The sequence below is a fragment of the Silene latifolia genome, chromosome 8 (assembly GCF_048544455.1).
Source record: "Silene latifolia isolate original U9 population chromosome 8, ASM4854445v1, whole genome shotgun sequence".
NCBI lineage: Eukaryota > Viridiplantae > Streptophyta > Magnoliopsida > Caryophyllales > Caryophyllaceae > Silene > Silene latifolia.
In genome coordinates, this window is record NC_133533.1 from 113,655,777 (window position 1) to 113,727,202 (window position 71,426).

General features: G+C 37.8%; 7 protein-coding genes across 8 annotated transcripts; 2 read left to right on the forward strand and 5 right to left on the reverse strand.

Moving 5' to 3' along the window:
* Positions 1-3,609: 3,609 nt before the first annotated feature.
* LOC141597456 (translocase of chloroplast 90, chloroplastic) lies at positions 3,610-7,104 on the reverse strand. Of its 2 annotated transcripts, none has more exons than XM_074417923.1 (3): positions 6,618-7,104; positions 6,205-6,356; positions 3,610-6,091 (listed from the first exon to the last, which is right to left on the reverse strand). In XM_074417923.1, exons 2-3 carry the CDS (start codon positions 6,329-6,331, stop codon positions 3,843-3,845), a joined length of 2,376 nt encoding a protein of 791 aa, XP_074274024.1. In that variant the 5' UTR covers positions 6,332-6,356; positions 6,618-7,104; the 3' UTR covers positions 3,610-3,842. The 2 variants fall into 2 exon arrangements, with proteins under 2 accessions (XP_074274024.1, XP_074274022.1); XM_074417921.1 differs by having other exon boundaries at positions 6,205-6,346; positions 6,618-6,834.
* Positions 7,105-8,008: 904 nt separating this feature from the next.
* LOC141597457 (uncharacterized) lies at positions 8,009-11,244 on the reverse strand. Its single transcript, XM_074417924.1, has 8 exons — positions 10,838-11,244; positions 10,160-10,603; positions 9,968-10,070; positions 9,615-9,796; positions 9,462-9,539; positions 8,924-9,026; positions 8,741-8,834; positions 8,009-8,574 (listed from the first exon to the last, which is right to left on the reverse strand). Exons 1-8 carry the CDS (start codon positions 11,134-11,136, stop codon positions 8,195-8,197), a joined length of 1,683 nt encoding a protein of 560 aa, XP_074274025.1. The 5' UTR covers positions 11,137-11,244; the 3' UTR covers positions 8,009-8,194.
* A 4,566-nt stretch (positions 11,245-15,810) lies between these two features.
* LOC141597459 (peptidyl-prolyl cis-trans isomerase CYP28, chloroplastic) lies at positions 15,811-17,249 on the forward strand. Its single transcript, XM_074417926.1, has 2 exons — positions 15,811-16,782; positions 16,868-17,249. The coding sequence occupies exons 1-2, from the start codon at positions 16,023-16,025 to the stop codon at positions 17,074-17,076; spliced, it is 969 nt and encodes a 322-aa protein (XP_074274027.1). The 5' UTR covers positions 15,811-16,022; the 3' UTR covers positions 17,077-17,249.
* Positions 17,250-17,284: 35 nt separating this feature from the next.
* LOC141595791 (uncharacterized) lies at positions 17,285-17,686 on the reverse strand. Its single transcript, XM_074415756.1, has one exon. It carries the CDS (start codon positions 17,684-17,686, stop codon positions 17,285-17,287), a length of 402 nt encoding a protein of 133 aa, XP_074271857.1.
* Positions 17,687-18,338: 652 nt separating this feature from the next.
* LOC141597458 (uncharacterized) lies at positions 18,339-23,512 on the reverse strand. Its single transcript, XM_074417925.1, has 6 exons — positions 23,144-23,512; positions 21,893-22,741; positions 21,210-21,371; positions 18,924-19,057; positions 18,686-18,796; positions 18,339-18,605 (listed from the first exon to the last, which is right to left on the reverse strand). The coding sequence occupies exons 1-6, from the start codon at positions 23,276-23,278 to the stop codon at positions 18,533-18,535; spliced, it is 1,464 nt and encodes a 487-aa protein (XP_074274026.1). The 5' UTR covers positions 23,279-23,512; the 3' UTR covers positions 18,339-18,532.
* A 3,509-nt stretch (positions 23,513-27,021) lies between these two features.
* Positions 27,022-32,699, forward strand: LOC141597461 (ATPase 8, plasma membrane-type-like). The gene is made up of 10 exons (XM_074417927.1): positions 27,022-27,329; positions 28,394-28,513; positions 28,617-28,853; positions 28,975-29,289; positions 29,372-29,818; positions 29,894-30,016; positions 30,106-30,210; positions 30,300-30,609; positions 30,697-31,211; positions 31,569-32,699. The coding sequence occupies exons 1-10, from the start codon at positions 27,273-27,275 to the stop codon at positions 31,935-31,937; spliced, it is 2,598 nt and encodes an 865-aa protein (XP_074274028.1). The 5' UTR covers positions 27,022-27,272; the 3' UTR covers positions 31,938-32,699.
* Positions 32,700-42,779: 10,080 nt separating this feature from the next.
* On the reverse strand, positions 42,780-48,925 carry LOC141595886 (uncharacterized). Its single transcript, XM_074415835.1, has 5 exons — positions 48,376-48,925; positions 48,074-48,110; positions 43,549-43,785; positions 43,409-43,456; positions 42,780-43,305 (listed from the first exon to the last, which is right to left on the reverse strand). The coding sequence occupies exons 1-5, from the start codon at positions 48,681-48,683 to the stop codon at positions 43,048-43,050; spliced, it is 888 nt and encodes a 295-aa protein (XP_074271936.1). The 5' UTR covers positions 48,684-48,925; the 3' UTR covers positions 42,780-43,047.
* Between the last annotated feature and the right edge of the window lie 22,501 nt (positions 48,926-71,426).

Here is a 71,426-nt window from a genome sequence, read left to right on the forward strand (position 1 = left end):
GGGAGTATTATAAACAAATAACATGGACTCCTTAAATAGGATTTTTTACGGGTAATAAAAAAACTCATAACTACGGTGATAAACTCAAAATTGGAAAGACAAAGACTAAAACGATATACAGAAACTAGTTTTAAATTCGTGCAAAATTGCACGAGTATGTATTTAGGTCGATATGAATGTTTTTTTGATGAATTTTTACATTTGCATTTCTACTATAATAATCTAATCCCCCTTATACTAAGAGAATAAGAAAACTGAAAATTTTCCCGCCTAAATGCTATTAGCTAGAAATTGGGCCTAATTTTATCTAGACATGTATTGGACCTAATATATGGCCTTTATGTGTCACAGACTCACAATATCTTATCAAACACCACAACTTTTATAGTTGGGCTAAATGTGTTTTATTGATTATTATCTCATTAGTCCAATATATTTATCTTAAATATCATAAATATTATATTTAAAACGTATGCAAATTTTACTCATTTTATTAAAATTAGTGTGTACTTTTCACTTTTTTATTCTTTAAATTTTTTACTCCGTTTAAATTGTTACTCCGTATGTAGTAACAAAAATTACAAAAATAGTTATGCTTCAAATACGTAAAAATAAGCATAAGTTTTGTAAATAATCTTATTTTTTTAAATATAAACTTATTCCGAGTAAAAATGAAAGATTCGCTCTATTTTAATTCTTAGTATTTTTGCACATTAACAATTGTAGATAATTAAAAATAAAATTTATAGTTCATTTATATACTATTATTAGTTCTCTACACATGACCATCTAAAATACCGTGCATTCGCACGGGCTCTACACTAGTTATTAATTATGTAATTATGTAATTCATTCCGATTACATGCAATTAATTTCATTTATTCCGATTTTATGTGATTATTTCATAAAAAAATTCTAAGACGGAAGTTGTCGCATGTTTGTATTGACAGACGATTTGAATAAATAAATTCTTTGCACACCAACGGGATCCACCATAACCTGTATTTCCAAAAAAAAAAATTAAAAAAATAAGGGTTGTACAAATGACGTGGCTTAATCTTGATTGAATATTGTCTTCTGAATTAATAAAGATAAGATAGGGGTTGAAGTGTTGAACCTAAACTAATTAAACCCCATTAGAAGCATATTTGGAAATGTAAAAAAAAAAAAAAAAAAAAAAAAAAAAAAAAAACTAAATTAGTCAAACCCCATTAGAAACATATTTGGAAATGTTAAAAAGAGAAGTTACGAGTGAAATTGGAAATTTATACTCTCTATAATATAAAAGGCAAGTCTTTTTTTGGCTTTTGATTGACGGCTTAGTTTCTACATATGGGTCTTTCATATTTCCTATTCTATTTAATATTTTAATTACCTTCACTCAACCAATTCTTATTTATATCTTCAATTCCTATTTTAATTATTTATGTTATAACATAAGTTAAAATGTCACTATTTACATAAAATGTTGCGATTTACGTACATTTAACGAGTCTAACATGTCAAATACTTTTAATATAATTCTAACAAAATACGATTGTATATTATCTGATATTCAAATCTACGAGTAATATTTATCAAATATTCGAATCTCCAAATATGGACTATTTATATTGTCATGATATTAAACAGTTAATCACGCTCAATTATATAAGCGTGTATTTAATAATAGCGCCTGCTATTACGACATGTGTATTGTTTTACACGGGTATAAAACTAGTGGGATATAAAACTCGACAACCAAGTGTGGGACAGAGTGAAACTGATAAGTTGCGAGTGAAATTGGATAAGTGAATATTTGGAAATGTAAGAAAAAAAGGAGAAATATAAAAAGAATAAGATGTATAATTGAGTGATGGAGCAAGTAATCCAAAACCAAAAGCTAATTCTCCTCTCCTCTTTAAAAACGTAAGAGAGTTGACGATTAGTTGAGGAGGGAGCTGAGCTGGTTGTACAAAACTAAATTAAAAAAAAAAAATGGAGGAAGTAGAGATTGAAGAAAAGCAACAAGTTATTAAAGTATTGGATCTGTTAAAACAAGCTTCTGAGGATATTCAATCAAACCCGGTTAAAAGCATATCTGAGGGGTCCGCCATTAATGCGTTGCTTGAGCTTCAGACCGAGTCACACACCCTTCTTTCTGACCCATGCCTTAGTCAACTCTCCAACCATCTGTCTTACCTCAAGACCCTCGTTGAGACCCTCCAGAATACGGGGGACGGCAGCGGCGGAGGAGGACTGAGATCGTTCCTACGTCGTCGATTGTGGATTCACCAGATCGCCCGAGTGGCGGAGTCGATAGAGTGGGAGCTGCAGGCCTGGATCGACAGGGAGCTGGTGGAGTCACTGGTGAAGGCTGACTACTCTGATGATGATCAACTCAGCAGCCTTCTGAGTCGATTTCAGGACAGAGTCTCCCAAGGCTTCAACCGTGAGCTGCAGGACCTGCTTCTTAAATCAAGGGTCTTCTCGGAGCTGGAGTCCATCCTCACCAACCCTGCTTACTCAGTCAGCCTCAGGGAACAAGCCGCTCTCGCTATTGACTCCCTCATTGGTTTTAACAAAAACGTGTTCGTAGGACAGGTGTTGATGGGTCCCACTACAAAGGCACTCATTAGTATGGGGTCTGCGTCTTCCTTGAAAGTGCTGTGTTCATTGATCAGGTCAATTAAATCCCCGTTGGTGGACGAGATTGAGGGTGAGGACCAAATTGGAGCCATCATCGGGTATATGTGCAGCTCCCACTCCCAGAGTACGGAAACGCAGGTAATAGCACTGGAATGCGTGATGGAGATAGGTTACTACGGCAGAAAGGAGGCGGTGGAGGCCATGATAAAGGCCCAAGTGGTGGAGAAGCTATTGGAGATGCAGAGATGGGACATGACGACGATGATGAAAGAGAGTAGTGAGGAGGAGTACTTGGAGATGCATCCGTTTGCAAGCTGCGTAGGGAGGTTTGCAGTGCAACTAGAAGTAGGAGAAGGGTTGAGGCAGAGAGAGAAGAGATATTTTAAGCAGGAGATACTGAGGAGGGTGAGAGATGCTTCCCTTACAGATGCTGAAGCTGCCACTATACAATCTCAAGTCTTATGGGGTGCTTCTTTTCTCTAACTACAGATAACACATTCTTCACAAACAAAAGAGCTTCATTTATTTATGTTGTACATAAAAAGTTTAATAGTCCAATGCTAGGTTTTGTTGTACATGTAGTATCATTCTATCATTCTACAACCATGTCCAATCTTATCACTTACTCCTTCGGGGGTTTAATCCACAGGGAATGGGATAATGCCTTATTCCATCATCTTTCTATCATCCCCTTCCCACCTCATCTGTTGCGATTAAAATAAAAGGTGAAAAAAAAGAGGTTGTAACAAGTCTTAGCTTAAGACGGTCTTAAACAAAACCAATTAAACTTCTTATTAGGAATTCTTTATACAAACAATGGGATCCGCTTTGGCCTAATTTGTGATTATATATAAGGATGCCAACTGCCAAGAACAAAATCACAGCATGAGATCTTTGTGTTTGTTCAAGGTAGCAGCGCACGAAATGACGGCTCAACAATCACACAACTTTGAAAAGTCGTCGGATTGCTCAAACACGTAATTTATAAACAACGTGTTGCAAATATAGAATAGTAAATGGACTCCGAATATTCTTCTGTACTAGTACAATGTTGAGAAATATACGGTGTTACTTGTACACAACAGATGACACGTTCCATGAGAGCCTCTTTGCTGAAACAACTTCAGTATTGGATACCAAATTACCAATGTGACTACAGTTTAAGACGGTAACAAAACTTGTGTTTCTACCTACCGAGTACACTCTATCCATACTCATATTCCTTCAACTACAGCTTTGGGTTCTCGTCTTCCCCAAAGCGCCCTGAATAGGGTGAACAAAGCAATCGATGCGATTTCTGTATGCTCCGAGCTACACGCCTTGATGGATACCTGTCCCATTTTCCGACTGTTTAGATTCCCATTAACTGACATTCTCGTCCCTCTACTTGCCCGCAACTCTGCTTCAAAGCTTCCACCCACCACCAACTCTTTGTTAAAGGACATGACTGTCATTCCCATACTCACCTTATCATTCCTCACCGGGTAATCCTTGCCTCTAATACAAGCGTCAACGCCTCCACCATATGCCACCTGCCCTCCTCCCCCAATCCGACCACCATTCATTAACACTTTCAGCCTCTTTCCTATAAATAGAGAATCTTCTAGCTTAGTACCAATGTAATACTTATTTTGGAATGACGTCATACAAACTCCACATTGTGCAACATTGTACTTCACCATCCCCGATTTTGCATGGCTGTGGACTGTGTATATCATATCGCCGCCAGAAGATTGAATGTCCAGACCTGCCGAGTAGGTGGGGCCTCGTGGATCAGTATATGCTGCTGCACACTGTGAGTGAATACTGAAATCATGCTTGTCCTTGCTCATCTGTCCAGACACAGATGCACTTAAATTTCTTTTTATTTCAGAAACTGTCTCTAGGTTTACTCCGTCAAAACCGACATCATGGTCCCACCCATTAGGATCTAGCACGGGCCTCCATAGAAGCTGGTCGCTCGATATAACACCTCGATATCTATATAGCGGAGAATCACAGTCAAAACTCGGAGGGAGTGGTAATTCTGTCAGCTGTCCAGAGTCAGCATATACTTCTGAACTATCAGAATTACCGGCATCAATCACACTATCCTCATCTAGAAGCTTTCTTTCTCGCCTCTTGCGTGATTCTTCCTTCAGCTGTTTCTTCAAAAACAAGGTTTCTCGGTAATCCAGCTCATCGAGGTAATCCTTCTTTTGAGAGTCGGTCAATTTTTCAAACTGAAGCTTTGTGAGAATGCGAATTGGAGGCAATTCATCATATTCATCTTCTTCTTCTTCACAACCTAAAAGAATACACTCATCAACTTCATCAGCTCCGTCTGCCATTGTAGAGCCTTGGCGAAGGAAAGATGATAGCAGATGAGGGAGAGAAGGAAGGCGAGAGTTACGGGCTGGCCCAAGGTCGATACTATGTTGCAGTCCTAAGAGAGAATTAGCATCACCCAGCACTTTAGTGCATGTACACAATAGCAACAGCTGTTTTTTCCAGACTTGTCCGTTTGGCAAGATTTTGTCACCAACAAGATTGGTCCTGCACATTGAGTGGTTTTCAGCCAGAACTATTGGGTTTTCAAGTTTGGTATCAGATATGGCCAGCTGAATACTATGTTGCAACAGAGTAGTACAGTGGCCCACATAAGACTCGTAATCAATCGGGTACCCATTAGGTCCCTCAGGAAGAACTGCTCCGGCGTGCGTCATGACCAGAATGGTGTTGAACCACAAGGTGGACCCAAAAACTTGAGTCATGAGTCTAAAAAGAGGCAAATCACTGTAGCCTTTGCCCATATTATCCAGGCGTTCAAGATACAAGACGACATCTGGTGGAAATTTTCGAATGTATCTTTTGATAGACAGCATAATTTTCTTGTTTCTTCTAGCATTACTGGCAGAAGATGGCCAGAAACCAGGAGTGTCTATAACTGATACTTTAACGCCATTCACAGAACCCGTAACATCTTGGATACCATCAGTACCGGGCATAAAAGCATTAGTCACTGCCTTTGTGTGATTAAATAGAGAGTTTATAGTGGCGCTCTTACCAACACCAGTCTTCCCTAAAACTAGTATTCTTAAAGAAAAATCAAGCAGGGGTTGAGCAGCTAGTTCCTGTTCTGCTGCTAATGCTCTAGCTTTATCACTGTTGAGATTTACTCTTTTCAAATCTGATTCACCTGTTCTTATCAGTGTTGCTAGGTGTATCCGATAAAGAACCTTGGAGACAACAATGTCTTCTGGTGATTGCCCAAATCGGCGTAGAATACGGAAGAATTTAATTTGAAGTGCTTCAATTTTGGAGAGGGGATCCAAGTTGTTTGTATGAGGTGAAGCAGTAGAGTGAGATGTATGTTGTAGGAGAGGTTGGTGAGAGGGCGGGGTTATTGGGGCATCTTGACCATTGTTGGATGAAGGTGGCATTTCAGTCATGACTTGGGATTCTACATTACCAGCCCTTTGAGCTGAGCCCGATGAACAACAATAGGCATAACAGCATAATTAGGCCATTAAATATACTACTGTAATTGGCAGTGGAAAATGCAATAATAGTATTAAAAAGGTAGATATCAAGTACCTGAGGAAGGAAAGTCGTCATGGTGATGTGGTGGTAGCACACAAGTACCAGTGGCTGATAATGTGGTAGGGTTGACCAAGGAACCAGATACTAAACGAGCAAAAACCCAATCTGTGATGCTCTTCATCTTGCTTATAATAATCTAATCAGAGCTGAAGACTCAGAATTACTTAAAAGAATCAATCTTCCTTAGATAGCATAGCATAGCATAGGATTAATAAGTGTCGGAAATTGTATGTTATAAACTGGTGTAGGTGTAGATTAACCATCTAATTAACCCAATAAAGGTTGAAATAATCAAGTGTGGAATGGCAGAAGACAGTAATAATTCATAAAAGTGGATGATAAATTAAATCATAAATCGAATAGATAGAAAAGAATGATAAAAGATTGAATTGGATGAATAAAAATACCTTACAAAACTGATGAACCCTTCCTGAAAACAAACACAACGCCAACCAATGATTGATTATATCAATCAAGCTATTCATTCATTGATTCATCGTCTCTCTCATTGAAGAAGCAAGGTGGTAAATATATTATGGATAAGAAGAGTATCTTTACCAGAACAAAATTATAATAAGGGTGGCGATAAAAACAAGTTCGTATCGGTTCTTGTTATTTTGTTACTTTGTTATAATCAAAATGGGGTTCACCATTCTGCGGCCTACAACCCAAACACCATCCATTTTCCAATCCCTATTTTTCAACAATTAATCTCATTTTAGATGCTTATATCCTTCTAAAGTATAGATGAATCAAATTTGTCACAACTGACGTAGTAAGATTAAGTAATAACATTTAATTGTTGTTTGTCTTATTATGAAATTAGTGTGATATTTAACCTGTCTACAACTTTAGACGGATGTCGTCTAAAGTGAGAATTTGTGATTTTCCAATGCTCTTCTACCTACCCATTTTTTCATTTATCTAACACGACGAATTCTCATTGAAGACAGACATTATCCGTCACAAGCTGAAGACGGATAGTGTCCCTCTCACAAAATGCAAATGGATAGTGCAAGTGGGGGTGAAATGGATACCTCACTTGCCCTCTCACTTGCATTTTGTGAGAGAGTCACTATCCGTATTCAACTTGTGACGGGTAGTGACCGTCTTCAATAAGACTTACTGTTTATCTAAATACACTCATAAAAGTAATTATTATTAAGTACCCTTTATATGAGTATACTTAAGTAAAATAAGAATTTATTTTATATTTCACACTTGTGTAAAACAGTTATATATAAGTAAAGGGCCATCATTTTTATATATAAACAACAATAAACGAGTGTTTTATTTATAACAGGACCATTTTATCATGTAAATTGTCTCATTCTATAAACTATGATTTATTTCTTTGGCTATGAAATCTGTTGTACAATTTAATAAACAGCAAATCTCGCTTGTGACATTTCACAACTCTCTCTCCCACTTACCATTTCTTTAACCGTAGGTCTCTCTTCAGACTGCAATTTCTGTTTGAAATGTGAATTTGAGTTTAAGTCTTCCTAGGCTGCTCAAAGGCGACCACAGTAACATCAGGTTTACAATTGGGTTTTTGATGCACAATTTGAGAACTCTCTATTTTCATATAAATTTGGGATGAGGTATGTAGCTACTGGCCTACTGCATTGACTAATAAAGGTTAAATGTCATCTTGTCATGAGTTATCACCTACTTGGTAACATGACTCTATTCTCTCTGCGAAATACGGATACTACTGGTGATTTTTCAAAGTAGACCTTATACAAGTGGTGAGAAGATGAATTCATTGCAAGCAATTGAAGCAAACTCAACGACATTTACCATTCAACTGTGATATTAAGAGATAAAGAGGAAACCATCAACACATGAAAACCCAAATTTGGCTCTACATAACAGGGATCATCAGCTAAGTACTGGTGTCATAACATCAAACAATGTGTGTCGTCCACCTACCAAGTTTATTATTGGTTTATTTATACACATTCAAATAGAATCAGAGGCATTAATGACTAGTAGGATTGCCGACATCCAAGGCAGAATCAAGCAGAGCGAGATACTCATTTAAAGCTTCAGCTTCTTTGGTGATGTCGATATCATAGTCAGAGAAAGCATCTTCTCTACTTAACGCATTTGCAAGCTCCTCTTCAATTTCTACATCTCTGCCATTAGAGCTTGTCGATGGGCTGTCATTCCCACCACTACTTTCTCCCCCGCTTCCTGCATCTATCCCACTTGAAGTTGCAACAGCATCTACTCCACTTGAAGTTGCAACAGCAGGATCAAATGCATCTCTCATATTTTCGCTAACATCCTGCCCCACCTGTGCAAGAAGCTCTTCCAATGCCTGGGTTGTTGTTCCATGTGCATTCAGCGCTGAACTCACTACATTAGAATGTCCGGCAACACTGAGGTTAGAACATGGCATGCCAACTGCTGCATGCTATATCTACTATTCTTATGAGTTACCATTCACGAATAACGCACACCAAGCCAACAGGAAACATAAATCAAAATACAACACAGCACCAACATCTAAACTATATCCTACCTCTTGTTCTATCAAACCCCATGGATGCTAGTTGCGACACTCTCGCTTCCATATCTCCTTGTTGTCTCTTCCGTTTCTTTGATTCGATATCAAGCTGATAATCACAAGGGAGTGTTAGGTTTTGTACATGAGCTAAGAGGACCAGTATTTTAAGTGAACCATGACTAGGTTAGATATTATAACCTGTATCTTAGATTTAGTTTCAGGGTTAGTCAAATCATCCAAAGCCTTCATAGCGTCATTTTCGTGTCTCCTTAGGGCCTCCGCAGCCAACTCCTTCTCAAAGCTGTCAAACATAACAGTTGTTACACAAGGGGAAGTTTGGAATAATGCAAAATAGCTCACAAAAATGTACTCTACAATGTTATGATCTTTATATGGTAAAGTAGCAGTCGGCCACTGCAACTTTCGATGCAAAACATCTCTGTTAAATTAAAAACAGGGTAAATGGTTTGTACATCGGCTAATCCAACCAGCACTTACTCAGCGATAAGTGGCAGAAATGGGTAATGATGTTATTGTTAAATAAAAGAGCAAGGAACTTAGGTCTTTAAAAGGTAATTACCAAGTACAAGGAACATTTCAGTACATACTCAAAAAATCAGAGACAAACAAAGAATGCAAGATATCAATCTCATTTCACCTAGTTCCACTTCCACATGTGTCTAAAAACAAGAAAAGAGGCTGTAGAGTACGCAGCCTTGAGGATTAGTGGGCTTACCTAATGGACACTAGTACATCTAGCTTTTGCATATCGACAGCTTTGCCAAGTGGAGTCTTTCCATACTTCTTTTGTTCTCTGCACAAAATAAAGTAATGAATTGGAGATAAAACAAATAGATACAACAGATTAAGAAGGTTGAGGAAAACAAACCTAATTTCCATTTGACGTTTGAGATCATCTGCACGCTTTTTTTCCTTCTTTTCTTTCTCCTCCTCAAGGAAGTTAACAGCACTTTCAACAATCTGTTCATTAAGTTTCAAAGCCCTAATAGCTTCATGCTGTTTGTAACCCATGCTCATTAAGAGTGACAAAGCCTCATCTGATACTTGAAGCTGAATATAAAACAAGAATGACGATTAGCTGCTAAGGGAATGCAATGCAATACATATCCAATGAAAAATGCCGGGAGTGTGAGAATTGGCATAGAACGAAGCCACAGAAGGATAATAGTGTAAAAGCAATGAATGCTTCAGTTTAATAGATAAGTGGAGAGAAGTGGAGACCTTAGAGTATTTGGCTTTGGCAGACGTCAAAGCTTGTCTAGATTTATCCAAGTGACCAGAGTGAAAAGCTGCGACACCTTCTAAGAGTTCCAATCTCAGATATCTAGAGACGTAAAAGCAAGCAAGGGTGAGAAGAGATAGATGAGAGGAATGGAATGGATATAAGTAGGAAAGAAAAGTAGTGGGACTAACAAAGCAAGCTCAGGGCAACGACTTGTTTGAAGAAGTCTAACACGAGAGGCGTCCTTTCCATGAGCACGCTCAATTCCTAATTTAGCTTTAGCAAGGCGTTCACCGGCAAGGGATAGGCAGTTAATGTCACGAAGCATAAAATAGCACCAGACCATGTCAATTTGAAGGATAGGGACATTATCGACACGGTGAAGAAGAGTTGGATCGCAGAGAGAAAAGGCCTCCTCTCCCATTTGGAGGACTTCAAGGGCATCTTTGAATTGTTGAGCAGTAATGAGGTCCTTTCCTTTAGTATGGAGCATGAGACCCATCATAATGGCCTTCTGATCGGTCTCCGTACCCATATTAATCTTGTTGCCGCTCTGATCTTCCAGTTCTATGTTGTAGTCCTCTATTGGGATTGACCCATCTGCGTGTCTCTCAGCAAGAGCAGAGACACCAGCTCTAACAATAGTACAATTGTACAATTGTACAATTAATTAATCAATCAAACACTATGTATGTATGTATTACTCCGTAATTCTTATCATCTTAATTAATTAATTAATTGTAATTGTAAGATATCGAACAATAAAAAGAATTAGGGAGTAGTAATACAATTAATTAATTAAGATGATCAAACAGGCAGACAGTAGTACTCCAGAAAAAAGAAAGATGGGGTGGTTACAGGTTACTTACTTGAGACGGGCGAGTCTATTGGAGCGGAGTTCTTGGGATGCCAAATTAGCATGATCATCAGGAGAAACTTTAGTAGCTAAAATCTTGGCATTAATAGGAATACCCAAATCAAAGAGGGAGGAATTAGGAGGGTCGTCGTCTTTAAGAAGACGACCGGAGCAAATAAGACGAAATAAAAAAGGATCATCGGAGTTACAGAGGCGGGCAACATGTTCCCTCAACATCTTAACACTCCATTCTTCCAAATTAACATCAACCGTCCCTGTCCATACTCCCGCTATCTTTATTTTACCCTCCATTCTCTCTCTTTTTTTTTAACTATTAACCTAATTTTTTTGTGGGGATAAATGCTACCCACTCCGAGTATATATATTGCTTCCCACTTGATTCACCCTTTTTGTTTTAGTAAACCTCCCTTTTCCATACTACGGATAATATTTTAATAATAATAATACGTAATTTATTTTCGCAGTACACATTTTAGTCATCTCAGTACATTTTACATCAAACTTTCCATTTATCTACCATTGACTAAAAAATATCAACCTAATTCTCTCTACATTCTCTCTATTGTTACATCCTTGACAATCTTCAACCTTTGTCAAATTATTCAGTAATCCGTTACTAATAATCAAATTGACACATCGACTCTTTGTTATAGGTTTTTATTTTTTTTAATTAGGATTTATGTTCAAATTAATTATTGGTAATTGGTGGGTTGATGGGGATATTGGTGTAGTCGGATGTCGCCAGCGATAAGTACTATCGGCGGTCACCGAATTCCGTTCAACGGCATCTATGTAGTATATTTAAAAAAAAATCAAAATAGCAAAGAAATGATGTAGTACACTGGGCGGCAAGCATATATAGGGCATTAGTGCAAATGTACTATGCAGTGTAGCGTAATGCATAAATTAAACAAATTACAAAATTCCGTCCGATTGGGCATAAATAGTTCATATGTATGTTGTATGTCATATGTAGTTAAGTAGTAATGTACTCCGTAGTATAGAGTGCTACACAATGAAGGTTTGAAATAGTGGATTTGTAAAATTAGAGGAGGATGAAGGTTTGAAATTAGAGAGAATACAATAGAGAGAAGTTAGAGAGGGAAAATGAAGGAAGAAATGAAAGGGGTATAATTGTCAACATTGTACTGAGTTGAGTAAAATGTGTACTGCGAAAATCAGGACCCTAATAATATAATGGTTATTTCATGGAATAATTCAACCTAAGACCCTCTTCTCATATTAATCCAATTTAATGTTTAACTATAAAAATTCAAACTTTGACATCATTTAAATACATTTCCCTCTTTCTCTGATTTTGGAGATTAACACGTGATTTTTTACACAACATAACATATCCCATATTCAATCACGTTTTCCCCAATTCACCCAAATCAGTTTATACTTTTAAACCCTAAATCTCCAAAATCCCCTAAAATCATTTTATCATTTTCCAGAACTTCACTTTGATTTATTCAATGTATGAATTAGGTACTTTATGGTTTGGAGTGGTTGTTAATGTATTAGTTTCGTTTGTGAATTTAATCCCATTTTTTGTTCGATTTATGAATTTGATTTATTCTATGTATGAATTTTCGTCCTTATAACAAGCGTTTTTTTATTTTCCTAAACATTTTTTTTCTTCACTTCATGAGGCGGATGAGCGTATTTAAGACTTAAAAGAGACATTTGTACTCAATGATTTCTTTAAAATTGAGTTTTTGTTTAATTACAACTCATCCAATAATTTAACATTTTAAAAAATGAGTACCATATATGGATAAACACAAAATAATTTCACGGTCTCTGGATGAGACATGAACACGTGAGTGAGCTCGTGCGTCTCAGGATTTATCTCATGCCAATGTACATGGTTTGCATCTACAGTTAGAGCCAACATTTATTGTGCGGGGTTCCTCCCCCTCTCATTTCTCTCTTAACCATCCTTGTTTTGCTCTAGATTTCGCTTGAGGGTTGAGCTTTATCGGGGCTTTTTTTGGCGAATACCGCTTTTTATATCTCTCGATAAGACCGATGCATGATATTGTTGTTTCACATAGGCTTTCTCTTCTTCATCCAAAACCATATACTGTTGATTCCCGTCTTTGTACTTTGTTAGTTCATGGTTGTAATATCCAAAACCCTTGAAGGTCACAATATTCCAAAGTACCAACCGTTTCTTATCTTTATAATGCAATTCTCCACATCTCTGATATGGAATTGACAACCACATTTCTGCATGCGTTTTCGGCTTCTTTTTAGGCTTGTCGGTGTTATATACACTCCTGCTTCGCCCGTTCCCAGAACTCCGAAAGTACGGAGAAGATTCAGCGTCCGACATTGATTTTAATCTTATATTTGTTGTATGTTAGTTTTTAGAGTTGTTAGTTTAGCTTGAATTTGGGAGATTTTGAGAGGAGAGAGAATGAAACTAAAAATATGACAAGGACCGTAAGTCGATTTCATTTTTATCAAGGGTTTGTTTATAATACTTAAATCTTTTCTAATTTCATTTTGATCATCTCTAAACCTAGAGAGAGGGAGAGGAAGAAGATTTTGTCGATCCTTTCTATTGATTGAAGATTTCTCACCTATTTCAACCTAATTCAATTCCTCTGGTTGTAAGTCGATGTCATTCAATTGTTTATGCTATTTTAAAGTCTTATTATTCGAAAAGTTTGAAAATATAGTCCAATTTATTTGAAGTCTAGTTTATTCATATGAAATTTCGTAGCCTAATTCCTTATGGTTTGTTCTAGGTGATTTATTTATGAACCTATCGCTGAAAAGTCCGCGAATCTGATTTGGTTGTGAAAATTGGTTTGAAACCCTAATTTATATGTCGATTCAGTTTTGGTTCTTTTTCATACATCATATTTGTAGAGTCTATATGACAATAGGATTTGGAATTACCAAAAAATGATGTTTTAAACTCGTTTTATGAATCGATACTTTTTATGTGACGAATTCTGTCAGCTTTTGAAAATCAGTCTGAAAACCCTTGTTAAGTTTGGAATTTGAGAAAAATTTGTTAGATAAGAGTTGTATCTAAGACTCATGGGATTACAATCCAATTGGCCTTGCATCGATTGTATTTTTTTGGAATTAGTTATGCATTTTATACCGAGTCTGTCATGTGCTGGAAAATCAGGAAAAGTCGTGTTTGTTCTTTAAGTTGAGATTCCTATTAAGTTATGATGAGTCTAGATTATATGCATGATTAACCGTTTGGGTATGTGGTAATTATACATAATTATGTTATGTAGGTGATGGATATGTGAAGGATCATAATTGATTGCTTGTGATCGGAGTATTACTAAAAGGTAGGGTTTCCCTACTCAGTTGCCTGATTAATTGAATATAAGATGATGATGGTTGATCTATTGGCATGATTAATATGATTATAGTGATTGTGATATATTGGATGATTTGGCTTGGTTGTTTGTTTGGTTTGTCTGTGGTTTTCGAGGCGCGTCCTCGGCTGAGTGGAGTCATCATCGGGAATAGCTTCACGCCCTTGATTCGCCCCTTATGGTTCCCGTCACAAGGGGGATGTGCACATTAATGGACATGGGTTATTCTCTCTTGGAGTTGAGCGGGGCTTAGGTGGTAAGGCTGCGGTCCCCACTGGCGGTGTGGATTACCTGTTGCGATGGGTAATCTTGCAGGGCTACACACTTTAGTGTGTAGTCAGTGATTGGAGATTATTGGAGTTGGAGGAATGTGTATTGAGTTGCTTGGATGTTGTTTTCGTTGTATTTCTTATTTTGTTTAATCAGATGACCAACCTCGTTGTTGTTTAAAAAACCGTGGCGATTCATTCGGAGATGGTGAGCAGTTGATTAGCAGGTACTTTTATGGATAGCTCGCGGGTTTTAGCTAGGATGGAGTCATCACTTGTTGAATCTTTAGTCTTCCGCTGACAGTTGTTATAGTTTTGGATATTTTAATTTTGCCAGTTGTAGTACTTTTGGTTTCGGTTTTTCAGTTGTATACATTTAAACAGTTGAACCTTAAATTATGTTTCTTTATGGTCACTTTTGATATAATTTAACTCGGGCAACCGACATGGTAGCACCTTAATATGCTACGGTGGTCTTGATAAAGCACCTTGGTGTGTGGGAGTGTTACAAGGACAATTTGGTCATTTCATCATAAAGCGCCGACGATTCGTTATAAAATGTCAACGTACAATATTTCGCATTGCTAATAAAATCACCGTACTACATTGGTAATACCAATATGCCACCACCCGACTCATAATAATACGATCTACGGAGTATAAGATTTCCAAAGAATCGGAGACAGCATTTATGTTAATATAGAGAGTCAATTAACAATCACTCCATTTTACATACTGTATTCTAAAATTATTCTCTTTAATAATTTTTTTTAAATTACCCCCTTAAAATGCATTTTTATCAAAAATTGCTTCAAAACTCCAAATTAGGTGACTTATTTCGTCTGTTATTAAACTTATTATCCATTGTTATACCTTTCAAAGTATAAATTGGTTAAACCACAAACGCAATAAGTTGATAAATAGACGGAACAGGTGACTAATTAAGTTGGAGTTTGAAACAATTTTTAACAAAAATGCATCTTAAGTGAGTAATTTAAAAAAAAAAAAAAAAAAAAAGTTGTTTTAAAAAACTGATATATAAAAGAGAGTAATTTCTAGTTTGCGCTAATACTCCCTCCGTTCAACTACACATTACAAATTTCTATTTCGTACACTATTCACAAGTGAACATTCAATTTCGATTTTCTCTCGATAATAAGTGAAAATATATTCATGAGGGATCTTATTTGATTCGTCTATACATTAAGAATATCTAACTTTATACGTAATTAAAAATAATTACCGCGTAAAACACGCATTGACAAACGTGAAAAAACAAACTTGTGAAGTGGAGTTGAATGGAGGGAGTATATACTCTTACCGAAATATGGTTTCCCAACAACAAAAAAAAAGCAAAATATATATATTGGTAGAAGTTTATCAGGAAAAAAGGGCCTACCAAGCTCAAAGTGAAAGGCAGAGATTGGTGAATAGAGGAATCACTCTCATCATCCTATCCTCATACTGACATTCCTCACTGAATAGAATAGAATAGAATAGAGGGAGGTAGATTACACATATTGTTGATGTGAGTATTTATGTATATAAACAAACAATGTTAAGCTTCCACCCTGCAAAACTTGTTGTTCCTCATGGACTAGCTTACCATCATCATCATCACCATCACCACCAATATGTTAGTAAACCCATTCTCTGTTCAGCATCCTCTTCTTCTCATCATCATGATCATGATCACAATTCCAGCAGCCGCCGCTCCCTTCTCCTTCTCCTCCCTACAGCTCTTTCTCTACCTCTGCCTCCCTACACATCCGCCTCAGATAATAATAATAATACTACTACTCCCTTAGACACTACTATCACTGACCGGGTATTCTTAGACTTGAGCATTTGCCCAACCTACTTCCGAGCCCAAGCTCAAAGTCAGGATGTTCCCTTATGCTCAGATTCAGAGCCATTGGGGCGTGTTGTCTTAGGCTTGTATGGAAAGCTAGTCCCCACAACAGTCTCCATTTTCAAGGCCATGTGTATTGGGTCTTCTTCTTATAAAAACACCTTCATTCATAAGGTATTGCCTGGCCAGTTTTTAGTGGGTGGTCGTCAAGGTAGGAGAGAAAAGGGTGAGGTGGTCCCACCATTGGGTTTGCCCCAGAATAAGGAGACGGTTGACTCCCGGGCTTTTATGTTGGACCATTCACGCCCCGGTGTTGTTTCTTTGTGTTTGTCCGAGAATGATGATGACGATGATATCAAACTGGATCCAGATTACCATAATGTTGAGTTTTTAATAACCACGGGGCCTGGACCATGCCCTCAGCTTGATGGCCGAAACATTGTCTTCGGGGTTGTCCTTGAAGGTTAGTTAGTTAGTATACTTTCCTTTCTTTGCAATTTTGAAAATGAATAGTCCAATATGTTATGTTGAATATGGAGTTGCTACAGGAATGGATGTAGTGAGACAAATAGCTTCGATACCAACGTACAAGCCAGGAGAAAGGATCAAGCTTTTCAATGACTTGGCGGAATTCTTGGGAGATGGAAGAGCTGAAAATGCTCGAAACTTATGGGATCGCCCTCTCAAGAGCATCTATGTCAGCGATTGTGGACAGCTCCAAGTTGCCAAACCCTCTTTAACCCCTTCTCTCCCATGATCATCATCATCATATATTTACATTTATTTACTATCTTATTAATCAAATCGTCTTTTTTTACTTTTCATAATTCATCTTCCATGAACTTACTACATTGTATGTAACCCGAGTATTAAGTATATTTTTATCAATATAATATAATGATGACAAGAATGACGACATGTTACAATAAACATAATGACAATTGACAAACACAAGACGAGATTGATCACATAGATGCCAGTGCCTTGTCATTAGCAGGAGGAGCAAATCTAGACGAAAATCCTAGAGCAGCACCATCTTCGTCATGACCATGCATACCATCATCAAAGTTAAGGGTATAGTTAAAGGAGTCGTATTGGAAATCCTTCTTCTTCTTCTTGTTAGTCAAGTAAGCGCCAATCTTTCTAATCAAGTTCTTCCATTTGGGTCCAGCCACCACTTCCGAGACATGTTTCAACTTGGTTAGCTGTGTCACAAGCCACAACTCCTTGTGTTTTCTTCTTCCTGACAACAGCTTCCTCCGCTCATCATCATTGCTAATCCACAAACGTTGAAAGCATCCGCACCCGTTTTCCAATTCCAACTCTTCTCCATGCATCAGGACCCCATTTTCGGTGGTTGTAGCCATCATCATCATAATTAAGATGGAAGAAGAGGCAAGTTTATCAAAGAGAATTTTCGGATTGGAAGCTTGAGCAAGTCATGGTTATATATTATATATGTATGAATGGGAGGAAGAAAAGAAGGGCAGGGGAATCAAGGAAGCATCAAAGAAAATTAGAAAAACAATTGGAAGGATATATCAAGTCTAACTTGGAGGACGCGGGAGTTTACTCACTCAGAAAATGACAAGCAACAAGATTAGAAACTTCATGTAAAACGTTGGAAATATTAGTCAACCTTTATAGCTAGATAGTTGTGTAAATTGAACAATATGGGACAAATACTCACTCAAGAGGAAGCACCAAAGAATTGACAACCATTTACTATTCTCCACTAATAATCTCTTTCTCTTTAAGCATTAACAACCATTTACTATTCTCCATCTAATCCAAAACTAAAATAAACAAGCCCTTCAAAAACAGGGTACACCAATCAGCAATGAAACAACGGGGTTTGGTGGGTTTGCCCTCCCAATCATCTGGAGGACACTCCTCTTCTTCAAGTTATTTCAGCTACAAATTTGTAGAATTGTAGGTAGCATACATACTGTATTATTAGTAATCCACAATTTTATGCACATGCACATCATATTGCTCTTCTGATACTCGTACGACATCTTTTGGGACAAACATCACATGTACATATACAATACTGATTTTAATCAAGAGTCTCAACGTTACAACAATAGAGTGCCGAGCACCAGGGCAACTGTACTTGCATTGTTACAGAAAAGATAAAAGTGACATGTTGCTATCTAAATTATCTTTTTAGTGTCAAACCAAAGAAAATCTCGTATATACAACGTTTTACATTATGTGGCAAGGGCATCTGAGCTGGATGCAGTATCCTTTCCGACAATTTCTCCCCGACACAGCGGACATATACTGCAATGGATCATTATCAGAAGAATAGAAAAGAAACAACTAAAAATAAACAAAATAGCAAAAGGACACAGACTGATTACCCATGTATCTCTTTCAGCCATTTATCGACGCATGACATGTGATACTCATGTCGACACGGAAGCACTCGTATTTTTTCGCCTTCCTCATACTCCGCCAGACAAATATAGCACCTAATATAAAACATAATATGTGAGTGTCCAGTATTACTGAAAGGAAAATATACCGTTCTTGCTGCGCTTATTTGGCTAATATGTGAACTCAACTTAGCACAAATGTCTTTAGGATAATAAAACTTACTGATCCACATCTTCTCCACAATTCGTACAAGGCTTTTCGTAGGTTCGAAGAGGAAGTGAGTCCACAACAGATTCTGGAGCAGGAACAGAAAGCGACAAAGAAAAGTTTGGCTGGTGATGAATTTCATCCAAAACCTGTTAACATTTTATCAACACAATACTTCAATTCTGAAAGCATGCAAACTGCAGCATTCTGCTATACTTAGGCTGTAAATGAAATTTCCAGTCCAGTGCATGAAACATTGCACACACAAAAATACGAACTCAAATGCTATATTCTATTTTCCAAGGGGAAAGGAAAATATTGAGGAGCTGCAATGATTGTAAAATATCTTGCCCACTAAACTCTACCCATATCACATGCCAAATTGATGACTAGAATGCTCAAGACATTCCCAGGCATGTCCCCCATTCAGTATTTTAATATCAGTCGCAACAATGATTGGCAATCCAGTGATCAAAGTTTTGGAAGCCAGCACGATCGCATTTTGAGGCGATATTGGCCTTACGTATTGAGTTTAGGCCACAACAACAATACCGCGACTGAAACCGAGATGTGGTCCCATTTGAACATAAAACAATATGAAGAAGTTTGTCTTCATTGTTAAATAAACACCCTACAAACTGGTCCCTGTAGACATGAACAGAGAAGTCTCTCAAAAGAACCTGGCAATTACCACACTCTGTTTTTACTCTCCTTCCAACTCACCCAATCATGGAAAACAAGATGAATCCCAACAAGAACAAGTGTTCTTAATCCAACAATCATTCTTGTTGACATAGTTAACTTCCATGCATGCCTTGAAACACATATACGAAAGACCTCGTCTTTTTCATGAAAAGAGCAACACATGATCCCTCCCACAAAGACTATACAAGTTGTTTCTATAACAAGTGATTTGCCCAACTCAAACTGTTACAGGCTGATTGAATGTAAAATGAACTTACCTTACAGCTAAAGGTAGATTTATATTGATCTTGTCTATCTTGATCTACGAAGCTTTTGACCGAATCTGGTAAGAGCAAGCTTTCTTACAAAGTCTAATAGGGTTCGCTATAGGATACTCCCTCCGGCTCAACGTAATCTTTACCTCTTTACAGGTGTTTCAACAAGTTCTACGCTTTTTTATTGGGAAACTTTTATTCTTACCTAATTACTAACATGAATCAGATATGACCTTTCTTCATGTGCACATGTGACATGTCTACTTCTATCCATCCATCCCATTCCATTCCCCTAAGAGCGTTAGTCCCAAAACGATCTGGGTCGGCTGACATGAATCATCTTTTCCAAGTTTTCTTGGGTCTTCCTCTACCCCTCAGAATCTTTTCCATTACCCAATTTCCGAGCCTCCTAACTGGGGCACTGAACTAGCCACTCTTTTTATCAAAATATGAGCACCAGTTCTACCACCAAAAGACAGTGGTGGAGCCGCGTTATACTATATCGGATCGATTTATCATTTGATTGTTTCTAGACCTGCCTTTCAGCGTGTTTTAATTGCCTTGCTGTTTCTATTTCCACATTCTACAATGACATCCAACGTTCGAATACAGCTAGACCCATTTTATCTTTTTTATAAAAAAAAATTGACCCCACTTAATCTTAAGGCTGGCTATGGCACTGCAAACAGAACGGACCTTCAAGACTTGCTGATTCAAAATAAACTTGCTTAAGATGTGAGTAACTATTACTTGGGCAATGGAGCTCAATAATAAGGGAAAGTGAAGGAGATTAGTGGTAGGTGGTGGTCCTAGAGGGTGGAAAGAAAGGTAATGGGGAATTATTACCTCCATATGGAGGTGATGCATTACATAGGGGGGAGGTGGGGAACTATTCCCCCCTTTATAAAATAACTATTACTCCACCGCATTTCCACTTTCTATCACCATCTCTCTCCAGTCTCCACCATTTTCTAGTTCATTAGAGCTCTATTACCCAAGTAACTATTCGTCCCATCCCAAGCAAGATCTCAGTAAAGAAAAAAAAAAGACAAGAAGAATGACAGAGGAACCAAAACATAAAATTACATCAGCAACCAAACATTCTCCGTTCAGCCGACATTGACTGTGACTCGGAAAATGCCTTGCAACAGAAAATGACTCGAAATTGGAGAATCATAATCCTTTAAATATGGAGAACAATAAACTAGAAAAAAGACCCAGAATTGAGTTGTAAGCATTACATGCTCCCAGTCCCTAAGTCAAGAAAAGGAGAAAAAAAAAAGTAGATTGAGAAGATTTTACATCACAAAAACATGTACCTAAAAAACATTCGAACAAATACCTCAAATAGCGCTTCTGCAAGCAAAACAATTCGAGATATACTGGAAAGTGCACTAGCCTCTCCGTCCAACTCACATGTACATGACCCATCAGAGTGCAAATCCAGTGGACAAGAAGCACGATGTCTACTCTCTGTAGCAGCACCTCGCAGTCTATCCCAAAACTGTAGGAAAATACAGTAATATTAAAAAAGCTAACCAAGAACCTATCAGACAACAACACGAGCAAATCTGCCCCATCAATGTTTGTTGGATGAAAGGCAATGGGTTGTGAAATGTCAATTTGGAAGGTTGTATTCTACAAATCACCAAAACGTCAATGAAGAACTTGCATTATACATTTACTAGGGAGGAAATTGGAAACATCCGATAATGTTCCTGAAGAATTTCAATACGGTAGGCTATTTTATGTTATTCCAAAACTTAACACCTAATTGCGTTTGTTTATAAGATTAATAGTAAGAGCTTAGTAACTTGTCAGCACAAGCATTAACGTTAAGAACACTGAAAATACTTAGACCGACACAAGCTTCCTAGATCTAATAATTGTGTTTCGCACAACTGTATATGCACGCAAGTATGAAGCCATATCGCTAATGGAATCAACAGTGTGATTTCCAAACATCACCTTCAATAAGGTGCCACAGAGAGTAAAAAGCCAGAAGAGAAGAGAACAAACGCTCACCTCAGATCTGGAATTTCTGCGCCTGTCAGTTGTATAACGACTTCCCCGGTCAAGGTGCAAAGAATCAGACCTAAATTCATCATCAAAAATGTTATCACCAATATCGAGGAGCCATCTGCGACGAGAGCCAGTGGAGTCAGCATCTTCCGATGTAAGAAGTAAGGCTGGGTATTCAGCAAGCCTTGTTGAACTTCGAGTTGAAAAAGCATCCCAGAACATTCTCCTGCTGTTTCTTCTTGCTTCACGGGTGGTTACTTCGTTGTTAATGCTAGGCAAAACATTGGAAGAGACACTCACGACGTTAACATGAAGTAAACTCTCTTCAGGCCGTGCTTGGGTAGTATCTGACACAAGCAGACCTAATTCAGGAGTCACCAACTCTTGAAGAGGTTGATCTCCGGGTGATTGAGAAGCTATGGTAGGGTCATAAACAGCTGGAATAGGAGTAGACTCAAAATTAGGGTTTTCTTCAAGAAAGGAAGGTAAATCATTGGTGATGAAATGATCTGTATTGGTGATTGCATTTGTGGTTGAGTTAAGAATGAGGGGTAATTGTGTTGTACAAGGTGAAGTGATATTGTGATCCAGTGTATGATGATAAGTTTTGGGGTCAGTATTAGTTTCAGTTTCAGTTTGATGAGGGAGAACGGGTTCGTCTTTGGAATTACTAGATGATTCAGTGTGAGAGGTATTTTGAGACACAAAGTGGTGAATGGTTGTTGTAGGACTGGTCTCTGGTGAGGAAGTGGATTGGGAGACGGAAACATGTGTGGGGGTGTGGAAGTCATTAGATAAGTGTTGACAGTCATCTGTAGAGTTTATCAGTGATTCTGTTGCACAGTCTTCCCTCTAAACAATTCAGTGAACAACAAAAACATTCATTATTAGCAATTACCATGCTATGCTATGCTATGCTATGGATGAACAGACATTTCCTATAAAATTAATAACAATCAATCAAACTGAAATTTGACCTTTAATAGGAGTATCTCCAAATCAAATCAAAAATCAAATCAAATCAAATCAAATAGATGAACTAGTATATATGTACACAGAAAGCTCTCGGAATAATTATTAATAATAATAATAAAAGAAATCAGGCTTCAAATACAGATACGAGAACCAACCAGCTCACATATGACATAACTAACTCCGCAGTAAAATGTCAAAACAAATAAATTTGAAAAAAATGACAATAAAAAGGGAAAAAGTAAGACTAAATTAAAATTGAAAGAGAATTGGAAAGATAACCAGAGAAGAAGAAGATGAAGATGAAGATGTAGAGGAGGATGCGCCGCCGCATAAGAGAGAGGAGAGCCGGTGTTTGCTGCGGTTGACTTTCGATTTTCGAGGTGAACCACCCAGCCGACTATTTCCAGAACCCATTTTTTGGAGACCCTTTATCAAATTTCACCATCCATATTCCAAGGAAATAAGGCATGTGTTGTTCAATCTTACAGTGGGGGGGAAATAATAGGAGTCAACATCCAAATAACTCCCTTATAAAACATGTTTTTCAACAAATCAATGCCTCTTTACCGGAACTAGATTTATTTATTATAATTTGATCGATTTAGCCTCCTTATAACGTAATCCCTACATCGTTTACTCTTTTTTCATAACCTGTGACCAATTCCAAATCTTTCTTAAATATAATACACTCAAATCATGCACTCTGACCGAAGAAGAATCAAGCATAAATTCGTCGTTTTGTCTTATTTTAAAGAACATAGTGAGTAAACGGACATAATAGTAATTTAACATCTTATATAATTGAAATAAGAAGGAAAAAAAGAATTTTTGGCCGGAAAATTCAAAAATAAATCTCATTTCGGTGGAGGGGCATTGATTTGTATATGATGGGGCATATTCTGCACCCTGTGACCGAGTCAACATATTGAGCAAGGTCAAAGATGTCCACAAGCAAGTCAACGACTTAGACAGCCTAACTGGCACAGCCTGTCGGTCTGTCTCTTGGGTACTCACAGTACGGCAACTAGCCAGCCGGGGCACATATCTGCGAACTCATATCCAAGACCCCTCGGCGGCGAGTCAACAGGGTCCGCCGGCCTGCCATAGGTCCCTCGGCCGAGGGTAGCTCAGTCTTTCCACCTGCTAACCACTTGGCCACTTGGCCACTACGTGACAAAAGGTGAAAGTCTATAAATACTCCTCAACCCTCATTGAGGAAAGGATCCACAATTTAACCTAAGAATCACTATTCATCTGGTAATATTTTCCTTATCTCTCTACAATATATACTTCGCCAAGTAACAACTACTTCTCTCTAAGTTTACTGACTTGAGCGTCGGAGTGAGTTCGCTCGGTCCAAAGCCGAGCCCTCAGTTTGTTCACTGTTTCAGGAGACCGAAAGGAGGATTCAATCAAAGACGTCATTCTACAAGCACGGGTGGTAACAAATAACTGCTCTGGAATTACACCCGGAACAGTATAAAAACATGTTTTAAAATGGAGTTATTTGAATAAAAAATTATAAAAGGGAGTGATTTCAAAAAAGTCGATTATATAAGGGAGTTATTTATAATTTACTCTAAAAAAAATGGAGAGTCTATTTCTCATCAACGGTTCGGTTCGCATTCTGACAACATCTAACGATTCTAAATTTTTGCATAAAATTGAAGGAAAAATGGAGGTGAAAGAGAAAATTATTATTATTATTAAAAGGGATTGAGAGACGAAATGGCCTCTCCATTTCTTTTGGAAATGGAGAGGATCCTAATTACCTAGTATTATTATCTTCTATATTAGTTTGACACCAGTGTGTCGTTGCAACGGGGTAATGTTACATCCTACGTCTAATTATGGCTTAATATTTGCATGTTATTGTTGTGTAACGGACGCGTGCCGTTAACACAAACTCTTATAAGAGCTTTTTAAAACAATACTTGAGATATTCAAAAGATTTTTGATTGATACCTAAGTTCAATGATCCTCTTATTTATAGTCATGGGACCATCCACCTTATGATAATCTTTTGATGTGGGACAATTCAACTAATTATACGTAGTATATTCATCACACCTGCATTATTTTTCATTGTGGACAAATAATATACTTAGAAGTATACCATATTTATTAATATTCGTACGTTTTTTTTCTATTTTTTTTATCATAATAGAAAAAATATTAATTAATTTTTAATAATACGAATTCTTAAGAGTCCTCTATTAAGACGATATTTAAGAGACTCAAAAGATTTTTGCTTGATACCTAAATTTCAAAGACGACTCATATTTATAATCGTAGGATCACCCGCCTAATGGTAATCTTCCAATGTGAGACAATTCTACTATTTATTTGTAATATATTCACCACAGCTACATAATTTTTCAATGTAGGGCAAATAACATATTAAGAATTACACCATCTTTTATCATAATTAAAATATGAGAAAATAGTAATACTTCGTTCATACCATTGAATTGTTTATGTTTTCTATTTTATCCCGTTCCGCTTGATTGTCTACGTTTCTATATATGGATATTTTTTTTATCAATTAAATGACTCACATACCTCTGTCTACTTTATACCTTTCGGTTGGTGGGTGCCAATATATGAGGGACTTACATGAGAGTAGTTGTGTAATACCACGGTTTTCTGAGTCTAGTTTACTTGGCTGAATAGGACTAACTCGGTCGAGTAAGGTCTCGTGTGATTTCTGATCAGGTTACTGTCCAGGAGCACTCGGCCGAGTAGTGAGATACTCGGCCGAGTAGGACGTACTCGGACGATTACCCCAGGTACTCGACCGAGTATCCGATCTGACGGGATTAATTTCCGCGGTTTTGATTAAGGTGATTGGAGATTATAAATTACGTTTTAACAGTTTACAAATCACTTTTACAAAACCTAACGATGTTCATCATCTCTCTAATCACCCTAATCACTCTCAAGACTTTATGTATTTTATTTAAACAAACTTTGAAGTAAAAACCTTAAAAAATATGATTAGAAGAAGATTAATTGATTTTATTTATAAGTAAAATTTTAAATTGCATATATCAAATTCATTTTTTTTTCTTGTGCAATTACAAAAAAAATAAAGTATACAAACAGATCGTGCAAAGCACGGGATACTACCTAATATATATTTATACCCGAGTACGAAGGGGTCATTAAAAAACAAACATAGATTAAAACATAACATTAATTTGAATTTGAGAGCATTTGGCTATCCTTGATATTCAAATGCTCGTCTTTCTGACAGCTAAAGTGTGCCATGGAGTATTATCAATAAAGTTTAAAAAAATTATATGTATTCTTTATAGAATAATAATTAAGATCAAATTCTACCTTATATGTGTGTCGTACTTGTTTGTCTCATATGCATAATTCAAGATCTATAATTCGAATGTTAAGATCAATACCATATATCAATTCAAGTACATCTCTCTCAACAATGCTAAGATCTACACCTCATATCCAAAACAAACTTACATTTGACTTTTCAAGGTTAAAAACTTCATTATCTAACAAAAAATCTAAAATATTTACATTTTTAATAAAAAAATATTTCATAAAGTTCTATCTTCAACAAAATAATTGATATATGTGTGTTTGTAATCAAAAAGTGTCATCACAAAGTCCAATGGTTTTTTTTTTTTTGAATAAGAGGAGTCTACAAAAAGTTGACTCAATTTGGAAACTCCTCACAAAAACCATTTGTTTGGTTAAAAAAATTGTGAAGTAATGAGATCGGTGATGAACTCTAATCGACTTAGTCATTAACTATACCTACCTAAGTCGAATAAAAATTACAGCAAAGGTAAAAATAACCAAATAAAAATTGAACAGTTAAAAACATGGTTTACTAATACTCTCGTGAATTTCACGAGTTTTAAAACTAGTTTAAGTTTGAAAAAGAATGAGAAAAAAAATGAGAAAAGAATGATATTTGAAATAATACCGCGTTAGGAGGAACAATTAGTATAAGAAATAACATCTAATGACAATGATATAGGGAAGCCAGATATAAAGAGGTGTTCCTGAAATTGTGGAAAAACAAAATATATACCAAGCATCACCCCCTTTGTTTCTTCCAGGAACAGTATATAAAGAAACAACCCTTCCTCCAAAACTTACCCTCTCCCTTCTGTTTATACCCCCATTATATTATTACTAGATATTTTTTTTAATTATTTTAAATTTTAATTTACACTGTGATATCTAATATTATCATTGATGATCCTACCTATTTTTGGGAAGACAAAGATTCTCATTTTCTTAAAATATCCGCTAAAAAATAACTAGAAATAAGCTTGGTTTCCAGCTTCATTAAATTGTTCTTCCAACATTTGTTTGAAGGGAGGGAAAGTCTCTTATTCTTTCTCTCTCTTCCCATCAAGTTTATCTTGTCACCATGAATTCTGATGGAGATAACTCACTAGAGCAAATCAAAAATGAAAATGTTGATCTGGTAAGAATTCTTATTCGTTATACATTTTATTAATGATATCACAAAATTTAGCATAATGGTCATGGGTAGAAAATTGCTTTGGGAAAAACCTAAATGGGATAGATATTAGGATACTTTTTGCCAAAAGTTTTCATTAAATCCAAGAAAAATACAGTCGTGACTAAAATATTTAGTATAACATGCTAATACCATGGAAAAAAATTGATTAACGTAGGTTTAGGTACTAGACCCAGAATTCGAATTTGGTTTAGGTAACCGATTTTCATGATCGCTATACTAGCAAACTTGCATGAAACCGAGTTAAACCCAACACCCGATTTAGACACCAATAAAACCATATTCGAAATTATATCACCCAATTCCGCTTTTTTAATCCACTGTCAACATACATATGATTTCGTTCTAATGTTATTTACATGTTACCGCTATAAAATATCATCTTGTCCAAATTCAATTAATAAATCAACTGCTTACATTTGTCATAGATAATGGGGAAGACTTGGTTCATAAATAATAAAACTTACACGTACAAACATAACTATTACAATCAACAAAGTATAATAAATGAATGTGTTTTTTTCATCCTACGCTCAACGTTCATTATCTCTGCCTGTTTTTTTGCCAGCACATCTTTGAACGTGCTAAAGCCGTATTGTTTTAGCATTTCAATTGATACAACTCAAAATAATGGGGTTTTAAAACAACGTTTCGAGTTACAAATTCGGTTTGTGTTTATATGCTCACCACTAGTATTGATGGACTAATTCATGGTGCATTGCAAACATCTTTTGCCATTGATGGCCCAAGTTCCCGATACCTAGTTAAAGAGATTATTTGTGACCGATGACCTAATTCTTGGTTGGAGAGATTGTTTTATGAGTATGATTGTTGTTGAAAAAAGTGATTACTTGTCCTTCAAATATCTCGATCTTATGGCATAACTTTTTGCCTTTTTTGTTCTATCAATGTCATAAGTACTTATTTATTGTAGTCCTTAATTATAAATGTTCTTTTGGTCTATGCTTGCTTGTTTATATAGTTTTTATGATAATTGTATTATGAAGGAACGAATTCCCGTGAACGAAGTTTTTGAGCTGCTAAAATGCAACAAAGAGGGTTTAACCTCCGCGGAGGGGGATAAGAGGCTTCAAATCTTTGGCCCAAACAAGCTTGAGGAAAAGAAGGTAATAATTACTTTCACTTTTTTTTTGTTCACTCTAAGCAAATATGAATGTTATAATAGATAAAAACAGAAAATAACGGAGGAAAGCGTGCTATTTGTTTTAGGAGTGCAAATTTCTCAAATTTTTAGGGTTCATGTGGAATCCTTTATCATGGGTGATGGAGGTAGCTGCAATCATGGCCATTGCTTTAGCTAATGGAGGGGGCAGACCTCCAGATTGGCAAGACTTTGTTGGTATTGTTGTACTCCTTCTTATCAATTCGACCATTAGTTTCATCGAAGAAAACAATGCAGGAAATGCCGCAGCCGCTCTCATGGCTAATCTTGCTCCCAAAACCAAGGTGATACAAATTACTTACATTCTTTATTTTTTCACATTAGTATGGCTAATTTCCTCTTCAACGTTTATAGTTCATTTTCACTTGTTAGAGTTGTATATATAAACAAGGTTTTTTTTTCTAGGTGTTAAGAGATGGAAAATGGGGTGAGAATGAGGCATCTATTCTAGTTCCAGGAGATATAATTAGTATTAAATTGGGAGATATTATCCCTGCTGATGCTCGCCTATTAGAAGGTGATCCCCTCAAAGTGGACCAAGCCGCTCTGACCGGTGAATCCTTACCCGTCACTAGGAATCCTGGTGATGAGGTCTTCTCTGGTTCTACATGTAAGCAAGGTGAAATAGAAGCTGTTGTTATTGCTACTGGTGTCCACACATTTTTTGGCAAGGCTGCCCACTTGGTTGACAACACAAATCATGTCGGCCATTTCCAACAAGTATGAATCAATCTTACGTTAAATAATCTCCTTTTAAGCATTTCTGTTTGTGTTGTATTTGACAATTGGTTAATTAATGTAGGTTTTGACTGCTATTGGTAACTTTTGCATTATCTCCATAGCTGTGGGCATTGTGATTGAGATCGTGGTGATGTTTTTAATCCAACACAGAAGGTATAGAGAAGGAATCGATAATCTCTTAGTGCTCCTTATTGGTGGTATACCAATCGCTATGCCGACAGTCTTGTCAGTGACAATGGCTATTGGATCTCATCGACTATCTCAACAAGGAGCTATAACCAAAAGGATGACAGCCATTGAGGAAATGGCTGGTATGGATGTCCTCTGTAGTGACAAAACTGGAACACTTACTCTTAACAAGCTTACTGTTGACATGTCTCTTATTGAGGTCTTTCCTAAGGATTTGGATAAGGATGCACTAATGTTATTGGCTGCACGTGCCTCTAGGATTGAGAACCAAGATGCTATTGATACTTGCATTGTGGGCATGTTGAGTGATCCTAAAGAGGTATGTGTATATTTTTTCGTTTATCATTTGTTAACTTCCTTATGGAGACATAATATCTATAATTTTGGCCTATAGGCAAGAGCAGGAATTCAAGAAATGCACTTTTTACCTTTCAATCCCGTAGAAAAACGTACTGCCATCACTTACATCGACTCAAGTGGTGATTGGTATAGGGCTAGCAAAGGTGCTCCTGAAGAGGTGAAAATAATTTTGAATGATCCTAAAAATAATGCTTCATTCTGATTATAAATTTTAAAACTAACCATCTTTATTCTCCTAATATCAAGATAATTGAGCTATGTGAACTTAAGGGCGAAGCAAGGAAGAAGGCTCATAATGTGATTGACAACTATGCTGAACGAGGCCTCAGATCTTTGGGTGTTGCCAGACAGGTAACATGACATGCTACATTAATGAATATACGTTATACTGGCCGTACCATCATTAAAAAATGGTCATTTTTCCTGATGTGTTTATTTAGGCCGTGCCAGGAAAAAGTAAAGAGAGTGTAGGAGATCCATGGGAATTTGTTGGTCTATTGCCACTTTTTGACCCTCCAAGACATGATAGTGCCGAGACCATACGTAGAGCACTTGATCTTGGAGTTAGTGTTAAGATGATAACCGGTGATCAACTTGCCATTGGAAAAGAAACTGGACGTAGGCTTGGAATGGGTACGAACATGTACCCTTCTTCCACCCTTCTTGGGCAGAGCAAAGACGAGTCTATTGCTTCAATATCTGTTGAAGACCTCATTGAACAGGCTGATGGTTTTGCTGGAGTCTTCCCAGGTATTACAATCAGTATGTTATTAAACGTTGTTTAATTGTTAATATGTACTTTGAAGTATATATAATATCGGTTCTTTATGTATGTAGAACACAAATATGAGATTGTAAAAAAGTTGCAAGAAAGAAAACACATTTGTGGTATGACCGGTGATGGAGTAAATGATGCTCCCGCGCTAAAGAAGGCAGACATTGGTATCGCAGTAGATGATGCCACAGATGCAGCAAGAAGTGCATCAGATATTGTCTTAACAGAGCCAGGTCTAAGTGTGATAGTTAGTGCTGTGTTAACCAGCAGGGCCATTTTTCAAAGGATGAAAAACTACACTATTTATGCTGTATCCATCACTATTCGTATAGTGTTTGGATTTCTTTTGGTTGTTCTTATATGGCAGTTTGACTTTCCCCCCTTCATGGTATTGATAATTGCCGTACTCAATGACGGTACCATTATGACCATATCAAAGGATAGAGTGAAGCCATCTCCTGTGCCTGATTCATGGAAGCTCAATGAGATCTTTGTTACTGGGATCATTCTCGGCTCTTACATGGCCATAACAACTGTGTTCTTCTTCTTCCTTGCACACGACACCGATATTTTCAGTGTAAGGTTCTTTGTGATATCCACGACATAGGCTAATGATTACATTCATACAAATAACAAATTAATTTGAACAAACATCTTTGTTTAGTTATAAATAGTTGGCTCATTTTGAAATCATTACCTAGCTAGGATATTACCATGGTCTATGATACCACTTGAAATATACAACAAGAACTTGGCACTTCATAAGCCCAAATAAACTCTATTCCAAGACTAATTGGTTTAGAAAGAGTATCTCTTTTGTTTATAAATTGATTTAAATGCTTCTCCTTATAATACATACAGTTGTTAGATCTTATAAGATTAACCAAGGTTAACCAAATATGATAAGTTTTTTTATTTGAATAATGCACCGCAGGACTTGTTTGGTGTAAGATCAATCAAGAGCAATGCAGATGAACTAACGGCAGCATTATACCTACAAGTTAGTATCATAAGTCAGGCACTCATATTTGTGACACGCTCAAGAAGTTGGTCCTTTGTTGAGCGGCCTGGCATACTTCTCATGGTAGCGTTCCTTCTGGCTCAATTGGTAGCCACTGTGATTGCAGTATATGCCGAGTGGGACTTTGCTAGGGTGAAAGGCATAGGTTGGGGATGGGCAGGAGTGATTTGGATATTCAGCATTGTCACTTATATTCCCCTAGATATTCTTAAGTTTGCCGCCCGTTGTTCTTTGAGTGAGCATGCGTGGGATAACACGATCCAGAATAAGGTAGCTCAATAAGTAGCCCACAAAAAGATATATATGTGCTACCTCGTGTTTGCCTCCATACTATGACTCATATGTATTTTTGGGTTATTGTTTGCTTTTACTACAAATAAACATTCTGTAAAGGGCGAGAGAGAGGCACAATGGGCCATGTAGCAGAGAACAAATAAACAACAACACTGATACTTTTATAACTATCTGAGTTGACCGAGAAAGCCAAAAACTGCTCTGAAATGGCAAGGTATAATTAGATAACTTGAGGGTTCTTGTAAGACTCTAGGATAGCTATCTAATTTGAAAAAAAATGTGCTACATTATGTTTGAGACTTTAAAATTTTCACTTTTTTTGTTTTTTTTTTGTTTTTTTTTTACTTTAGATATCCGTAGCATTTGAAAGTTTCTTATTATTTCATTATAAATACATTGTACACATTTATGTAAAATAAAGAACCAAATATTTATAGTTCGATAAGATTGTGAAGGAAAATCTAGAAATGAAGAATTTGTAAATAATCAGCGCAAGTTGCGGGAGGACACTCAAAGGAGAGGTTGAATCAGTGGTATAGCTCAAGGGACTCGACAACGATATCATCCAACAATGTTATACTATAAAATGTACGTGAAGCACAAGGAATATGAATAGAAGTGGGGAGGGAGGGGTGAAATCTTGTATAAGGGATCTTGTTACTCTATAATAAAATGAGGGCATATATATTAAAAAAGATTTCATCCTATATGTATAAGTTTATATAATTACGAGTTGTTGTCAATGCACAATTTCTGTTGCATGGAAAAAATCAACGTAGCTTTGCACGTTTGTACGATATTGTACAACGTAACAACCTAAATAAATATTTAAGCACACATTTACTATAAGAGCCAAACAAATATATAATAGATAAACTGCTTACCAAGTACAAAGGAAACTCAATCACCGTTAAAATAATCTAAAGATTCACCCCCAAGTGAAGACTACTATGTCAATCCAACTACATACACTCTCTTCATTCTTTTATTTTCCTTAATTTTTGATAATCTAAAAGCATTGACATATTATTTATTTCATTTATATTTTCTATTTATTTCTTTATGATAATAAAACTACGTTAAGATACTTGTTGAGTTGCATATGATATTATGATATGTGTAAGCATATGTCAATTGGCTTAGTTGGTGAAGTCATGACAAACAAGATGATGTTTAAAAAATTGGTTCAGCCTCTTCTCCGAGGCCTACGTCCAACTGTTATTTTATTACGTATTTAGAAATTTACTCAAATGCGCTAACCCCTTACAATGAAAATAACTTGCTAACCAACCCCGGTTACAACTCAAACTTAAAGCTACTCCGCTTCAAGAGTTTATAAGTTCTATCTCAGAGGTTTACATAGTCTCTAAATCACAGTAGTTCACTTAATGAACATGAAGATCACAATTAAGACTTAACACGAGATCATGGAACAAATTCACATGTCATAGTGTAGTGAACTAATATATAGATATTTTACAGCTCTTCTGAAAACATTTGAAGATTTTAAGACTTAAAACGATTTTGTAAATATTTGAAGACAAAGCTTTAAATGCATAAATAATTTGCAAAGTTTACTCAATAAATGCTCTTCAAAGTCTTAAGTTGTGAATGAGAGAAAGAGCTCCTTATATAAACAAGGAACACCAAACCCTAAGAGTAGAGAAAATATTAAAAAATCTCAGCTTTGAAAATGACCAAAACTTTCATTATTTTAAAATGCTTTTGGAGTATAGTGACTCATTCAAATCTACACAAGACTCAATAAAAAAATTTCGGCAACTTTAGAAAGATTTGATGATAAACTAAAAGACATGCTTCCTTAAGTTAAGGAAGACAAAATTCTCCTTTTCAAGGAAAAACATATGTACTTCTTTGAACCCAAAAAGCTTAGATATTTTCCATATAATAAAGCTTGTTACTCTCATAAGTTTTTCTCAAAAGATTTCTGAAATTGAAAGTTGTAAAGATTTGTAAACTTGAAATTTTTCTCAAAAATTATCTCCACCCGCTGTATCAGTTACCACAGTGCCTTACACTATTGCATGGTTTTGTAGTCACTTGACAATCTAAGAATGTTACAGTACCTCGTTTACAACATTTGACTTAGGCTATGACTTTTCTTCATCTTGATCATTCTTGCACTATCCTTGAAGAGTAATTGAGAGCTTCAATTGCTACTAAAAATAACTAAGAAGCAAACCATTAAATGACTATTAAACTTGGCATCATCAACCAAGTGGTTCTAACAGTAGCTTGTCCTATATTTCCTTAGATACAGGGCAATGAAAGAAAAGGTGAACATATGTTTCCTCATCTCTTTCACATAGTGCACATCTGTTTCCTCATCTCTTTCACAAACTGTTTCTGGACAACAAGAAAATCAGTAATTTTGTGTTTGGGCATGACACTAGAAAAAGTTAGCCATTTGGCCTAGTCGCCAACAGTGAAACATTTCTGATGTACCTATAAATTGAGTTGACCTTAGGATGAGTACGAGCTACCCAAGTGTTCAACAAAATTTGAGCCAAAGCAATACTACAAGCCTGGTCTATGAATTTAACTCTTACAGCCAAAATTCCTTTCAAACAAGAAGGGGACTGTTCTCTAAGTTGAATTTTTCAAATATCATCATGTTTAAGAATATAAGCATGAACTCATTTAGATCAGCACCGGCATCAAGATTATACAGCTGCCATACCCATTTTAGAATGAGTGATTAGTTTCAGGTGAAAATATTATGAACATTAAACCCTCCTACATCCCAAGGTGAACACATATGTGTCCAAGCTTTAAACAACATATAACTATGTACCTCCTGTGTCATTCTCCCCTTCTTGAAAAAATTCTTCCCCGAATCTTCAAAATTTTGAAGTATCGTCTTTATGTCCACCAGGATCAAATAAAAATATGGGAAACTTATGTAACAACACCGAAGAAGAACCCGAATTATTTCTTTGTGCACAGCTTTGTCTCTCCTTTAACTCGTCATCTTCAATATAGTTTTCAACCTTTTCAACAATTGAATTGAGTCTTTTGTTCCAACTACATTGTCAACCTCCATGCACAAGATTGACATAAATAAATTTGTTTTTACAAAAGTGGTTATAATCACCACCAACTTCCACGATGAAAATCCCCCAATGAAATAATTACTTAACCCAACATCACCATATAGTCTTTTGTCAATGGACTTGTCAAGTGGAGATACATAACCCTCTCATTTTTTGTAACTAATCATATAAAAGCTTACGAATTTGATGTAAAATTTCCCAATTTTAACGATTTTAGAGTAATTTTGAAGCGGAATAAAAGTATTGTGTTTTTATATGCGAATTTGAACGAAAATAAAAGGGATAAATATGTGAAATACTCTCAACCTCGCAAGGAATTAAGTAAGACACACGAAATTCAACCTCACAAAGAAGAATCAAGAATATTTCGATCTCGCAAGAAAGAAATAAATAACTTACAACTTGCAAGTTATAAGCATAACACAAGTTAAACACTTGAACTAGCTCTCCAATTGAATTTTTTATTTTGTTATTTGACCTCAAATTTTGGAGATATTTGACGCCACCCGGATAAAAAACGAACCATCCGAACTTGACCATGATTGTAGTTATGAAACCATATAGAATTATTGTGAACTCCTCTTGTAACACCTGCGATTTTAACTTAATGGGTAATTTATTAAAATCGCTAATTTAATAATACTCACTTTTATTTGGCTCATTATTTACTTTGTTTTATACTTTCAAAATCGTGCTTTAGTTTCATAGTAATCAATTTGGTTTTATTTTAGCCCGAAAACCCCTTAAAGTTGTAGTATGGTTCTTTTTAGTGCAAAACCGAGTCACAAACCAAATGCCTTTGTTATTGGGCCAAAACAAACCTATGGAGCATCTTTAAAACAACAAAACCTCTTTTTAGGTTTCCCCTTTCATTTTTCAGCAACTTCTCTTCATCTTCTTCCCTTGTAAAACATGATATTTCCACCATTAAAATCTTCAAACTCCAAAACCTTTAGACGGATGCCATTTTTTCGTTTCTCAACGAAATCCTATGATTTTTGCACCAATCTTATCCTCTCCTTCTCCTCCGTCTTTCTATGTAAGAAAAACCTTACCTTCTGAATCTTTTGTAAAATCCATCTTTTGTGAGATGAGTTTTCTAACCCTTTTTTTGTCTTAAACTTGTCTCTAGGTGGAAGCTTTAGTATTCCGGAGTAGTATTGAGTCAGAACCGTGTCCTTGAAGGGCTAAAAGGTAACGGTGATAGGTTACTCGACATTATATCAAATTATGTGCTTTAATTGTTAAAATTTAGTCTTTAGCTAGTAAAGTTACTACCTTTAATGTTATTGATGAATTTTGTTGGATTATTAATGTTAGATGATGTTTTAATTGTGTTTTAATGTTATTGAGATGGTTTATTGCAAATAATATCAATTGGGCAAAGTTGGTTTGTGAGGAATGAGGTGTTGTTTTATCTATTGTATGTATATTATAGTTTGCGACGATCTTTGCTACATGTCGTGGGTGTATTGTTGAGATATGGTGGGTATGTCGTAGTTGCGACGGTCTTTGGTTATATGTGCGGTTGTGAATCTACCATAAAATAGAATTGGGAATGAAGTTCATGCATTGTTAGTGTTGTGGGAAGCAGACCAAAGCGCAGGTTGCGGCCACTACCGTAGACTGCGGTTAAACCTGACCAGTTTTCGTAGAATGGCCATAACTTCTTCGTTTCTTGTTCATTTTGGGCTTATGACCTACCGTTAGAATATTAATAAGATAAGACATCATCTCCAAATAGTTTCACCTCATTATCATGTCTAGAACTTGAGTTATGATCGTTTGAAGTTGACCCTTGTAGTAGTCAAGTTCTAAACTTGTTGTTTTGAATTGGGGTTTAGGTTTCTTGTTGGTTATGCTTATTAATCTTGGTTATAATACTTGAGTATGGTGTGTTGAAATTTTTTTATTGTTGGACCATATAGTTATGTCCTATTAAGTTTTGATAATGATAAAGTATGTGTCTATATATTTGGTACTTGTAATGGTTTGTTATATGTTACAAGAGCATTGAACAAAAGCTTGTCGGGTTATATCAAGACAAAGACAAATACAAGTTTTGAAGCTCAAGATGAAGAGCTTATATTCATGATACAAGATGATCAACTACTGAAGATCTCCAGGAAGATTAGATAGTATATATTGTATTCCGTCTTGGCACATAGAAGCCCACCTATGTAACTATATACGCAATTGGCTAATACAATACTAACATAAAGTTCCCCTCATATCGTCTTAAAATGGTATCAGGGATCCTTCTTGGTTTACAAAATAAACCCTAAATTTAACCCAAAACAGTTAAAATGAAAATCATTCAGCACGCCTCCATGTCTGGCGACGCACAAACCCTCGAGCCACCGAAGCTTGATTTTTTGAACCCTTACTATCTTGGCTCTCACGATGTTCCCAGTGCCAAGATCTATAATGTCATTTTATGCCGGGATAACTATGATGATTGGAGAAATTCGAGGAAAATGTCGCTCAAATCTCGTCGAAAATTCGGATTTGTTGATAGCTCTATTAAAAAGCCAACCGATAAAATTGACCTTGATAATTAGGAAGTAGTTCATTGCACACTTGTACAATGGATTCGCAATACCATTGATCCCTCTTTACTAGACATGATTTCCTATGTCGAAGATGCCTCGGTGCTTTGGTCGAAATTGGAAGCACAGTTCTCAGTGGTTGACGGGTACATGATTCATGGTTTGAAGACCCAATTACATGACTGCCGGCAATCAAAAGGTATGGACATTACCACATATTATGGTAAACTTAAGTCGATTTTAGGATTCTCTTGTTGTTCTTGAGCCTCCTTTTGCTTGTAAGTGCGGCAAGTGTGAGTGCGGCTGCTATTAAATGACTCGATAAGGAGCGTCTTCACCAGTTCTTTTTGGGTCTTGATGCGTCCCTTTACACTAATGTTTAGTCTCAGCAATTTCAACTTGATCTGTTACCTTCCCTCATCCGGGCATATCACATGGTCCTTCAAGAAGAACGCCTTCGTGCCCCTTCTGATTCCTCTCTTGAGGTCTCTGATGTGGCGGCTTTCGCCACTCTGGGGATGGGTCGTTTTGATAATGTTGATTGGAGGGCCTTGCGTGATAAAGAGCGCGGTGAAAGGCGACAGTTCTTTTGTTACTATCCTTTTGTGATACTCGTGGCCATGATCCTTCTAATTGTTATATTAAGAGTCAAAAATTTCTTGACTGGTGGGGCGATAAGCCTCGTAGTTTGGCCGAGCTTCATCGTGTTCGGGGTGCATCACGTGGTTCTGGTCAGGGTGCATCTTCCTTGGGTTCTGCTCCAGGCCGTGGCCCTTCTCCTTCGACTTTTGGTGTCTCAGATCCTCCTCCAGTTCAGGCTCATCTTGTGAGTTTGGGTGCTTCTATGCATTCCGTCTCCTCTGATCGTTTGAGTGGTATGTTTTCTTGGATAATAGACACCTGTACTTCTAATCATGTCACTGAAAATTGTCATATTTGGATGCACAATGGGTCATTCCTTCCCGTACCGTTGGCCTTCCCAATGGGCAACAAGTTATTTCGACTGTTATGGGGTAGGTATTTATTAATGATTCACTTATTTTGAATGATGTATTGTATGTGCCGGGTTTGACTTGCAATCTTATTTCCGTCTCACAGCTTATTTCTGTTCATGATTATATTTTCGAATTTGCTAAGCATTCCTGTCTTATTCAGGACCGTTCCTTGAAGATGATGTTTGGAGCAGGTGAGTTGCGGGATGAAATTTATTGGATTTGTGCGGGTGATCGGTCGACAATGGTGCATTCTGTGAGTGATGCGAACTCTATTGTTCTTTGGCATCAACGTCTGGGTCATTCGTATACTAAAGTTTTCAAGGCTCTGCATTTTGCTAGTAATTTTAATTATAATAAGGAATCCGTGTGTGAAACTTGTCATTTTGCGAAACAACATCATAGTAATTTTAATTTGAATAATAAGCGTGCTTTGGACAAGTTTGAATTAATTCATTGCGATCTTTGGGGCCCTTATCATATTGCATCTTCTTGTGGTGCCAAATATTTTTTAACAATTTTGGATGATTGTTCTCGCACTACTTGGGTCTATTTATTGCTTCATAAGACGGAAGTTAGTGAGATGTTTTTGAATTTCCTTGCCATGGTTACCTCTCAATTTTCTACAACTGTTAAATGTGTACAAAGTTACAATGACAACTAGTTCAATTGTATGGCCGGGTATTTCTTACAGTAGGGGTTACATTTTCAAATGTCATGCGTTGACATGCTTCAACAGAATGGGCGTGTCGAACGCAAGCACCGTCATATTTTGAATGTTGCCAGGGCTCTCCTCTTTCAAGCTAATTTGCCAAAGGTTTTTTGGGTGAGTGTGTTCTTACTGTTGCTCATTTGATTAATCACATTCCTGCTGTTTTGCTTGGTAATAAGATTCCCTATGAGTGTCTCTATGGTGTCGCCCCATCTTACAAGAATTTACGTGTTTTTGGTTGCCTTTGCTTTGCCCATAATCAGTACACCCGCGGTGATAAGTTCGAAAAGCGAGGTCAGAAGTGTATTTTTGTTGATTACTCTCATAATAAGAAAGGTTGGAAATTGTATGATCTTGAGACAAAGGCTTTGTTTGTCTCTCGTGATGTTGTGTTCCATGAATCTTTCTTTCCTTATGCCACGCCTAATTCGTCTTCCCCTTCTGTGGACCCGATTTCAATTACTGATGACCCCTTTAATGGGTCACTTGAGGCTGCTGCACCGGCCACGGGAAAGGACCCCATTGCTGCCGCTAGTACGGGTGACATGGGGGGAGGGGGGGCTGATAGGGAGCCTGCCACGGGTGTTGCTGGCGTGTCTGGTACGGGCGACGTGGGTACCGAGAGTGGGAACGGTGTGTCCACTAATGTCGAGCTTGGCCGTGGTCGACGATAGAAATTTCCTAATTCTTGACTGCATGGTTATGTTCTAGGCACCGCACAAAGTCCATCATCTCGCTCACTGAGTCCATCTTCGTCATCTTCAGGTACGCCTTATTCTTTAGCAAATTATGTTGACTGTAATTCTTTTTTGGGAAAGCATCGTCACTTACTTGAAGCGGTTACTTCCAATACTTAGCCACCTACGTTTAAAGAGGCTATTCATGATGAGAAGTGGTGTGCTGTTATGAAAGAAGAGATAGAGGCTCTTGAACGCAATGAAACATGGGAGCTTACCGATCTTCCGTCTGACAAAAAGGCCCTTGGTTGTCGCTTGGTGTATAAGATCAAATATCAATCTGATGGTACTATTGAGCGTTTCAAAGCTCGCCTTATTGTATTTGGGAATCATCAGGTGGAAGATTTGGATTATGGGAAGATTTTTGCTCCCGTTGTCAAGATGGTTACAATTCGTGCTTTCTTTCTTATCTGTTGTCGCTATTAAAGGAAGGAAATTGCACCAAATGGATGTCCACAATGCGTTTTTGCACGGTGACTTGCACAAGGAAGTTTATATGAGGCTTCCGCCTGGTTTTGGTCGTGGTAAGGTGGGGAAAGTATGTCGTTTAAAGAAGTCCTTGTATGGCCTACGACAAGCTCCTCGTTGTTGGTTTGCAAAGCTTGCTATTGTGCTCCGAGACAATGGTTTTAGTCAGTCTTACTCTGATTACTCGTTATTTTCTTACTCACGTGAAGAGGTTTGTCTATTTGTTCTCATTTATGCTGATGACCTTTTTATTGCGGATAATGATGCTTCCGCTGTCACTGCTTTCAAGACATATTTGGGGAATTGTTTTCATATGAAGGATTTGGGGCCTCTTGAGTACTTTCTTGGTCTTGAGGTGGCGCGTAGTGCCGAAGGTATTTACCTTAGTCAACGCAAATATGCCCTAGATATTCTCTCTGAGATGGGCTTGCTTGGAGCCAAACATGCCGTGACCCCAGGCCACTTGAGCAGAATCATCAACTTGGGCTCGCGGGTGGTGCGGTTTTCGATGACATTGAGTCCTATTGACGTCTGGTTAGGCATCTTGTGTATCTTGCAGTCACACAGCCCGACTTATCATATGCCGTCCACGTACTCTCTCGTTTCCTTCATTAACCGCGACAAGAGCACATGGCAGCTGCCTTGCACGTGGTTCGTTATGTGAAGGGAAGTCCAGGCAAAAGTATTCTTTAGCGGTCCAATAGTGATCTTCTCATTTCTGGTTGGTGTGATTCTGACTGGGCCGGATGCCCTTTGTCTCGTCGTTCGACTACTGGGTGGTTCATCTTTCTTAGTGAGTCCTCGATTTCTTGGAAGACTAAAAAACAAACTACAGTTTCTTTCTCTTCTGCTGAAGCTGAATATTGTTCCATGGCTGTTGTGGTATGCGAATTGAAGTGGCTAAGCGGTCTTTTGGTTAGTCTGGATATTACTTCGCCATTGCCTATGAAATTGTTTTGTGATAGTAAATCTGCTATACATCTTGCTCAGAAACCGGTCTTTCACGAGCGAACCAAGCACATTGAAATTGATTGCCATTTCGTTCGTGATGCGATAACGGAGGGGCTAATTACTACGGAACATGTTTCTTCAAACGAGCAATTAGCAGATATATTTACTGAAGCTTTGGGTGTACGACAGTTTTTCTTTATTCTCCGCAAGCTGACATTCTTGATCTCCATGCTCCAGCTTGAAGAGGGGAGGGGGTGTTAGGATTATGATATATTGTATTCCGTCTTGGCCCATAGAAGTCCACCTATGTAACTATATAAGCAATTGGCTAATACGATAATAACATAACGTTCCCCTCATATCGTCTTAACAAAATTTAATAATCCAAAGGATTTATTTGGTGTAACAAGTTTGGATGTGTTGACTGTTGATCAATTTAAAGAATACATTGAATTGAGAAGTTAAGTATTATGCTTATTGTGTTCTTATTAGTTGCGAGTTTTAAGTTCTTTATTTCCTTCTTGTAAGATTGAAATAGTCTTTATTCTTCCTTGCGAGGTTGAATTTATGTCTTTGTTCGAGTCCTTGTGAGGTTGAGAGCAATTTCACACCTATCCATTTATTTCCGTTCAAAATCACTTATAAAGACACCAAAAAAAACTAGTATAATACTAGTATTCCTATGCAATTTTACTCTCAAAATCGCTAAAACTTGGCTAAGTTTTACATCCCTTGCTTATACTACACTACTCTCTTTGGTAGGCTTATTACTAGACATTAACGACACCTAATTTTACGTTATTATCACTAAATTATCAACTTAGTCCCCTAATTGGTTACATTTATTTTAGTAAGGAACTTGATCAATCTAGGGAGTTCAACTAACGGGAAGGGTTCCGAGTGCTGATTTATTTGGTTGTCAATAATGGGTAGTCGAACTTGTTGGCTTATAATATGACTTTGCACCTTAGAGTCTTTAGAAATTTGATTAAAACCTCTTTATTTGCATTTGTTTAGTTTAGAAGTTAATAAGGATAATTATTATTTTCTTATTCCTTCCCGATAAAGTATAGTCTGAAATTGACTAGTACTCAATTCTACTTAATATCGACCCGTAAACAGTACAACCAACCAACATCGTAGGCTTGCAATCCGTAAAGTCATATTATTTTAGTCATTGTTTATTAATCACTGGTCAGTCAAGAGTAAAACTCATTAAATTGTTGGATCTATTGTTGTTGATAATTGTTAGTATCTATGTAGCTCCATATTTTTTAATCAATAGTCAATACTTATGGAGTTATGGTCAGGTAAATAGAAGTGAAGTGAGTGTATACTGCAATTTGATTTTACACTTTGTGTTTACCTTTACCAATTACCAACCCAGCTAAATGAGACAGGTAGTGAGATACAAGTATATATACAAGAACAAGTTGTGTGCAACAACTTGTGTTTACCTTTACAAATTACCAACTTGTGTCTCAACATGAGAAAACAATCCATCCACAAACCCCCGGTCAAATGTTTGTAGATGGAGAGGCATACGACTCGAAAACAAGTGTAGGCCCAGTGATGAGTTATACATACATACATACATATGCATGCATGCATGTTTCTATTTCCTTACAAACCTCAAGCATCGGTGGTGTTTGTCTTCAGCTATACTTGGAGCCTGAGTTAGCTGCTTATTCGGCTGAGTCATTGCTAATTTCTCCATTGAATTGATGAACTTGCGTAAATGTTTGATGTACTCTGGATATGTTTCCAGGTTGCAATGCGCCCCACCCTTGACCCACAGCGGTTCATATTTCTCCTTTGAAAGTTCCCATAGACGCTTTCCATGGGACCAGTCAACTATTTCATCATTTGTTCCCTACATATATATGATATAAATAAAATAATAATGGGATATTTTGTCCAGTTAACATACATATACATAATAAGTAGCGAGGGAGTAATAGGAAAGTAGAGCTTACATGTATGACAAGCACTGGGCAGGTGACATTACGAATTTTATCAATATTCTGCAAGTTTTTTTTTAAATAAAGTTGGTCATTTTAAATTTAAGGACAAGATATAATAATAATACAGAGTATATATTCCGTATATTACATACTTTGAAAATATCACACCACAGCGTCATCTTGACAGGATAAAGGACGCGTATTCCAGAGAGTATGGCGCTATGAAGAACAACTCCCCTCAACCTCGTCATACGTGATGCCAAGTGTAGTGTTGGGCCGCTACCAACTGATTGACCGTATAATATCAAATCTTCTTGCTTAATATTGTACTCTCTCTTTAAGCACTGGTACACTGCTTCTATGTCATAATATGTATTCTGCTCCGTTGGCTGCACCAGTTAACACATACTAATAAACAATCAGTGCACCCTTTTCATGTAATATTACTCACATACATTTATCAGGAGTGACCATGGTATTAAATCAATTCCACAATACCAAAATACCATTTACTTTGTAAATCTTTGAAAATTACCATGACTGAGTTTTATCGCATTTTAAGGAATTATATTACTCGTTTTAAACCATATTTTCTTGTGACAAAATGATACCACCACCAAAAAACGGAAATTAATACTCCCTCAATACCAATTTTATTCTCCCATTTCCTCCAAAATTTATCACAAAATAATTATCTCCTTACTAAATCAAAAATCACTCTTCATTCCAATTTATAAGTTTTTCATAAATCCATCCAAAATAAAAAGTAGGACAATATAATTGGGATGGAGGGAACCAACAAGGATCCTCTCCATTTCCTCTCACAAACCCATTTAATAATATTATCTCATCTATATTCTATTAACCCTTTATTTTTATGCATAAATCGTGAACCGTTCGATATTGACGATATACAATTTTGACCGCTGATAGGTAATGACCTCTCCATTTCTTTTTAGGAAATGGAGAGAATTTTGGCTCGGAGGGAACGTGCTTAGCAGTGAGCAGTAGTTTGGGCAATAATTTGCAAAATGGATCCTCTCCATTTCTTTCTCTCCATTTTTTCTCCATTTCCTCTCTTAAACTCATTTAATAATATTTTTTCCACCAAACCTCATTATCCCTTTATTTTTACCCATTAATTTTGAGCCGTTCGATGATGCCAGTATACGATCTGAAACACCGAAAGGAAATGGCCTCTCCGTTTCTTTTTAGGAAATGAAGAGAAACCCTTCTCAATAATTTGGTACTGAGATATGTGTTTTGTTGAGATCCAATTTCTTCCCCCACTGTTTCTTTCACACTTGAATTAAATTATAATATATTTCCTCCATTTCAATCATCTATTTACTTTAATTGTTCATAAACAAATAACAAATGATTGAGACAGATCAAATAAGTCATTGTGGCTTAGGGCAATAACAATGAGGATAAATAAGAAGTTCTATATTTTAGGAACTTCTTACCCATTCCTCTACATAATAAAAAGTTTCTTGTTTCATGTTAGGAAAATGAGAGGAGAAGGGGGATCACATAGAACTATAGAAGTATGAAACTTGTACCATTGAGAAGAATTAAAAAGTTTCACAATTAATTATGTGGGTTGACGTGTAATGATAAAGGTGATGTTTGGCCTTACTTTTATAAAAGAGTTTTTTCCCTTTTAAAATGACTTTTTCATAAACTACTTTTTTAAAAAATTGTAAGTGTTTGGCCAAATTTTTAAAAAAGTTGTTTTTTCATTGTTGGATATGTATGGCCAATTAGTGAACAATTTTTTTTGCTTTTAAAAATATCACATGTATCCCAAATATTATCATTTGAATGAAATTTATAAAATTTGGAAATATTATGAATAGTCGCTCAAATAATATTTTTGGCATGAGATAAAATCTTATGAAAACAAAGAAAATTAGAAGTAGAAGCACCAATTTGCTACTTCTACTTCTAATGGCTTAAAAGGTAGTGTATGACTTTTTTAAAAGTAGTTTTAACCTTCCTAAAAAATAGTGTTTGACCTAATTTCTACTTTTTCATTTACAAAAACACTTCTAAAGTTAGGCCAAACAACACCTAAAGTTTAGTATGGAACTTCAACCATTGCTATTGCCCTTAGAGTATACCAAATAGGGGATGATGTTGGGAAGTAATCCCAACATTAAAGATAATAATGATTAAAGATAGTACTTCCTCTTATTCATCAGTTAGTCTTACTGAAAACGGGTTGGAGCAAGTGACGGGTAATGCCACTCACAAAACGGATAGGGGGGACAAGGTGGGGGCACCCCCAAGTGCTTCCCCCTCTCTTCTATTTGGGTCATTTTTGAGAGGAAATGGTATCCGTCACTCCAAAGTGACGGATACATGCCGTCTTCAATGAGATTTTGTGTTTATTCATTATGATGTTCCATATTGCTTTTTTGAGTAATTTTTAAGAGGAATGAGATATGTGGTGGAAAATGGAGGATGAGGAAAGTAAGAGAGAAAATGTGGGGTCACGTGTCCTAAAACCACAAATTATAGACTAATAAGGAAAGTGGAAGATCTTAGTAAATTTGTTATTTTAGTTAGGAAATGTAGGAGATATTAGAGAATAGGAGGGAGTAACATGTAGTAGAGTCCTTAATATGTAAAGAGTTATATACTCCCTCATATTCTAAATAACTCTTTCTATTTCCTTTTTCGTCTATTCACAATATTCTCCCTATTTTCTTATTTGGCAAACTTTTATACTTATTTTAATCACCCCACCTCACAACAATATCCCACAATACTCATATTTTATCTTATTTTAATCACCTTACCCCACAACAATACTTATTTTAATCACCTTACCCCACAACAACACTTATTTTAATCACATAATATCTTCCCTCTCTCCAATCTCCTACCCCACTACAATACTTTACCATATAATACTCTCATCTCTTAATTCTTGTGCCCTCCATAAAAGGGGAGAGTTATTAAGAATAGGAGGGAGTATGTTTTATGTTATTATTATTTACACTTTAGTTCTAGATGTTATTAGTAGTAAACATTAGGAGTTAGACTAGTAAGACATAAAGACTCTTAATAGGACTATGTAGACTTGGCAAAAGCAACCCGACCCGATTGACCCGACCCGAAAAAGCTGACCCGAGACCCGAAGTGACCCAAATTACATCACCCGAATGTGTCCCGAAAACCCGAATTGACCCGACCCGAGCCGAACATGACCCGAGCTTTCTTGACCCGTACTGGCCCGATCCGAAAATGACACTATCTGAAACCATCAAGCCCAAAAATGACCCGACAGAAATGACTATTTCTATATTATTCATTGACCCGAAAATGACCCGACCCGAAACAAACCGACCCGCTTGACCCGAAATAGATCCGACAACGAACCCGAAATAGACCCGAAACCCGAAAAGACCTGTCCCGACCCGAATTAACCCGAACTCAACGAGAGATCCAAATTGACCCCACCCGAATTGGCCCGACCCGAACTCGACCCGTTGTCCCGTTTTGCCAGGTCTAGAACTATGTTGGAGTTAGAATTCGAGACCTTATATAAATAATACTCCCTCCGATCCAGACAGATGGTAACATTGGAAAAATTGGGTTATTTAAGAAAATGTGGAAAAGTGAGGGATAAAGTATGAAAGTTTGATTAGGGCCACATGAAATGGGTAGTTGGTGAGTGGATGGTAAAGCTGTAAACAGTTAGTAGATGTAAGGGTAATTTAGTCAATTGTTAGGCTTAATAAGGTATGTAACCATTGGTGTGGATCGCCCGTTTTAGGTAAATGTTACCATCTGTCTGGATCGGAGGGAGTAAGGGTCACTAGTCATGTTGGATAGAAAGAGTGTATGCTTAATATCCCAAGTTAAGCATAGATTAAAATCTTAACTAGTAGCTAAGTGTTGGAGGATGCAGATCAGTGGGGATCCTTTGTTCAAGACCTGGCAAAAACAACCCGACCCGAAAAGACTGACCCGAGATACGAAGTGATCCGAACTACATCACCCTAATGTGACCTGAAAACCCGAATTGACCCGAACATTACCCGAGCTTTCTTGACCCGTAACTGACCAGACCCGAAAATGACCCGATCCGAAACCATCAAACCCGAAAATGACCCGACAAAATATAACTCTAATTGAACCGAAATTACTTGAAATGGCTGGGATATGCTTGATCCGGGCCAAGCCTTACTAATTATTATTTTTTTTTTTTGCTAAAATGGCGGTCCAAGGGTGGGGTGAGCTGAGCTGGAATTTTAGGACCCGGGCTTAGACCGAGTCGGGTCAGGCCAAGTTGTATAAAATAACGGGCCGTGCTGATTGCCAAGTTTACTCTGTTCCATTTTTATGTCTCATTGTGTGTCCGACTCTACTTACCTTTTGACACATCACTTGTTGTAAAATAAAATATTGTAACAAATACACTAATTTGTTGATGTGTTAGAAGGTAAGTGGAGTGGCACCTATAATGGGACACCAATTGGGACAGACGATCTTCACTCGATTGAGATTGTATTATTGTTAGTTCTTGAATAATAATAATAGTACAAATTGAGTTGTGGGTTTAATCCATAACAAAAATATTGTGGGCTTATGACATTGCATTTTATATTATTTGTACCCAAAACCCCAATAATTAGATTTGTAGTCCAAAAAAAGTTGTGTTTTTACCTTGCCAGTTGAAGCTCCATATCCTGAGTAATCATAGCTGCAAAAGAGAGAATGAAAAAGTCTATCACGTCCATGACTTCCTAACAAAAGAGAGAAGATTAAGAATTTTAAGTTGTTTGAGCGAGCGTCCAAACAATATGAATTGAAGCATCAAGCAAATTAATTGGTATGACCTGAGTTTGAGAAAATACTTTCTTATTTATAGGAGTACATGGTAATAAGATAAACATGTGATGTTTGAAAGCAGAGAAGATTTGTGAAACAACATTAATTAAGAAGAAGGGAAAAAACAAATCACTGACCTCATAATATTGAGACGAAGGTGAGCACGGAGCTCAAGGAAGAGATCGGGCATCTGGCCTAAATCCGCAGCATTGCCGTGGGAATAAAGAAGGGTGAATCTGGCAAAAGGATGCCTCCAAAAGGTGGCAATAACCTTATTCCCGCTCTTGGTCTCCACAACATGGACGTCCACGTTCTTGTCTCCCGTGATTCCTGTCATCACCCACTTTCCCTCTTCTTCGTCCTCCGCTTTCCTCACCTCATATGTCGCCGGTTCTGGTGGGAAAAATGCAAACTTCGCCGCCACATTAGAGGTCACGTTTCCCATTTCATGTACGACTACTCTATTATACAATATGAAAATTATTCAATTATTATCCACAATAATACGGACTATCAAAGTTACCGCCTTTTTTTTTTCATTTGGCTCCCATCTTCTCTTTTCGTTCCCCTTACCTTTCTCCTTCTTCAAAAGCGACAGAGAAGAAAATTAATTCAAGGAAAAATATACACCATAAAGGAGAGGCTAGAAATGGAATAAATGATCAGGAAAAAAAATGACTCCAAAATGACTTGTAAAATTTATTAAGGGTGGGTATAAAAACAAAAGCAAGATAAGCGGGATATTAGGCTGTAATCTCAAGTTTTCAGGTCTTAAGGTGAGAGACAAGTCAACAATAAATTACTCCATAAGCTTTGAATTGAAGAAACCATCAAGTTTTATTTTCTTTTGGTACATAAGAGGAACGCACCCCAAAACTATCTATAGTATGGGAAAAAGCCACCCTAAAAATGTTCTCTCGTAGAATAGGACGGACATTAAAAGGCGGATAATCTAGGATAGTCGGAACAGTACTTGAAGAAACCCCTCAATTGGCAACCAGTCGCTAGCTCGCTTAGCCTCTCTGTAAGTGTGTTCCAGCTTGATCGACCATGACTCATCTTTGAGCAAAACCATGAAGTAGATTCAGCTTTTTGTTAACAAAACTATATTTTTTTTACTTGTTCTAATGTGCAATGCAACGGGCTATTTTCGATTTTATGGTTAAACTAGTATAATTCTCGTGAAAAATTCACGAGTTGGTTTTTAAGTTTTATAAATTAAATTTATTTACTAAATTTGTGAAATGAACGAAATGAATGTGATGTGGTTCATCATAAATATAAAATATATTACTAAATACGTCTAAATATATAGTTTATGTTCGGGTTGAATTTCCCTCGGGAGATTAGCCTTTGCAAGGTTGTGGATTGTCCAATTCCGGATCCACTGCCAAACAAGCAAGGACGAAGATGGGATGGAGAACTATATCGACAATATCACCAAGGTCGAAGACATGATACTGAAACATGTCTCCCTCTAAAAGAAGTCATCCATGGTATGACTGAAAGAGGAAAATTACCACTACCACCCTAAGCAATTAACAAGAGCAATTCTGTAATACCCATATTTTGGTAGCATTTATAATGGCTTTTAATGAATTACTTATGACATTTATAATTTATAATAAAAATAAGACGTAATAATAGAATAAATAGAATTAAATAATAAATAATGGTTGAGTCAGGATTTTACTGGTGGTCGTGTAATAGCCGTGTTGACCATGTGTCACTCGGTCAATGCTAACAATAATGATAGTTATATTTGTATAATAATAATAATAATACTCTTCTGATTGGTTACGTGCGGTTCCTATCTCGGGGTTGGGCCAGACTATGAACGGGAGGACTTACCGTTGTGTGCTGGGATATCGTCTGGGTGTTCCGTTATTCACGGTATCTAGGCCCTGTCCGGCTTGCTCTCGGGTTTTTGCTGAGGATGTTTTTGGGGACCACGCTGTTTCTTGTACTGGTACGGTGGGCGTTAAACATCGGCATAACCTTGTCCGGGACACTCTTTTCGACGTCTGCTATAGATCTGGTATTACTGCGGGAAAGGAGGTTGATATCGGTTTGGTTGATGGACATGGTGGCTCTCTTCGTCCTGCGGATTTATTGCTTTATTCTTGGGACAGGGGGCGTGATGTGTGCGTCGACCTGACAGGTTCTTCACCCTTGACTCAGACTGGGTTGGCAGATTTTGGGCCGGGCCGGGTTGTCGCTGATGCTGCTCAGCGAAAGTGTGCTAAGTATGGGGATTTGTGTGCGGTAGCGGGTTTTGGTTTCCTACCTTTCTCTTTCTCTTCACTTGGGGAGCTGGGTTCGGATGCTGTTGCCTTGCTCAAGCGGATCCAGAAATTCTCGATATCTCTGGATGCGGGGGCTCGGGTGGCCGCTTACATTTTTACTAGACTTAGCTTTGCTATTGCTAAGGGTGTGGGAGCTCAGATTGTATCTCGGGTCCCCACCAATTTCATGTAAACTTTTATTTTTATTTTAATAATAATAATAATAATAATAATAATAATAATAATAATAATAATAATAATAATAATAATAATAATAATAATAATAATAATAATAATAATAATAATAATAATAATATAACTTCCTAATTGTCTTTCTATCAATTATAAATAGAAAAGATGGGACCTTACCCTAGCATACACAATCACAAAAACTAAAATTAATTCACATAAAGGGAGATAATAAGAGATCTAAAGACAAAGGAAGGGGATTTAAGATCGTATAATCGACAAAAGGTAAGACCATCTCATAATTTAATTTTTTATAATTGTTTACATCGCATGTATACCGTGTTTAAGAGCAACCGTGCACCGCCATACACGCAACCCAAGAGCCGTGACTTCGAACATAAGCTAGCGTGAACCATCCTCTATTCACCTGACCCTTCCGTGACCGTCGACACTAACCTAGGGTGGTTAATTGGGTGGTTTTTCGTGGGTGGCTGTTAAGGGAACCATGTAATTGAAACGGGTAATTAAATCCTTAAACTTGATCGTCGTGACCTGGGTTGGGGTTGATTGGCCATGGGTGGTGGAGTCAACCTAGGTGGTGGTGGTTGGAGGGTTAAAGGCAGAGTCTTGGTGGTTGTGGTTGTCGCAAAACGTGAAATAAGGGATTTGGGGTTGTTTGTGTGAAACCGTCTTAAGATGAAGGTTGTAGCTGTGGTGGTTGCGTCGAGGGAGGTTGGACGCCACCACTGGAACCGACGTGAGCTAAGGGAGGCTATGGTGGTGACCAGTGGAGGTGTGGGTCACTGTGTTGGTCGTGGTTGTGGGGTTTTTACACAATGGTTATGGGATGTGTTGGGAGGTGTCCGTACAGGTGGGTCCTAGGGCAGGTGTGTTTCGCATGGTGGCTGGACTCGACAGAGAAGCTGGTAGTTGGCTGGGCTCACTGTGGTAGTAGGTGATTGACTAAGGTGAGACTCACAAGTTTGGGGGCTTGTGACAAGGTTGCTTGACCGTGGTTGGGACACGAGTTAAGGGTGGTTTTGTGTGTGGGTTTTGTGAGTTGGGTTTATTTCTTAAGACGGGTTTGTGGTTTCGTAAATTTAATAATTAATAATAATAAAACGTAAATAATTAATAATTGAATTTCGGTAAAATTTATAATTAAATTATAATATTGTATTAGGTGACGGATTTGAGGTGGAGTATTTCTGGTTATTCATTGGACTGCGTAATTGGACTTTAACTGCTGAGGTAGGTTATCTGCTCAATTTGAATGCGATTTTGTGTTAATGTCGTGGATATTAATTGTTGAATGATTGTTGATGAGAAGTGTTATTGTTAATCTACTATTGAGTAATTCTTGTTGCATATACCTGTACGGTTGATTGGGTGTCTCGGAGTTATAACTGGGTGTCTCAGAGTTATGATTGAGTGTCTCGGAGTTATGATTGGGTGTCTCGGAGATGTGATTGAGTGTTTCAGAGGTGTGAATTGATTATTAAAGCATTTGCATATCTTGGTTGTTATTATTATTGTATTGTATTCATGTTGTTTAGATATTCATACTCAACCGTTTGGTTGACAGTGGGTTCGTTAAATACCTGTGATGAACCAATTATTGTGGAGTAGATTGTCTGACAGGTACTAAAGAATAGTTGTCTGGAAGCTTAGGACGTGAGGTGGATGATGATGGACTTTATAGAAGTCTAGCTCACTTAGACAATTCATTAGATACTTCACTTATTTATATTTCCGCTGCGAGATTGTATTTAATTGTTTCTGTTAAGTCTTTTGGTTAAGTAAACTGTAATAAGGCCATTAAACATTTATTTATTTAAAATATTGTGGTTTATTTTACTTTGTTATTCACTACCTCGGGCAATTTATGATGGTAATAACAACTTCTTTTATTTAGGAATGCCTAGTTAAGGCTCTTGGATAAATGAGGGTGTTACAAAGTGGTATCAGAGCGAACGTTCCTCAGGCCTAAAGCAAATGAACCCAATAAATTTAGGATGTGTCCAATAAAATGAACCCGGGTATAAACTGTTAAGAGCCCCCTTAGGCTTGGGATGAGTAAAGGGCCCTCTCACACCAAACTTCCGGCCCTTCAGTTTTGAACCGATTACCTTCAGAGAAAATTTAAGAGTGGGGTAAATAAAATAAAAATTGCAGTAAGGGTTAATTGTTGCCTCAAGATGAATATTTCTAACCTTGTTGCAGGATGCGGAGTAAGGTAAGTATTATGTGGTAGTATAAAAGACCTAGGGCCGTGTGGTATGAGGATTTTTGAAGTGTTTTGGAAATTGGGTGATCATATGAATTGTTTGGTGAATTGGATTATAAATTGGTTTATATACTTGAGAATTCAAATGCTATAAATTTTTTTTATTGAAAGTGTCATATGCTTGGATGTTGGGTGATATGTGTAGTAGAATTAATATGTCTAGTGATATGCGGATTTTTGTGACCCTAAGCCATGATAGCGATAATTGATAAATTATGTTGCAATTTATAAATTGCGAATAATGCTAGTAATTATGGGTGGCCGTGAGTATTTAGGGTCGTGGAGGCCGTGGTGGTGGGTCATCGTGTTGGCTGGCTAGTGGTCAGTTAGTCCATCACATGTTGTTTTGTTTGTAGGGATACCTATTTTAAACCTTATACCATATTTTCTAAGCAGAAACTTATGTGTTTCATTTTATTTCTTATATCATAATCATGCCTCCAAAGAATCTACACCTACACCCACTTTTATGTCTCAAGAGGAGATTGATCATCTGATTGCTATGAATGAAGCCTTGACAGCTATATTGAAATCAAAGGGGCCGTCAGCTAAAGATCCAGCTAAGGTGAGTGCTTCTATTGCGAGGCACAACCCGACGAAGTATGATGAAAGGTGAACCATCTTTATTGGGAGACTGACACAGAGAATTTGAAAACTTTTTTGAGCTACTGATGTGTCATGCGGAGTTTCAAGTAGATCAGGCTACTTACTATCTGGGAGGGATAGCTGGTTTGTGGTCGACCCGAAACAAGGAAGCTATAATAGAAGCTGCTGTAAATAATGCAACTGATTACGTGAAGTGGTCTAGATTCAAGAAAGTTATGAGAGCTGTGTTCGTTCTAGAGCATATTAGGAGCAGAACGAGAGCAAAATTTGATTCCTTTAAGATGACTGATGAGATGAAAGAGGAGACCTACTACAACAGGTTTATGGAGTTGTCAGAATATTTGGTTGATTTAAATTTCAGTGACGAGATGTTGGCACTTAGATTTGAGAAGGGGTTGACCAGAAGTCACAACTATCAAGAAGAGGCTGGCAGCTGGTCAGCCAAGTAACATGGATGATGTATATCAAAGAGCTGCGGACGCTGAGGAAATTGCAGATATGCTCAAAGAAGAAAAGAAAGAAAAGGGTGAGAAGAGAAAAACTGGGTTACAAGTGAGAGTGCTGGGAACAAGAAGCAAAATGAAAATCAATTCTGTTCGTATCTCTCGAATAGCGCACCAAATGAGAGTGTAGGCCATGGGAATTTTGGCCGAACTGGGCCGATGGGTCGTAGCGGAGCTGGTTGTTTCAGGTGTGAGAAATTGGGTCACAAAGTTGTTGATTGCAGAGTTACTCTGGGTGACCAAAGAAGGGAATATACTAATGAGAACCAGAGTGGAGGATTTCACACTCATATGCAGAATTATGGGAACTATAATTAGAGGTCAGGAGGTGGAAGCTATCAGAGGAACAACCAAAACTATTCTAATCAAAACCGTTAAAACAATAATCAAAGCACGGAAAGTGGAACTTTTCAGAAGATAATGAATAAAGGTGAACAGAATGGGTCTGCATCAGCTAGTCACGGAGGAGCTAAGAGTAGTGGGAAGTTGTTTATGATGGGGAAAGAAGTAGCTGAGGATGATGCTCACGTCGTCTCGGGTACATTCCTTGTTAATTCTAAACCAACCTTTATTTTGTTTGACTCATGGGTAACTCATTCCTTTATATCAAGTGAACATGCTAGAGCCCCAAAAGTAGATGATGTTAAAGATGTTGTAACTATACCTTCGGGGGAGTCTATACCTTGTAGTCGAGTCTATAAAGAAGTGCCTATTAAAAATGGGGAGGTGGTTTTTGTTTCTTATTTAATTGAATTTCCTTTGGGAGGTTTTGAAGTGATCTTAGGGATGGACTGGTTGGGAAAATGTAAAGCCTTTATTGATTGTCACCAAAAGAAAGTCACTTTGAGATGACCGAGGGGTGTAAGGGTGTCTTATAAGGGATTTGTTGTCAAGCCTAAGTGAAAACTTATTTCTACAGCTACCTTAAAATCTTGTTTGAGGAAGGGAGGACAATTAATTTTTTTGTCATGTGGGAGACTTGCGAGAGGAGACATCGAAGGCGTGTGAAATTATAAAACCCCGATGAATTATAAATATTTTAATAAGCGTTTTAATGGAATTATTTGGTAGAACATCATATACGATATATATATATATATATATATATATATATATTTGTAAGAGAGTTTTTTCAAGCGATTCTAGAGCGTCCACATCATCAAAAATTAATTTAGGAAAGTTTCATAAATAATATTTTTCACATAAAAAATAAAGTGAGAATCTTTTAATTATTATAATACTATATTTCCTATTTTATATTCATGAGAAGTTTCTAATTTTTATATAAAAACTTTGACATTTCATTTGGCAAAAAAAAGTTGTTATAAAAATTATGAAGATAATATAATTAGATTCGTGGTAAAAAATGCTTTCATTAGAGTATAGATTTCATATGATTTGCACATACGAGTATTAAAGATGGTGTACTTCTTTTAATATGTTATATGTCTCACATTGAAAAACAATGTTAGTGGGTGATTATAATACGTATAAATTATATAATTGTCCACATCGAAAGATTAACATAAGGTGGGTGATCCTATGATTATAAATAGGAGTCATCATTAGAACCTATATACCAACCAAAAACCTTTTGAGTCTCTTAAGTATTATTTTGGAGAGCTCTTAAGAGCTTATATCATTATCTTCAGAGTATGATATATACATATTTTTTCTATATTATGTATTATATTCAAGTGATGTTTATTAAGAGACTCAGAAGGTTTGGGTTGGTATTTAGGTTCTAAGGATGTCTTCTATTTATAATCATATGATCACCCACCTTATGCTAAACTTTCGATGTGGGATTTATTATTTATACGTAATATATTCACCACACAAACATATTTTTCAATGTGAGACAAATAACATACTTAGAAATACACCATCTTTTTCGCACATAACTCGACATCTAACTCGGGTTAATAATAATGAGCAAATACTATACTCCCTCTATTCAAGACCAAATACAACATTTTCATTTACACACTTGTCAAGACACAAATTACAACGTAAATATCTTTAAGTTTACATTATCAAAAATTTAAAGTTTGATATTCTCATTGTACTTTATAGTTGAATCAAATAAGATCTCATATGACCATATTTTATCTTACATATTGCAAAGAATCGTAAAGATTCTATTAGTTCATGAATAGTGTAAAAAAAAGGAATGTTGTATTTGGTCTTGAATCGAGGGAGTATAGTATTTGCTCATTATTATTAACCCGAGTTAGATGTCGAGTTATGTGCGAAAAAGATGGTGTATTTCTAAGTATGTTATTTGTCTCACATTGAAAAATATGTTTGTGTGGTGAATATATTACGTATAAATAATAAATCCCACATCGAAAGTTTAGCATAAGGTGGGTGATCATATGATTATAAATAGAAGACATCCTTAGAACCTAAATACCAACCCAAACCTTCTGAGTCTCTTAATCATTGTCTTGGAGAGCGCTTAAGAGTTTATATCATTATCTCCACGATAAGATATATATATATATTTTTTATATTATGTCCAAGTGATGTTTATTATTTTTATATAAAAACTTATACATCTCATTTAGCAAAAAAGTAACATAATTTTTTTTTGAAAAATTATATAATTAGATTCGTGGTAAATAAATGCTAGCATTAAAATATAATATCATATTATTTGCACATATTTTAATTACGATAAGAAGTTAAAAAATGTACTATACGAATATTAATAAGTAGTATAGTATTTGCTTATTATTATTATTAAACTGGGTTAGATGTCGAATTAGGTGCGAAAAAGATGGTGTATTTCTAAGTATATAAATATGAGTCATATTTGAAACTTAGGGGTATCACCCCAAAATCTTTTGAATCTCTTAAAAATTATCTTAGAGAGTTCTTATAAGAGTTTGTATTAATGGCAAACCTTAGCTACAACAATACCATACAAATATTAATCACGTAGATATTTATAAAAGCGATTATATATTACTATATTAGTGATATTATAATGTTTATTTTATGACAATCAATAGTATAATAACTTGACAAAATCATAATTAAAAAATAAAATGGGTGGTAAATATACATAAATTTATTTGTGTCATATAATGATAATCTCTACACTAAAATAGAAAATTTATGAATTATAATCCAATCTAGTGTTGCGTAAAAGATCTTGAATCCATAAACAATTCAATAATGAGCTTTTTTACTTTGATAAATAGTAGAATTAAATATTTTTAACTTTCAAATATAGGTAATTATTATGCCTCATTACATTTGAGTAACTAAAATACATCATAATTTTTAACTATTAATCAAAATCTCACCAGAAAAAGGAAATATTTTACATTTGTTTATACATTTTATTGCTCACTCAATTACATCTTAAAAGTCGTGTTAGGAAAAAAAATGTAATTTAAATCATATCATTTGTACATATGTTAATTATGACAAAATATGGAAAAAAACATACGAATATAAATAGATAGTATAATATTTTCTCATTATTAAATCGGGTTGGATATCGAAATAGGTGCAAAAAAGATGGTGTACTTTTTCGTGTGTTATTTGTCCCACATTGAAAAACAATGTAGGCGTGGTAAATATACTACATATAAATAGTTGAATTGTCCCACATCAGAAAATTATCATAAGGTGGGATTATCTCAAAAATTAATTTAGGAAATTATCATAAATAATATTTTTTGATGTAAAAAATAAAGTGGAAAATCTTTTAATTATTATAATATTTATTTCTTATATTGTATTCAAGTGATCTTTCTAATTTTTATATAAAAAAAATTTACATTCCATTTGGCAAAAAAATATCGTTAAGAAAATTATGAAAATAACATAATTTGATTCGTGGTAAAAATGATATCATTAGCGTATAGATTTCATATAATTTGTACATATATAAAATTGTGTACTTCTTAGTATGTTATATGTTCCACATTGAAAAATAATGTAGGATTATATAAAAATAATAGAATTATCCCACATCGAAAGATTAACATAAGATGTAGTGGTCTTATGATTATAAATATGAGGCATCCTTGGAACTTAGGTATCAATCTAACATTTTTTGCGTCTCTTAAATTATATGTTTTGACTTTTGATCATATCTAAATAAATGATTAGACATAAGATGTAAATATTATGACTTTATAACCAATTTTTTTACTAAGTTCCTCGAGTCAGATAGAGCGGCCAAGCAAAATTAGAGTAGCAACGGAAGACATTTGGGGGTGCCAGTATACCATAAACCAGCATTCGTCGAACCTCGGCTAATCGTGAAAAGTGTATTAATACTCGTTATCCGAGGCTGAAGTCGAATAGGTTAACTCTTGAAATGACTTCGGACGCTTGATAAAAAAACCGGGAGAAAAAGAAACAGGTCCAGTACGACCTCCCGAACGACTCAAATTGAAGTGTATAATGCACGGTTTTTCAGGATTCCAGGGTACCGGAACAAAATTCTCCGGAAATCGCGCAGAAAGTTCCTCGGGTCAGATAAAGCGGCCACGCAAAATTTGAGGAGCAACGGAAGACATTTGAAGATGTCGGTATGCCATAAACCAGCATTAGTTGAACCTCGGATTATCACGAAAAATGTATTAATACTCGTTATCCGAGGCTGAAATCGAAGAGGTTAACTCTTGAAATGACCTCGGACGCGTGATAAAAAAAACCGGGAGAAAAAGAAACAGGTTCGGTACGACCTCCCGAACGGCTCAAATTGAAGTGTATTATAATACACGGTTTTTAGGGATTCCAAGGTACCGGAACAAAATTCTCCGAAAATCGCGCAGAAAATTCCTCGGGTCAGATAAAGCGGCCACGCAAAAATTTGAGTAGCAACGAAAGATATTTGGGGGTGCAACGTATGCCATAAACCAGCATTCGTCGAAACTCGGGTAATCGTGAAAAATATATTAATACTCGTTATCCGAGGCTAAAATTGTAACACCCCCATACTCCAAGTGCCTTACCAGGACCACCCAGGTATAAGGACGTTACCATCTCGGTTACCCGAGGCAATGATAATCAAATAAACAATAGAGAAACAACGTTTAAATAGAAATACTTAGTGAAAGGTTACAAACTCGAAACCAAAACCAAAAGTACAAATACATGTTCTTAAACTGACTGTTTACTGATCCAACTGAAATGTTATGAAAACTACTAAGCTACAGCGGAAGACTTCTATCGTCATATCGTGGCACATCCCAGCTATCCCAATACTCATCTCATACCTGCTCAATATCTGCTCACCATCCCCGAATGGATCACCGCAGGTTTTAAAACAATAATCGGGGTCAGTACTATTTACATAAATTATATAACCATCGAAACAGAAAACAATACAGCTCATACAATCATATACAATCATCCACTCCACTCCACTCCATCTCCGTCACCGACTGTCCACTGGACAAGCCCTGCCAGTGGGGGACCACATCCGTTCCCACCTAAGCCCCGCTCATCATACCGAGCGATAACCATGTCCCATTAATGTGCACATCCCCTCCCGTGGCGGGTTCCACAGAGGGCGAAACTAGGGCGTGAAGCCACTCCCGCAAGTGACTCCACTCAGCCGAGAACGCATCTCGAGAACCAGAGACAAACAATCACATCCATCAACAACAATCAATCAACAACCGTCACGAAACCAATCAACAAGCACTAATTACAGCACAATCACCACACATTATGTAACTAATACTGAGTAGGGAAACCCTACCTGGAAAGCACAACAAACAGACGATCTCACAGCTGATATCAGAAAGCTTCCTCTACGAATTCTCCTCCTAACATACAAACATATAATCACTACCAAGCACAACATACTACAAAACCCCCAATTCCCAAATTAGGGTTTAACCAACTTTAAAGAAACATTATAAAAAAGGTATATAGGTCTTACCCTTGACGCAAGGATCGCAACGGTACAAAGAACGATGAAATCCGACCTTCCAAACTCCGGGATTTGCTAACAATGCAATTAAGGTGATGAACGTACTTTGCTTTCTCTCTTAACAGTAATTTAGGTTTTGAAAAGTGTTTAGAACAATGACGGAAAAGATTATATACCTTAATCGCATAATTAACAAAACCCGAGAAATAACTCCCCGTAAATCGGCTACTCGATCGAGTAGCTAAGGTACTCGATCGAGTACCCCCTTACTCGATCGAGTATATACGTTACTCGATCGAGTACCCAACAGGTCAGAAACTATTTAAAAACGCAACACACCCTTACTCGACAGAGTAAGGCCTGCTCGATAGAGTACCCAGAGACTTATAAATACGGAGTATTACAGTCTTCCCTCCTTAAAAAGAACTCCGTCCCCGAAGTCAAACCACAACAAAACAAAGACTCACACTACGCACTCCCGACTCAACAACAAAACAAAACTCAACATAAAACATGTTACTAACTCAAACTCAGCCCGACTCAAACGACAACAACCATACCGACACAACATAAAAAGGGTATAAAGCTCTTAAAAACTCTTTGCGATCATCTCCTACCCCCCTAAAAGAAACAAGGTTACGTCCTCGTAACCAAACATACCTGATCAAAAAGGAAAGGGTAGCGCTCTCTCATGGCATCCTCTGCCTCCCATGTAGCTTCCTCAGTCTCGTGGTTAGACCAAAGGATCTTAAGCAAAATTGTCTCACCACTCCTAGTCTTCCTAACCTTCCGGTCAAGAATTTTCTTAGGTACCTCAAGATATGATAAAGACTCATCTAGCTCTAAGGTCTCTGCCTCTAACACATGTGACGGGTCGCTCATATACTTCCACAGCTGCGATACATGAAACACATTATGCACTCTCTCTAACGCAGCAGGTAAAGCCAGACGATAAGCAACTTCCCCAACTCGCTCTAAGATCTCATAGGGTCCGATGAAATTCTGACTCAGCTTGCCTTTCTTCCCAAATCTCATAACCCCACACATAGGAGACACTTTCAGAAGAACCTTATCCCCAACCTGAAACTCTATATCCCGGCGATGTAGATCTGCATAACTCTTTTGCCTATCCTGAGCTGCTCTCATCCGTTCCCTGATCATCTTAATCTGTTCAATCATCTCATGTACCATCTCTGGTCCTAGAACCACTGCCTCAGCACTGTCGTCCCAACAAATCGAACTCCTGCATCTCCTCCCATATAAAGCCTCAAACGGTGCCATGCCAATACTAGTGTGATAGCTGTTGTTGTAAGAAAACTCTATCAAATCCAACCTCTGTTCCCAGCTACCACCAAAGTCCATCACACAAGCTCGTAACATATCCTCAAGAGTGTTGATTGTTCTCTCAATCAATGACCGTCATCGTCGCGGATGAAAAGTCAGTACTCATCTTCAAAGTTGTTCCCAAAGATTCCTGCAACTCTTTCCAAAATCGTGATATAAACCTCGCATCTCTGTCAGACACTATGTCCTTAGGGACTCCATGTAACTTTAGCACATTCTTTCGATAAGCCATAGCCAATTGTGCCTTAGTCCATGTATCTTTCATTGAACAAAGTGAGCCGACTTGGTCGGGCGATCCACTATCACCCATATCATGTTATTACCCTGTTGACTCTTTGGTAAACCCACGATAAAATCCATAGAAATGGATTCCCACTTCCACTCAGGTACCTCTAAAGACTGAATCTTACCTTGTGGTCGTCGCTGTTCCCCTTTAACTCTCTAGCATGTCGAACAACGGGCCACAAACTCAGCTGTTTCTTTCTTCATCCCAGGCCACCAAAACGTGTTCTTTAAATCTTTGTATAGCTTGTCACCACCCGGATGTACTGAATACGGTGTACAATGTGCCTCTGTCATGATTGTCTTTTTCAGCTCCTCATCATTAGGGACACACCACCTACCATCAAACCTCAAACTACCATCTGTATGAATAGAAAATCGGGACACTGTCCCTTTCTCTACTCCAGCTCTCCACTCAACCATCTTAGGATCTGAAGCTTGTTTACCTCGAATATCATCATAAAGATCAGGCTGAACTGTCAAATCTCCCATAGCATCCCCTCTCTGCATCATATGTGTCCCAAACTTCCCCACCTCATCTCTCAACCTCATCAAAGATAGAGTTGTACACAGGGAATGTACACTCTTCTTACTCAAAGCATCTGCAACAACATTGGCTTTCCCTTCATGGTAGATAATATCCATGTCATAATCGCCAATCAGCTCCATCCACCTCCTCTGTCTCATGTTCAACTCCTTTTGAGTGAAGATGTACTTGAGACTCTTGTGATCCGAAAATACCTTAAAGGTCGCCCCATAAAGGTAATGTCTCCAAATCTTGAGAGCAAACACCACTGCACCCAACTCTAGATCATGTGTAGGATAATTCTCCTCGTACGGCTTCAATTGCCTAGAGGCATAGGCAATCACCTTACCGTTCTGCATCAACACACATCCTAACCCATTCTTTGAGGCATCTGTATAAACCTCAAAGTTCTCGATCCCTTCAGGCAATGCTAAGATAGGAGCCGTGGTCAAACGCTCCTTTAATGTTTGGAACGCCTTCTCACAACTCTCATCCCAACGAAACCTGTTCTCTTTCCTCATCAAAGCTGTCATAGGTCTAGCTATCTTGGAGAAATCTTTCACGAATCGTCTGTAGTATCCAGCTAAACCCAAGAAACTCCTAATCTCAGCAACATTCTTTGGTGCTTCCCACTTTGTCACTGCCTCAATCTTCGCCGGATCCACAGCTACTCCCTCCTTAGAGATCACATGCCCCAGAAAAGCAACTTTCTTTAACCAGAACTCACACTTGGACAGCTTAGCATACAACTCATGCTCCCTCAAGGTCTGCAACACGATCCTCAGATGCTCCTCATGCTTCTCCTTAGTCTTAGAGTAGACTAAGATGTCATCGATAAACACCACCACAAACTTGTCCAAAAATTGTCTGAAGATTCTGTTCATCAAATCCATAAACACAAATAGGTGCATTAGATAACCCAAACGGCATCACTACATACTCATAATGACCATACCTCGACGTGAAAGCTGTCTTTGGTATGTCCATCTCTCTAATCTTCACCTGATGGTACCCCGACCTCAAATCAATCTTGGAGAAGACTGATGCACCACTCAACTGATCAAACAGGTCATCTATCCTTGGCAAAGGATACTTGTTCTTCACTCACACTCGCCCACTCTCTATAGTCTATGCACAACCTCAAACTCCCATCTTTCTTCTTCACAAAAAGAACTGGTGCTCCCCACGGCGATACACTAGGTCTAATGTATCCCTTCTTTATCAGATCATCTAACTGTTTCCTGAGCTCCTCCATCTCTTTAGGACCCATCCGGTACGGTGCCTTAGATATTGGCCCCGTCCCCGGTTTCAACTCAACGGTGAAGTATATCTCCCTCTTCGGTGGCAACCCCGGAATCTCCTCTGGAAAAACATCTGCAAACTCTCCCACCACCGGTATCTGATCAACTGTCGGACTCTCTATCCGGTCATCTCTCACATGACACAAGATCAAAGGACATCCCTTCCTCATATAAGACTTCAAGGTGACAGCTGCAATCAACTTAACTTTGGGTTTGACCATAAACCCACGATAAGACACACTAACACCCTTAGGCCCTCTCAAAGACACTTTCTTTTGATGACAGTCTATCTTAGCTTTATACTTTCCTAACCAGTCCATCCCGACTATCATCTCAAAACCGTCAAAAGAAAACTCTAGCAAGTCTACAGGCAGATCAACTTGCCCAACTATCATAGACACATCTCTAAACAACCTCCCACATGATACAGACTCACCCGAAGGTATAAAAATTTTCTCACGCACAGACTCATATACTCTCAAACCCAACCTTTTAACATGACTCGAAGATACAAACGACTGAGAAGCCCCCGAATCAAACAAAACAAAGGTATGAATACCGTTAACAAGAAAAGTACCAGTGATAACATGGGCATCCTCCTCACCGCTTTCTTGTCCATCATGAACAAATTTCCATCGGTCTTCTGTCCACCTCCCCGGACAAGATCGGGCGATGTGGTCGGCTTAGCACCCGACCCCGATTGTTGTTGTTGTTGTTCGAATCGGTTTCGATAAGAATTACCGCCATTGCGGTTACCTCCACCCCGATAGCTCGACTTCCCGGTTAGACCATGACCCGACGGTCTATTGCTCGCATAACTCGAGCGGTCCCTGAGAATAACTCCCCCGAGCCGATCCCTGAAAAGCTCCAGGTACACTTGTGCACTCATGCCTCTTGTGGCCCACACCGCCACAGCCAAAGCAAGTCATACCCCAACTACCACTGCTACCCACACGGCCACGCCCGAAGGAAGCCCAAAGACTAAACCCCGACCCAGAAGAAAACCCTCTAGCTTGATTGTGGTTGCCTTTCTTGTGACTAGACCGGCCTCCACCCTCACTCTCGGCCTTTTTTTCTCACTCACTCTCTCCCGAGCCATCTCAACCACCTCTCGCTCTCCCCACTCTCTCATAAGCTTCCTTAACATCGGTAAGGACTCCCACGGGTAACTTATCCATAATCTTGGGTGTCAACCCTCTTTCAAACCTCGGCGCCGGGTTCTCCTCACTCGGACCCATATCCTCAAAGATACCTAGACTTCTCATTAAATCGCTTGTAATACTCAAAGAATCGACATATCGGATGTCATCTTAAACCCATCAAACTCCTCTCTCAGCTTACTCCTCACGTGTTCCGGTACAAACTCCTTCCTCATAGCTCTCTGAAACTCGTCCCATGGTATAGCAGGTAAGCCCTTGTTCGCATACATCTCCCTAGCACTCACCTTTACCGTATCCCACCACTTGCAACCAAGCGTCCCTCGGGTAGAACGCAGCTTGTTCTACTCTCATCTCATCAGGACAATGAACCAGGTCCAGGATGTTCTCCATCTCACGATGCCAGTTGTCAAGAAGGTTTGGTTCCCCGGTTCCCGTGTACTCTTTTGGGTTAAACCTCGCTATATAGAGACTGATCTTAGAGTGATCAACCTCCTTATCCTTATTCACTTTATTTAAGGCCTCAGTCAGGGCATCTTGGTGCTCCAACATCTTAACAACATCATCTATGTTCATGGCCTCAGCTCTCGCATAGTAAGCGTTTCTCTTGGGCAGCATCTTGAAACTATATATAAGAAAGGGTAGACATAAACACACGCACTAAATCTCAAAACACGAAAACATGCTGCCCAGGACATACACGATCGAGTACCTAAACCTACTCGATCTAGTAAGAGGCTACTCGATCGAGTGTCCAACATACTTGATCGAGTGCCTCGACTCCAGAACCCAAACAGACCTTCTGACCTCTAACATACTCGACCGAGTAGCCCGGCTACTCGATCGAGTAGCCCGGCTACTCGATCGAGTGACCCCCTACTCGATCGAGTGCCCGAGGTACTCGGTCGAGTGCCCGAGGTACTCGGTCGAGTGCCCAAAAACACGATTCTGGATTCAAAATCGTCAAATACCCACTCGATCGAGTTAAACCCACTCGACCGAGTATCTCACCTACTCGATCGAGTATCCGCCTACTCGATCGAGTCATGCTGACTCGCATAATCTACCCGCATGTTAACTCACATCTCCCAACATACTACTCAACATTATAAACGCAACATATGATATAACTAAGCATGAAATTTCATCAAGTTTTTCATATAATCAACTAAACAGTAACGTCATATTATCAAATGCCACATAGTAATCATCCAACATGCTTTTCTATTCCAACAACAATTCCGTATATCTCATCAATCTTTCATTCATATATCAATCCTCTACTCCAAACATTCAACAATTACGACATACTTCATCACATCCACACACAAGTTGACAAACAACACATACGACTTGACATACACCCCCCATGTGACCGGTTCAAAATTGTAGGGCGATTTCGCGACTTTAGGACGTCTCCCAAGCCTTTGCATTAGCTCCTACAACCTTTACCCCGGGTTCATTTTAATTGACTCCCTATATTCATTGGGTTCATTGGTTACACGTTTCAGGATCGTCGCTCTGATACCATTTTGTAACACCCCCATACTCCAAGTGCCTTACCAGGACCACACAGGTATAAGGACGTTACCATCTCGGTTACCCGAGGCAATGATAATCAAATAAACAATAGAAAAACAACGTTTAAATAGAAATACTTAGTGAACGGTTACAAACTCGAAACCAAAACCAAAAGTACAAATACATGTTCTTAAACTGACTGTTTACTGATCCAACTGAAATGTTATGAAAACTACTAAGCTACAGCGGAAGACTTCTATCGTCATATCGTGGCACATCCCAGCTATCCTAGTACTCATCTCATACCTGCTCAATATCTGCTCACCATCCCCGAATGGGTCACCGTAGGTTTTAAAACAATAATCGGGGTCAGTACTATTTACATAAATTATATAACCATTGAAACAGAAAACAATACAGCTCATACAATCATCCACTCCACTCCATCTCCGTCACCGACTGTCCACTGGACCAGCCCTGCCAGTGGGGGACCACAGCCGTTCCCACCTAAGCCCCGCTCATCATACCGAGCGATAACCATGTCCCATTAATGTGCACATCCCCTCCCGTGGCGGGTTCCACAGAGGGCGAAACTAGGGCGTGAAGCCACTCCCGCAAGTGACTCCACTCAGCCGAGAACGCATCTCGAGAACCAGAGACAAACAATCACATCCATCAACAACAATCAATCAACAACCGTCACGAAACCAATCAACAAGCACTAATTACAGCACAATCACCACACATTATGTAACTAATACTGAGTAGGGAAACCCTACCTGGAAAGCACAACAAACAGACGATCTCACAGCTGATATCAGAAAGCTTTCTCTACGAATTCTCCTCCTAACATACAAACATATAATCACTACCAAGCACAACATACTACAAAACCCCCAATTCCCAAATTAGGGTTTAACCAACTTTAAAGAAACATTATAAAAAAAGGTATATAGGTCTTACCCTTGACGCAAGGATCGCAACGGTACAAAGAACGATGAAATCCGGCCTTCCAAACTCCGGGATTTTCTAAGAATGCGATTAAGGTGATGAACGTACTTTGCTTTCTCTCTTGACAGTAATTTAGGTTTTGAAAACTGTTTAGAACAATGACGAAAAAGATTATATACCTTAATCGCATAATTAACAAAACCCGAGAAATAACTCCCCGTAAATCGGCTACTCGATCGAGTAGCTAAGGTACTCGATCGAGTACCCCCTTACTCGATCGAGTATCTACGTTACTCGATCGAGTACCCAACAGGTCAGAAACTATTTAAAAATGCAACACACCCTTACTCGACAGAGTAAGACCTACTCGATAGAGTACCCAGAGACTTATAAATACGGAGTATTACAAAAATCGAATAGGTTAACTACTGAAATGACCTCGGACGCATGATAAAAAACCGGGAGAAAAAGAAACAGGGCCCGGTACGACCTCTCGAACGGCTCAAATTGAAGTGTATAATACACGGTTTTTCGAGATTCCAGGGTACCGGTACAAAATTCTCCAGAAATCGCGCAAAAAGTTCCTCGGGTCAGATAAAGCGGCCACACAAAATTTGATTAGCAACGGAAGACATTTGGCGATGCCGATATGTCATAAACCAGCATTCGTCGAACCTCGGATAGTCGCGAAAATGTATTAATACTCGTTATCCGAGGCTGAAATCGAGTAGGTAAACTACTGAAATGACCTCGGACGCGTGATAGAAAAATCGGGAGAAAAAGAAACAGGGTCCGGTACGACCTCACGAACGGTCAAATTGAAGTGATACACGGTTTATCGGGATTCCAGGGTAGCGGAACTAAATTCTTTGGAAATCGCGCAGAAAGTTCCTCAGGTCAGATAAAACGGCCACGCAAAATTTGAGTTGCAACGGAAGACATTTGGGGGTGCCGGTATGCCATAAGCCACCATTAGTCGAACCTCGGATAATCGTGAAAAATGTATTAATACTCGTTATCCGAGGCTGAAATCGAATAGGTTAACTCTTGAAATGACCTCGGACGCATGATAAAAAAACCAAGAGAAAAAGAAACAGGGTCCAGTACGACCTCCCGAACGGCTCAAATTGAAGTGTATAATACACGGTTTTTCGGGATTCTAGGGTACCGGAACAAAATTTTTCGGAAATCGCGCAGAAAGTTCCTCGGGTCAGATAAAGCGGCCACGGAAAATTTGAGTAGCAACGAAAGACATTTGGCGGTGCCGGTATTCCATAAGCCACCATTAGTCGAACCTCGGATAATCGTGAAAAATGTATTAATACTCGTTATCTGAGGCTGAAATCGAATAGGCTAACTCCTGAAATGACCTCGGGCGCGTGATAAAAAAACTGGAGAAAAAGAAACAGGGTCCGGTACGACCTGTCGAACGGCTAAATTAAAGTGTATAATACACGGTTTTTCGGGATTCTAGGGTACCGGAGGAAAATTCTCCATAAATCACGCAGAAAGTTCCTCGGGTCAGACAGAGCGGCCAAGCAAAATTTGAGTAGCAACGGAAGACATTTGGGGGTGCCGGTATACCATAAACCAGTAGTCTTTGAACCTCGAATAATCGTGAAAAATGTATTAATACTCGTTATCCGAGGCTGAAATCAAATAGGTTAACTCCAAAAATGACCTCAGACGCATGATAAAAAAACCGGGAGAAAAAGAAACACGGTCCGGTACGACCTCGTGAACGGCTCAAATTGAAGTGTATAATATACGGTTTTTCGGGATTAAAGGGTACTGGAACAAAATATTTCAGAAATCGCGCAGAAAGTTCCTCGGGTCACATAAATCGGCCACGCAAAATTTGTGTAGCAACGGAAGACATTTGGGGGTGCCAGTATGCCATAAACTTGCATTCGTCGAACCTCGGATAATCTTGAAAAATGTATTAATACTCATTATCCGAGGCTGAAATCGAATAGGTTAACTCCTGAAATGACCTCAGACGCATGATAAAAAAACCGGGAGAAAAAGAAACAGGGTCCGATACGACCTCCCGAACGGCTCAAATTGAAGTGTATATAATACACGGTTTTTCGGGATTCCAGGGTACCGGAAAAAAATTCTCCGGAAATTGCGCAGAAAGTTTCTCGGGTAAGATAAAGCGGCCACGCAAAATTTGGGTAGCAACGGAAGACATTTGGGGGTGCCGGTATGCCATAAACAAGCATTCGTCGAAGCTCGGATAATCGTGAAATATATATTAATACTCGTTATCCGAGTCTGAAATCGAATAGATTAACTCCTAAAATGAACTCGGGCGCGTGATAAAAAAACCGGGAGAAAAAGAAACAGGGTTCGGTACGACTTCCCGAACGGCTCAAATTGAATTGTATAATACACGGTTTTTCGGGATTCCATGGTACCGGAACAAAATTCTCCGGAAATCGCGTAGAAAGTTCTTCGGCTCAGATAAAGCGGCCATGGAAAATTTGTGTAGCAACGGAAGACATTTGGGGGTGCCAGTATGCCATAAACCAGCATTCGTCGAACCTCGGATAATCATGAAAAATGTATTAATACTCGTTATCAGAGGCTGAAATCGAATAGGTTAACTCTTGAAATGACCTCGGCAGCGGGATAAAAAAACCGAGAGAAAAAGAAACAGTGTCTGGTACGACCTTCCGAATGGCTCAAATTGAAGTGTATAATACGCTTTTTTTCGGGATTCCGGGGTATCGGAACAAAATTCTCCGGAAATCTCGCAAAAAGTTCCCTGGGTCAGATAAAGCGGCCACACAAAATTTGAGTAGCAACAGAAGACATTTGGAGGTGCGAGTATTCCATAAACCAACATTCGCCGAATCTCAGATAACCGTGAAAAATGTATTAATACTCGTTATCCGAGGCTGAAATCGAATAAGTTAACTCCTGAAATGACCTAGGACGCGCGAAAAAAAAACTGGGAGAAATAGAAACAGGGTCCGGTACGACCTCCCGAACGGCTCAAATTGAACTATATAATACACGGTTTTTTGGGATCTCGGAGTACCGGAACAAAATTCTCCAGAGATCGCGCAGAAAGTTCTTTGGGTCAGATAAAGCGGCCATGCAAAATTTAAGTAACAATGGAAGACATTTGGGGTGCCGGTATGCCATAAACCAGCATTCGTCGAATTTCGGATAATCGTGAAAAATGTATTAATACTCGTTATCCGAGGCTGCATTCGAATAGGTTAACTCCTGAAATGACCTCGGACGCGTGATAAAAAAGCCAGGATAAAAAGAAACCGGGTCCGGTACGACTTCCCGAACGGCTCGAATTTAAGTGTATAATACACGGTTTTTCGGGATTCTAAGGTACCGGAACAAAATTCTCCGGAAATCGCGCAGAATGTTCATCGATCTGATAAAGCGGCCATACAAAATTTGAGTAGCAACGGAAGACATTTGGGGGTGCGGGTATGTCATAAACCAGCATTCCTCGAACCTCGGATAATCGTGAAAATTGTATTAATACTTGTTATCCGAGGCTGAAATCGAATAGGTTAACTCTTGAAATGACCTCGGAAGCGTGATAAAAAAAAACCCGGGAGAAAAAGAAACAATGTCTGGTACGACCTTCCGAACGGTTCAAATTAAAGTGTATAATACACGGTTTTTCGAGATTCCAGGTTACCGGAACAAAATTCTCCTGAAATCGCGCAGAAAGTTCCTCGGTTCAAATAAAGCGACCACACAAAATTTGAAGAGCAACGGAAAACATTTGGGGGTGCAGCTATGCCATAAACCAGCATTCGTCGAACCTCGGATAATCGTGAAAAATGTATTAATACTCATTATCCGAGACAGAAATCAAATAGGTTAACTCTTGAAATGACCTGAGACGCGTGATAAAAACACCGGGTGATAAAGAAACATGGTCCGGTACGACGTCTAGAACGGCTCAAATTGAAGTGTATAATACACGGTTTTTCGGGATTCCAGGGTACCGGAACAAAATTCTCCGGAAATCGCGCAGAAATTTTCTCGAGTCAGATACAGCGGCAACGCAAAATTTGAGTAGCAACGGAAGACATTTGGGGGTGCCGGTATTCCGTAAACCAGCATTCGTCGAACCTCGGATAATCGTGAAAATGTATTAATACTCGTTTATCCGGGGCTGAAATTGAAGTGTATAATACACGGTTTTTGGGATTCCAGGGTACCGGGACAAAATTCTCCGAAAATCGCGCAGAAAGTTCCTCGATCAGATAAAGCGGTCGTGCAAAATTTGAGTAGCAACGGAAGACATTTGGGGGTGCCGGTATGCCACAAACCAAGATTCGTCGAATCTC

Bases quoted from the DNA above. Each gene is read 5' to 3' on its own strand.
- LOC141597456 (XM_074417921.1), bottom strand. From the start codon at position 6,695: ATGAATAGCTTGATTGATATAATCAATCATTGGTTGGCGTTGTGTTTG. The intron at 6,347-6,617 runs GTATTTTTATTC...AGCTCTGATTAG, and splicing joins GGGTTCATCAGTTTTGTAAG to ATTATTATAAGCAAGATGAA. The intron at 6,092-6,204 runs GTACTTGATATC...CATCGGGCTCAG, and splicing joins TGACGACTTTCCTTCCTCAG to CTCAAAGGGCTGGTAATGTA.
- LOC141597457 (XM_074417924.1), bottom strand. From the start codon at position 11,136: ATGGAGGGTAAAATAAAGATAGCGGGAGTATGGACAGGGACGGTTGAT. The intron at 10,604-10,837 runs GTAAGTAACCTG...TACTATTGTTAG, and splicing joins AATAGACTCGCCCGTCTCAA to AGCTGGTGTCTCTGCTCTTG. The intron at 9,540-9,614 runs GTTTGTTTTCCT...TATTTTGTGCAG, and splicing joins AAACGTCAAATGGAAATTAG to AGAACAAAAGAAGTATGGAA.
- LOC141597459 (XM_074417926.1), top strand. From the start codon at position 16,023: ATGTTAAGCTTCCACCCTGCAAAACTTGTTGTTCCTCATGGACTAGCT. The intron at 16,783-16,867 runs GTTAGTTAGTTA...GAGTTGCTACAG, and splicing joins CTTCGGGGTTGTCCTTGAAG to GAATGGATGTAGTGAGACAA.
- LOC141595791 (XM_074415756.1), bottom strand. From the start codon at position 17,686: ATGGCTACAACCACCGAAAATGGGGTCCTGATGCATGGAGAAGAGTTG.
- LOC141597458 (XM_074417925.1), bottom strand. From the start codon at position 23,278: ATGGGTTCTGGAAATAGTCGGCTGGGTGGTTCACCTCGAAAATCGAAA. The intron at 19,058-21,209 runs GTATTTGTTCGA...AAATGTTAACAG, and splicing joins TTGCAGAAGCGCTATTTGAG to GTTTTGGATGAAATTCATCA. The intron at 18,606-18,685 runs GTAATCAGTCTG...GATCCATTGCAG, and splicing joins TGGCTGAAAGAGATACATGG to TATATGTCCGCTGTGTCGGG.
- LOC141597461 (XM_074417927.1), top strand. From the start codon at position 27,273: ATGAATTCTGATGGAGATAACTCACTAGAGCAAATCAAAAATGAAAAT. The intron at 29,290-29,371 runs GTATGAATCAAT...TAATTAATGTAG, and splicing joins ATGTCGGCCATTTCCAACAA to GTTTTGACTGCTATTGGTAA. The intron at 30,211-30,299 runs GTAACATGACAT...GTGTTTATTTAG, and splicing joins CTTTGGGTGTTGCCAGACAG to GCCGTGCCAGGAAAAAGTAA.
- LOC141595886 (XM_074415835.1), bottom strand. From the start codon at position 48,683: ATGGGAAACGTGACCTCTAATGTGGCGGCGAAGTTTGCATTTTTCCCA. The intron at 48,111-48,375 runs GTCAGTGATTTG...TCTCTTTTGCAG, and splicing joins CTTCGTCTCAATATTATGAG to CTATGATTACTCAGGATATG. The intron at 43,457-43,548 runs GTATGTAATATA...AAAAACTTGCAG, and splicing joins TGTGGTGTGATATTTTCAAA to AATATTGATAAAATTCGTAA.